Source organism: Amblyomma americanum, chromosome 1 (assembly GCF_052857255.1).
Source record: "Amblyomma americanum isolate KBUSLIRL-KWMA chromosome 1, ASM5285725v1, whole genome shotgun sequence".
Taxonomy (NCBI): Eukaryota; Metazoa; Arthropoda; class Arachnida; order Ixodida; family Ixodidae; genus Amblyomma; species Amblyomma americanum.
In genome coordinates, this window is record NC_135497.1 from 71,835,306 (window position 1) to 71,906,493 (window position 71,188).

The following is a 71,188-nucleotide window of genomic DNA, read 5'->3' on the forward strand; positions in this document are numbered from 1 at the left end:
CACGATTTAACTGGAACCTGTGGAAGTTGAACGCTAAATTGCTCAATGATCAAACTTTTGTTGAAGCAGTTGAGGAAGAACTAAGGCGGCTAGTGAATGATGAGCCAGAAAATTATTCGGTTGCCTGGAAGCAATACAAAAATGAACTAAAAATGGCAGCGATTGAAAGAGCAAGCATCAAGCGTCGAAATTAGATGAAGAATTAAAGAGATCCTCAGCGCCAACAAGAATGCTTGCTAAACACAGAGAGTTTGGAGCCTGGAAAAGTGGCAGACGAAATAAGAAGAACCAAAAGTGAACATGAGGTGATATACAATGAAAGAAATAAGGCAGTGATGATTCGCGCACGACGCGAACGATTATGGCTTGGGGAAGCACCGAATAAACGCTCTCTTACTGACGAGAAAAGGTATGCATCAAAAAATGAAATCAAACAGATCCGCTATAAGAAAGAGGTGACGGGCAAGCAGAAAAAGATAGAGCAGGCGTTTGTGGAATATTATCGCGAGATGCTTACCAACGTTACTCGTGTAAGTGACACTTTCATCACAGAATTCGTGACTTATATGCCAAATATATCAGATGACGTCAGAGACAGCCTTGAGGAAGAGATAAGTTTTCGCGAAATCGAGGCCGCTACCGGGGAATTGCCGGCAGGAAAGTCCCCGGGACTAAACGGCTTGGGAGCCTCATTTTACAAGGTTTTCGCCCATCAACTAGCATGTGTATTACATCGCGTTATCAATGGGGCGTATAAAACAAGGCGGGTGCCACCATCCTTAAGACCTGCTTATATCGTTTTGATTCCTAAGACGGATGATCGTGACAAGCTGCTGTCAGTAGGTTAATACAGGCCTATCAGCATTACGAACACCGATTACAAAGTGTTTATGAAAGTGCTCGCGAAGCAGGTGCAAACGGTGATCAAGCACTTAAAACATGCGGCATGAAAGGTCCAACGATATTCACGAACACTCACGTAGGTTTAGAATGCTGCGACCACGTGGACGGCCAAGTTGCCATGTTGCAACTCGATTTGGCGAAAGCTTTCGACAGGGTGTCACACGAGGTCCTCTTCTGCATATTGAAGCATGCAAACGTTGTCAGCACAATTTTAGATGGTGTAATGATTGCCTATCGAGATTGCTGCACCCAGCTCGTAATAAATAATTCACTAACACAAAGTGTCCCAGTGCAATCTCCTGTAAGGCAAGGATATCCACTTCCTCCCCTTTTGTATGCTATATGTGTCGATCCTTTTTGTTTAGCCGTATTCACCAAACGTCAATACGAGGTTTAAAAGTGCATTCTTCTGAGGTAAAACTGCTGGCGTATGCTGATGGCATAGCCGTATTCTGTCAAGATCGCGAGAGTGTGTATGCTCGCCTCCTAAATCAAGTCTTACACACATCACGTGTGCACTCAGAACATATGCTTCATCGCACTCCATTCTACAGCCGCCCCCGCCAGTTCTTCCTCCCTGGCGTTTTGTGCAGCTAAGCGGCAACAAGCCAACTGATCTACGTCGGCCATCATCTACCCGCGCGGCATCGTCGTTTCGCGACCGAATTATAGAGCAAGACGCCAATCTGCAGCATGGCTCCATCGTTATGTACGTTGACGCAAGCATTCAGGCCTGCGAAACAACTACAGCAGGTTACTGTGCTTGCAAGCCTGCTCTGAACAAAACGTCAAGGTTTCACCTCTCAGAACCTCCTTCTGTGCAGATATGCTTACGGTTCAAGAGGCACTTTGCTCTGTGGCCGCCGTTCCCATGCTACCCACGGCCCGCATTGTCATTCGCACCGACGCCCTTCACGTCACACGCCTATTACGACGAGTCAGTCGCACCCCAGAAACCTGCCAAAACGTCCATCGTCTAGCGGCACGCAACCGCAACAAATCCGTATTGAGTGGGTCCAGCGTGACCTCCTGAGCGCACAAAGCCGCGCAGATTCTTCGACCCGACTTTCGACCTCAACCTCGTCTTTGCCTCGAGTCCTCACTCTGGATGACACCACCCTCCTTTTAACAAGAAAGGAACACCTCCGGCGCCGCACATGTGCTCTAATTCCTCCGTGTGCGGTAACCCTCCCCCGTGGTCCTAACCGTGCAGAAGAGGTAGCGCTTCGGAGAATACAGGTCGGGGTTGCCCTAACACCAACTGTGACTCGCAAGTGGCCGGATTTCAAAGATTTATATCCCCGCCCCGGGTGTCCAGTCTGCAAGAACAGAGACAGAGGCGGATATCCACCACCTGTTGAGGGACTTCCCGGCGCTGAAGCCGACGAGAATTCGGCACCTGGCGTCTGTGGGACTTTCACCGGACAGTCCGGATTCATATATTGCATGGACACAGGGTCCATATCATTGTTCACTTCTTCATTTAATCAGATCAGCTCAACATTTTTCATTTATTTAAGCATCTTACTCATCTCTCACTTCATTATCTTTCTGCCCTGAGGAATTAAACATCCCTTCAAAAAAATGGCGCTCCATCGGTCCAACAAAGCGAAGTGCGTGCTGGAGTGCTGTGATGCCACGTATGACCTTGTCGCAGTCCTCCAGCTCGACCTCGAAAAAGCGTTTTACTGTGTCTCTCATCAACTTTTACTGTGTATTCTAGACCCTAGTAATTTCGGGTCTGTAATTAGTGAGGGAGTTGCCATGGCGTACCGTAACTGCAGTACAAGGTTAATTGTAAATAAGATGTTAGGGCCGCCTATAAGCGTACAACGTTCGGTGCGCCAAGGCTGCCCCCTCAGCCCTCTGTTGATTTGTATATATATATATATATATATATATATATATATATATATATATATATATATATATATATATATATATATATATATATATATATATATATTGAAGCACCGTGTTTAAAAATAATCGAAAATGATTCAATTCATGGCTTCCAAGTGCAGGCAGCGGAAGTGCCGTTGCTTGCATACGCTGACAACGTCGCTGTTTTTTCTGTCGATCAGAGCAGTATAAGTCACACGGTCGATGTTGCAAAGAACTTTAGCTGAGTTACCGGAAGTTTGGTGAACTGGTGGGCGTGCTTTGCCGGAGTTCGTTGTCGCAACACAACAAACGACGGTGCGAACTTCAGGGCTTTTTAGAGAAATTGTCCTCAGTGTTCGTTTTCTCGTCGCCCGTTTTTCAGTACAGTTTTTAAGCAAAGTTAAGAGGAAAACATTGTTTAAGAAAATATGTGAAACCGTTTTCGCGAAACCTATGTACAGAGTCTTATACTCTGGAGGCCCAGGCAGTGACTTCCTTAAACGGGTCAAAAATATGCATGTGCCGTCATAGACAAAAAAAAACTTTTTTTTTCAAGCTGAACACAAGAACTTTGAGTTTGAGATCATTTCAACAAGCTAAGGGGCTCTTTTTTCCGCGGGGATCACTTTGCCTAATATCCAAGACCGGAAACCATAGATCACGTTTCTCTTCATTGTTGGGAGGGTTTTTTTTCCAGGATGTCCTGCAAAAGACCTTAAAGAAAGAATTACCGCTGCACCCCAAATGAATCAGATTTCTGCTCACAGAGAACGAAGGTGGCTTAAATGAAGACCTTGTTATGCTCAAGAGCCTTCACAGTATATGGCGCTCTCGAATGGCTGGGTACCACTGTGACCCGGACGCGAGGCCAGCTCGAATGTATCTTCATGAAAGCATGCACAAGTTTTGTGAGGTAATACAAACAGATTCATACGCTCCTGAGTCGTTGTCAAAGTTGGAACCTTTGACGCATCTCAGAAAATTTTAACCTGACAATGCCGAACCAATGTAGGTTTTAGGCTACTATTGTGCTCGTCTTTGTGGTGGTTTTTGGTGAAATTTTTTCAGTTGATCTCTGTCGAAGTCCGGCGGTAAAGCAAAAATGCCTCCGTGGTGCAATCTGCTAGCGCGTTCGGCTCCTAACCGATAGGTTGGAGGCTCGAGCCCTCCCGGAGGCGGGCATACAGTTTATGTATTATTTTCAAGCCTTCCTTCTTTCTTATATTCTGGGGTTAGCATCGTTTGCTGCTTATGTTTGTCAGTTCTTTTCTTCTTCTTTTCTGCCTTGTCCATTTTTGAAAAATGAGGGAGCTCGCGTCCTGTGCTTGTTTGGCGTTTTTTGCATCCGCACTTTCTCCCCTTCAAAAATAAACCATCAAACTTGCCCAGTTTGCTGCACGTCTTAAGTCGAGTTCTCTGCTGACACTCAGTGTCCGCGGCGCAGTCGGCTAGCGCGTTCGGCTAACTAACCTAACCTAACCTAACAACCGAAAGGTTGGAGGCTCGAGCCCCCCCCCCCCCCCCCCCTTAGGCAAACATAACGTTTTTGTATTCTTTTCAAGCCTCCCCTCAATCTACATTCAGGGGTTAGCATCGTTTGCTGCCGATATTTGGCCGTTCTTTTCATCTTCTTCTCTGCCTTGTCCATCTTTGAAAAATGAGGGAGCCCGAGTCCTGTGCTTGTATGGCGTTTTTTGCATCCGCACTTTCTCCCCTTCAAAAATAAACCATCAAACTTGCCCAGTTTGCTGCACGTCTTAAGTCGAGTTCTCTGCTGACACTCAGCGTGCGCGGCGCAGTCGGCTAGCGCGTTCGGCTAACCTAACCTAACCTAACCTAACAACCGAAAGGTTGGAGGCTCGAGCCCCATCTCCCCCCCTTAGGCAAACATAATGTTTTTGTATTCTTTCCAAGCCGCCCCTCAATCTACATTCAGGGGTTAGCATCGTTTGCTGCCGATATTTGGCAGTTCTTTTCATCTTCTTCTCTGCCTTGTCCATCTTTGAAAAATGAGGGAGCCCGAGTCCTGTGCTTGTATGGCGTTTTTTGCATCCAAACTTTCTCCTGTTCAAAAATAAACCATCAAACTTGCCCAGTTTGCTGCACTTCTTAATTCGAGTTCTCCTCTACCGACGCTCAGCCTCCGTAGCGCAATCGGCTAGCGCGTTCGGGTGTGAACCGAAAGGTTGGAGGTTCGATCCCTCCAGGAAGCGAGCATACAGTTTTTATATTCTTTTCAAGACTTCCCTATTTCTATTTTCAGGGGTTAGCATCGTTTGCTGCTCATGTTTGGCAGTCCTTTTCTTCTTCTTCTCTGCCTTGTCCATCTTTTGAAAAATGAGGGAGCTCGCGTCCTGTGCTTCTGTCCGTTTTTTCCATCCTCACTTCCTCCAGTTCAAAAATAAACGGTCATCTTTCGCAGTTTGCTGCCCTTCTTATGTCGAGTTCTCTTCTGCTGACATTCAGCTTCCGTGCCGCAATCGGCATTCTACTTCCGGCCACCGAGTGAGATGGACGCAGGTAGGATGGGCTCCGTTGGAGCAGCGATAGCCGCTCAGGGCGGCCGCGGAAACAGGAATGCTGCGGCTGCAAATAACGACTACCAAGTTCTTTTACCAACTTTGCCCACCGGACGCGTGGTGTTAAATACTCTTTTTCTTCATGGCGATGTGCGACTACGGCCCTTCAAAGTCCAGGACTTCCGAGATGCCCTGGCCGAGACCGGCAGCCTGCCTGACGTGGTTGCTCTGGGACCGTACAAGGTTAACCACTTATGGGCGGTGACCTTGAGAACTGCTGAGGCGACCAAGCGGCTGCTCGCCGTGAGGGAAGTGCAAGTAAAAGGGGGGCGATGCATGATCATCGACCCTGAGGGCCAGGATGTCAAAGTGCGGCTTCATTGGATGCTCCCTGGCGTTGATGACGAGGAAATAAGAACGGCATTTGCAGCGTTCGGAAAGGTCACAGCAGTGAAACATGAACGGTGGCAAGTTCAAGGTATGACGGATAAAGCCTCGACTACAAGGACTGTTTTACTGAAGATGAAGCCAGGTGTAACAATTGAAGACATCCCTCATCAGGTGAGTGTTGCGGGAGAGCTGCCAATGGTGGTTGTGCCTTGCAGGCCTATGCAATGCCTGCGCTGCCGCGGCACTGGGCACGTGTGGCGAGATTGCAAGATTCCTCGCTGCACTAAATGCACACGTTTCGGTCATGGCGACGCTAATTGCGTTCGCACCTACGCATCGGTAACGGTAGCTGCGGTCGACGAAGAAAAAGCGGAGAAGCAAATGGATGCCGCTGAAGCAGAGGAGGTTTCTAAGGGTGCAGAGGAAACGGACAAGGCAGCAGTAGCCACGGTTTCCTCACCGTCATCGGCGGAGGACACCGGGACGCCCAGTGACCAAGGGGAGAAGCCTGAACCGCCAGCATCTACGGCAATCAAAATGGCAGAGGACGGCGGATCTGTAGGCGCTTCAAAAACCGAGGTGCCCCAACCTGTGTGTGAGGAGGACATGGATGACAGCGACAGCCGCTTGGTGGCAATTAGCGCGCCCGTCAAACGTCATGAACCGGCTCGCAAGGAAAAGGCCAACGAGACTGCAGCCAGTGGAGAGGAGCCTCCAGCGAAAACTGTTCACGCCCGGAGGCCTGATTTCAAGCCGCGCCCGAACTTTTCTGCTGAGAGGCGAGTCGCCGCAAGCTCACCTGTGCGGCAAGGCCCCGGCGATCGACCTGATGACCCGGGCTTCAAAGAAAGCGTCTAGCAATACGCTGGACGTGAAAGGTAAGCGCCATGCTCTCGGTCTCGTCTACTTTTGTCGAAATTTGATCCTCTACTTTGCCTGAAAATAACCACACTTAATGTAAAGGGGATGGCGGGGAAAAAAAACAGAGAAAAGTATATCGACTCAGAACTGACTACGACCTTTGTCTGTTGGCGGTGCAAGAAACTAAAGTAGACGGGTAGGAATAGACCGGGTGCGTGGTACAGCGTTTCACTTCGGAGTATTACGAGATAGTTGATCGTGCAGTTGGAACGTCGGCTGGGTGTGTGCTCTTCTGTAAAAAGCTACCGGGACGGGTCGTTCAAGCTTACGCGACATGTTCTCATGGACGATTTATTGCGCTTGATTATGCCTACTTGGAAGTGGAGTGTGGAATAATCAGCATTAACGCACCTATCAAGGTTGATGAGAAGGCAGCCTTTTTTGAAAGCATCTAACAGTACTGTACTGTCGAAAGGCAGTTGATCGTCATGGGTGATTTCAACTGTCTTGCCGGCGCGTGACAAAACAAGCGATAACTTACTCAAAGACAGAAGGACCGATATACTGTCCGCGTTGGTAGATAAATGAAATATTGATTATGGGGAGGACTGTTTAGAAAGCGAGCGAGATGTGCAATTCACGCACTTTCAGTGGTCAAGTCACGCACGTCTAGATCATATTTATATGGCGATAGGCCTGCTTCAAAGATGTAACATTTACGAGGTTGTACCTGTATCGTTTTCAGACCACAGTTTGTTACAGTGTAGGCTAGGCACAGGAAAACGGGACAATGCGTTTAACTGGAACTTGTGGAAATTTAATGACATTTATGACAACCTAAAAGAAGAAATTTGCAAAGGAATGCCTAATTCAAGAGAAAACCTATGAGAGCAGTGAGAACTATGTAAGCAGCAAATTAAAATGAATGCAATTGAAAAGGCTTGCTGCATGAAAAAAGAGGAAAAGTAAGGAAAAGAATTTAAGAGAACTGCTGTGGAAACTAATTGAGCAGAAGAGTAAAGCTCCTGGTCTGTGGACTGATAACTTAAAGAAAATTAAGCGAAACATTGAAGTTATGAAAGAATAACGTTATCGCGGTGCGCTGGTGCGTGCGAGAGCAGAAGAGACGGTTTTCAATGAAGCACCAACAAAACTAGCATTGAGAATGAAAAAAGCCCGGGCTGAGAGTAATCGGGTTGATAAGAATGAATGGGGAGGTGTCATAGCAGATGACGAAGGGCATGTAAAGCAAGCTTTTGGTGAATAATATCAGTCGCTTTTCTCAAAACAAGACGTAGACATTGACACATTCAAAGACAAGTTTCTAAAAGCAATGCCAAGACAAGGTGATGAACAGAAACCGATATTAACGGAACCAATAAGCGAGTGTGAAGTGCAAAAAGCAATAGACAACTTTAACTCGGGTAAGTCGCCTGGACCAGATGGTTTAGGTGCGGCTTTGTATAAAGCCTTTCAGCGAGACATTTCGCCCTCGCTAACTGCGGTCATTAATGATGCATATGAATTAAAAGCACTAACACCTACTCTTTGCATATCTCACACTGCCCTAATTCCAAAAACAGAAGACCGCGAAAAGTTAAAGCAGGTTGCAGCCAACAGGCCGATTTCACTCACGAACGTGGACTACCAAATATTTATGATGGTGCAAGCAAGGCGGTTACAAAGGGTAATGAATGTGGTAGTAGGCGCTCAACAGACATGCGGCCTCAAAGGGCGTTCTATTATGTCTAGTATTCATAAAGCCCAAACCGCCGCCTTGTCCAGAGCCACTCCTTAGCCTCTACCTTGACCATGTCCAGAGCTGCAGCCGCCACCTTGTCCAGGGCCAGATCCTTGGGCGCTGCCTTGACCTAGTCCAGAACACCTACCGCCGCCTTGTCCGTACCAGATCCTTGGCCGCTGTCTTGACCTTGTCCAGTACCCCAACCGCCGCCTTGTCCAGAGCCAGATCCTTGCCCACAGCCCCATCCTCCACCTTGGCCGGAGGCAGATCCTTGGCAGCTGCCTTGACCAGAGCCCCAGCCTCCATCCTGGCCGGAGCCTTGGCCACCTCCTTGTCCACTTCCGGCTCCCCAACCAGATACCTGCATTTTGCCTGCACTGGAACCGTCACCATGGCCACCCCATGCGCCCACTGCTTTGCCCGGATCCTTGCCCACTTCCGCCACTCCAGCCGACCTGACCCGAGCCGCCATGCCACCCACTGCTTTGCCCGGAGCCTTGTCCACTCCCACCACTACAGCCGATATGACCCGAGCCGTCATGCCAACCACTGCTTTGCCCGGAGCATTGTCCACTCCCACCACTCCAGCCAACCTGACCCGAGCCGCCATGCCACGCACTGCTTTGCCCGGAGACTTGCCCACTTTCGCCACTCCTGCCGACCTGACCCGAGCCGCCATGCCACCCACTGCTTTGCCCGGAGCCTTGCCCACTTTCGCCACTCCAGCCGACCTGATCCGAGCCGCCATGCCACCCACTGCTTTGCCCGGAGCCTTGTCCACTCCAACCACTACAGCCGATCAGACCCGAGCCGCCATGCCACGCACTGCTTTGCCCGGAGCCTTGTCCACTCCCACCACTACAGCCGATCTGACCCGAGCCGCCATGCCACGCACTGCTTTGCCCGGAGCCTTGGCCACTCCCACCACTACAGCCGACCTAACCCGAGCCGCCATGCCACCCACTGCTTTGCCCGGAGCCTTGCCCACTTTCGCCACTCCAGCCGACCTGACCCGAGCCGCCATGCCACCCACTGCTTTGCCCGGAACCTTGTCCACTCCCACCACAACGCCGATCTGACCCGAGCCGTCATGCCAATCACTGCTTTGCCCGGAGCCTTGCCCACTTTCGCCACTCCTGCCTACCCAACCCGAGCCGCCGTGCCACCCACTGCTTTGCCAGGAGCCTTGGCCACTCCCACCACTACAGCCGACCTAACCCGAGCCGCCATGCCACCCACTGCTTTGTCCGGAGCCTTGCCCACTTTCGCCACTCCAGCCGACCTGACCCGAGCCGCCATGCCACCCACTGCTTTGCTCGGAGCCTTGTCCACTCCCACCACTCCAGCCGACCTGACCCGAGCCGCCATGCCACGCACTCCTTTGCCCGGAGCCTTGTCCACTCCCACCACTCCAGCCGACCTGACCCGAGCCGCCATGCCACGCACTCCTTTGCCCGGAGCCTTGCCCACTTTCGCCACTACAGCCGACCGGACCCGAGCCGCCATGCCACCCATGCTTTGCCCGGAGCCTTGTCCACTCCCACCACTACAGCCGGTCTTACCCGAGCCGTCATGCTAATCACTGCTTTGCCCGGAGCCTTGCTCACTTTCGCCACTCCTGCCGACCTAACCTGAGCCGCCAAGCCACCCACCACTGCTTGGCCCTTTCCCTGCCCCTCAACGATAGCCTTGTACAGATCCCGGTTCTGCTCTGAATCTAGAACTTCTTTCCCACGACTTGGCGCTTTTGGAGACGTTTCCGTCGCTACCGCCCCAACCCCTTCCAGATCCTCTGCCAGTGGTGTTGTTGCCTGTACTCGACCAACCAAAGCTGCCCTGGGCACAACAAGAGACGTTCCAAGAACTCTCGCTGCCCACGGTCCAGGGTTAGCGCAACGGATGAGTTGAGTTTGCCAGACTCTCGTTCAATGCATTCTGTTCAGAGCTGGATACGTGCCAAATCGTCAGGACACACGCTCTTCACGGGTTCCTGGTCTCCATCTCGCCTTTCGCCACGGTGCTTCGAGTTGTCTGAGTCGGTGTCACCGTGGTCGTTGCGAAAGTTCCAAACGGTGCAGCTTGTTCTGTCGGCCGCTTCGTCTTGTGCAGAGCCACACATTATGCCGGCTGTGGCCACTCTGACGCGCAGAGCGCAATTCTCAGCAGTGCATAGGAGACGGCCATATCCTGAAAGTTGCAGAAGGGGGCGAGCTATGTGGTCACTGACAGGCAGGAATCGGCAATAATCAAATTACACACCTGGATTACTGGTAAATATAATAAGTGTGCGAACGGGTAGTTGCGTTTGAGAAAAAAAAGCAAAAAAAGGAGCACACTTATTTATTTCAGGTTACCCAACGGAATGGACCCTGAAATACAAGACTTATTGCTCTGGTGCCTAATTTCTCCTCCTGAATCTGGACTTAGTGAAGATAGGCACTAAGTACAGTTTTGCTTGTAAGTAATTATTGTACTGTTTCGCTATACATTCGGCTAGGTGCGTGCGCGCATGCATTCAGTTATGTACAATACAAGCAAACCTTACGCGAGACTATATGCTCATTGTTCTTCGTCAGTAAAATTTACGCAGGCAGGCAAATGAAGGTTACGTGCGAAAGCACTAAAATCAAATTCAATTCAGGTTCCAAGGAAGAGAGTTCTGCTCAACTATGGGGCGAGAGCAGGCTCTTCAGCAGCTCGGCTAGCTCTGCTGGCAGATGCGAAGGGTATAGTGAACTAATTCACGCTCGAATTGACTAGTAATTACGCGTCGCTCAGAATAATTTTCAGCGAACAGCGCTGTTGCTTCGGTGGAAAGCTGCTTGCCTGAGGCAAAGAACGTAGAACGTAAGACGTGTACTCACGGTGCCTCCTGCAGTAGATTTCGTTATCCTCTGACGGGCATCGCTAAAAGCTAGCTGTTATACGTTTTCGCTGTATGGCCAAAAAGTGCAACCAGAGGTCGCCGTGTTGAGAAAAGGAGAAAGGGGGCAAGGGCTAAACAAAAGAAAATGAGCTTATGCAGCGATTATCGTGCACACCGTTTTCGGCTAAGTTTTAAAGAGAAGAAATAAATAAATAGCAGATAAACATCGGTTAAAGTTATCTGTTTATGAATAAATACGCTATCGCTGCATGTGGAACGTTTGGGATGCAGAGTTACGGTGGATACGGTTAACATCTATAGCCGGGAGCCGTTCGTGACAAGTACGACAACTCGAAACGGGATCGTTCTATCGACGAATGTTTGGGCTTGCATAATAGAATGTCTGTTTCTTATCGTGACGGGCGTGACAGTGGACGACTTCCCACATCAGATCCGTGTTGCAGGTGAACTGGAGCTTGTTGGTGTGCCCGGTAGGGCTACGCTATGCTTGCGCTGTCGTAATACCGGACACATTCGACGCGACTGCCGCGTGCCACGCTGCGCACTATGCCACCGATACGGCCACGGAGAAGCGCAGTGCATGAAGACGTATGCTTCTGTCACACAGAAAGCTACGAGGGAATTAGACGTCAGCGACCTAATGACAGATGAAGCCGAAGTTGAGGAATCTTCGAAAGGAGCAGAGGAGAAGAGCGGCGAGGACGCGAAGCCTCCGGAACAGAATTCCGGAGGCGACCACAAGGCAACGGCCAGTGATTCTCCGTCTCGCACTACTTCTGAACTGGAGCCCACTGCTACGAACACGACTACGGGTGCAACCTCTCTAAGCACGCACGATGGAAGAAATGCTACGGATAAAGCTGAGGCAATGAACGCCAGCGACACAGGCACAAGTGTTATGGTGGTAAAGAGAACTTATGATGAGTTAGCTACCCACGATGGACAACCGAGTGTGCCGAACAACGATGAACCCCCGCCAAAAACGCCGGGTGCGCGTCGGCCTACGTTGCGCCCGAAACCGAAAATCCCGCCGGATAAAAGTTCGGCGGTGACGCCCACTTAGCATATACACTTGCTGCCGTCGAAGGCGCCGGGTAATTACTGATTCCAATTGGAAGGAACAACTGAAACTACGAGCAACACATTCGATGTAAGGTTGAAGACTTTACTGGACTCGGTTTTGGTGTGTCAAGTTGTAATGGTTCAGCTTAGAAGTGATAGAACAGGGTCAGTCATGTTTGTAAAGACATCATTGGTATCTTTATGCTTCATTCAAAGTGGCAACTATCTTAAATTCTTCGCTACGCATAGGGACAATTAATGTTACGGGCTTGGCTGCAAGGCGACGGCAATACCAGCTATGCCGCATTTGCATGGAAAACGAGCTAGATCTAATTGCGCTACAAGAAACAAAGGTGGAAAACCAAGAGCAGACTGATTATATGGTGTCGCCTTTCACAACGATTTATAAAGTCTGTGTACGCCATGCAGTAGGAAAATCTGCTGGCTGTACTGTATTCATACGCAAAAGAGTGGGGATTATTGAGGAAATGATTACTGTGTCCGAAAACGGTCGCCTCATCGTCTGGGATTTTTCGTTGGTGGGAGAAAAGTGGCGTCTGGTGTGTGTCTATGCCCCGAACAAATGTCAGTGAGATATGTATTTTCTTTGAACACCTTAATTAGTATCTGCCTTATGAAAGGCATCTTATTCTGCTGGGAGACATTCATTGTGTTTGCTTTTCGGAGGATAGATCTAGAGTGGCATATGTACGTGATAGGAGCGCCGAGTTACTTAGCTCCTTTGTGGTTGACAAGGACTTGGAGCACGTGGGTCACACAATAATAAGCGGCGGGCGGCCGCAGTTCACTCACACCCAGCAAGGTAGTCAAGCCAGGCTTGGCAGATTTTACGTGTCCCTAGCTCTAATTCCCCTTTACAATAGTTACAACGTTATACCTGTTTCATTCTCTAATCACAGCCTCGTGAGTTTCAACCAGGACATTTTGCAAGCAGACAATCTACACCAGTTTGAAACTTATCTGTCCCTTTATTTAAGCGTATAAAAACCATTTGCCATTGCTGTCATTCATTATGTTCTTTGCCTGCGGTTCCGATCATCGGTGGTCTGAAACCGAGCGTATTGTTATGAACACGCAACCTATCTGGCACACTTGTGGTTTTGTCTGCTGGCAAGATGATTTCATATAGTTGTATAAATTTTTTTACTTGTGGCTGTGTGTACTTCCTGAGTTGTATGCGTGCACCCTGTAACGGCCTTACGGCTCACAGTATTAATAAATATATAAATTAAATAAACCTTGGCAATAAGCAAAAGCATCCACGATTTAACTGGAACCTGTGGAAGTTGAACGCTAAATTGCTCAATGATCAAACTTTTGTTGAAGCAGTTGAGGAAGAACTAAGGCGGCTAGTGAATGATGAGCCAGAAAATTATTCGGTTGCCTGGAAGCAATACAAAAATGAAGTAAAAATGGCAGCGATTGAAAGAGCAAGCATCAAGCGTCGAAATTAGATGAAGAATTAAAGAGATCCTCAGCGCCAACAAGAATGCTTGCTAAACACACAGAGTTTGGAGCCTGGAAAAGTGGCAGACGAAATAAGAAGAACCAAAAGTGAACATGAGGTGATATACAATGAAAGAAATAAGGCAGCGATGATTCGCGCACGACGCGAACGATTATGGCTTGGGGAAGCACCGAATAAACGCTCTCTTACTGACGAGAAAAGGTATGCATCAAAAAATGAAATCAAACAGATCCGCTATAAGAACGAGGTGACGGGCAAGCAGAAAAAGATAGAGCAGGCGTTTGTGGAATATTATCGCGAGATGCTTACCAACGTTACTCGTGTAAGTGACACTTTCATCACAGAATTCGTGACTTATATGCCAAAGATAGCAGATGACGTCAGAGACAGCCTTGAGGAAGAGATAAGTTTTCGCGAAATCGAGGCCGCTACCGGGGAATTGCCGGCAGGAAAGTCCTCGGGAGTAAATGGCTTGGGAGCCTCATTTTACAAGGTTTTCGCCCATCAACTAGCATGTGTATTACATCGCGTTATCAATGGGGCGTATAAAACAAGGCGGGTGCCACCATCCTTAAGACCTGCTCATATCGTTTTGATTCCTAAGACGGATGATCGTGACAAGCTGCTGTCAGTAGGTTCATACAGGCCTATCAGCATTACGAACACCGATTACAAAGTGTTTATGAAAGTGCTCGCGAAGCGGGTGCAAACGGTGATCAAGCACTTAAAACATGCGGCATGAAAGGTCCAACGATATTCACGAACACTCAGGTAGCTTTAGAATGCTGCGACGACGTGGACGGCCTAGTTGCCATGTTGCAACTCGATTTGGCGAAAGCTTTCGACAGGGTGTCACACGAGGTCCTCTTCTGCATATTGAAGCATGCAAACGTTGTCAGCACAATTTTAGATGGTGTAATGATTGCCTATCGAGATTGCTGCACCCAGCTCGTAATAAATAATTCACTAACATAAAGTGTCCCAGTGCAATCTCCTGTAAGGCAAGGATATCCACTTCCTCCCCTTTTGTATGCTATATGTGTCGATCCTTTTTGTTTAGCCGTATTCACCAAACGTCAATACGAGGTTTAAAAGTGCATTCTTCTGAGGTAAAACTGCTGGCGTATGCTGATGGCATAGCCGTATTCTGTCAAGATCGCGAGAGTGTGTATGCTCGCCTCCTAAATCAAGTCTTACACACATCACGTGTGCACTCAGAACATATGCTTCATCGCACTCCATTCTACAGCCGCCCCCGCCAGTTCTTCCTCCCTGGCGTTTTGTGCAGCTAAGCGGCAACAAGCCAACTGATCTACGTCGGCCATCATCTACCCGCGCGGCATCGTCGTTTCGCGACCGAATTATAGAGCAAGACGCCAATCTGCAGCATGGCTCCATCGTTATGTACGTTGACGCAAGCATTCAGGCCTGCGAAACAACTACAGCAGGTTACTGTGCTTGCAAGCCTGCTCTGAACAAAACGTCAAGGTTTCACCTCTCAGAACCTCCTTCTGTGCAGATATGCTTACGGTTCAAGAGGCACTTTGCTCTGTGGCCGCCGTTCCCATGCTACCCACGGCCCGCATTGTCATTCGCACCGACGCCCTTCACGTCACACGCCTATTACGACGAGTCAGTCGCACCCCAGAAACCTGCCAAAACGTCCATCGTCTAGCGGCACGCAACCGCAACAAATCCGTATTGAGTGGGTCCCGCGTGACCTCCTGAGCGCACAAAGCCGCGCAGATTCTTCGACCCGACTTTCGACCTCAACCTCGTCTTTGCCTCGAGTCCTCACTCTGGATGACACCACCCTCCTTTTAACAAGAAAGGAACACCTCCGGCGCCGCACATGTGCTCTAATTCCTCCGTGTGCGGTAACCCTCCCCCGTGGTCCTAACCGTGCAGAAGAGGTAGCGCTTCGGAGAATACGGGTCGGGGTTGCCCTAACACCAACCTCGCAAGTGGCCGGATTTCAAAGATTTATATCCCCGCCCCGGGTGTCCAGTCTGCAAGAACAGAGACAGAGGCGGATATCCACCACCTGTTGAGGGACTTCCCGGCGCTGAAGCCGACGAGAATTCGGCACCTGGCGTCTGTGGGACTTTCACCGGACAGTCCGGATTCATATATTGCATGGACACAGGGTCCATATCATTGTTCACTTCTTCATTTAATCAGATCAGCTCAACATTTTTCATTTATTTAAGCATCTTACTCATCTCTCACTTCATTATCTTTCTGCCCTGAGGAATTAAACATCCCTTCAAAAAAATGGCGCTCCATCGGTCCAACAAAGCGAAGTGCGTGCTGGAGTGCTGTGATGCCACGTATGACCGTGTCACAGTCCTCCAGCTCGACTTCGAAAAAGCGTTTTACTGTGTCTCTCATCAACTTTTACTGTGTATTCTAGACCCTAGTAATTTCGGGTCTGTAATTAGTGAGGGAGTTGCCATGGCGTACCGTAACTGCAGTACAAGGTTAATTGTAAATAAGATGTTAGTGCCGCCTATAAGCGTACAACGTTCGGTGCGCCAAGGCTGCCCCCTCAGCCCTCTGTTGATTTGTATATATATATATATATTGAAGCACTGTGTTTAAAAATAATCGAAAATGATTCAATTCATGGCTTCCAAGTGCAGGCAGCGGAAGTGCCGTTGCTTGCATACGCTGACAACGTCGCTGTTTTTTTTGTCGATCAGAGCAGTATAAGTCACACGGTCGATGTTGCAAAGAACTTTAGCTGAGTTACCGGAAGTTTGGTGAACTGGTGGGCGTGCTTTGCCGGAGTTTGTTGTCGCAACACAACAAACGACGGTGCGAACTTCAGGGCTTTTTAGAGAAATTGTCCTCAGTGTTCGTTTTCTCGTCGCCCGTTTTTCAGTACAGTTTTTAAGCAAAGTTAAGAGGAAAACATTGTTTAAGAAAATATGTGAAACCGTTTTCGCGAAACCTATGTACAGAGTCTTATACTCTGGAGGCCCAGGCAGTGACTTCCTTAAACGGGTCAAAAATATGCATGTGCCGTCATAGACAAAAAAAAACTTTTTTTTTTCAAGCTGAACACAAGAACTTTGAGTTTGAGATCATTTCAACAAGCTAAGGGGCTCTTTTTTCCGCGGGGATCACTTTGCCTAATATCCAAGACCGGAAACCATAGATCACGTTTCTGTTCATTGTTGGGAGGGTTTTTTTTCCAGGATGTCCTGCAAAAGACCTTAAAGAAAGAATTACCGCTGCACCCCAAATGAATCAGATTTCTGCTCACAGAGAACGAAGGTGGCTTACATGAAGACCTTGTTATGCTCAAGAGCCTTCACAGTATATGGCGCTCTCGAATGGCTGGGTACGACTGTGACCCGGACGCGAGGCCAGCTCGAATGTATCTTCATGAAAGCATGCACAAGTTTTGTGAGGTAATACAAACAGATTCATACGCTCCTGAGTCGTTGTCAAAGTTGGAACCTTTGACGCATCTCAGAAAATTTTAACCTGACAATGCCGAACCAATTTAGGTTTTAGGCTACTATTGTGCTCGTCTTTGTGGTGGTTTTTGGTGAAATTTTTTCAGTTGATCTCTGTCGAAGTCCGGCGGTAAAGAAAAAATGCCTCCGTGGTGCAATCCGCTAGCGCGTTCGGCTCCTAACCGATAGGTTGGAGGCTCGAGCCCTCCCGGAGGCGGGCATACAGTTTATGTATTATTTTCAAGCCTTCCTTCTTTCTTATATTCTGGGGTTAGCATCGTTTGCTGCTTATGTTTGTCAGTTCTTTTCTTCTTCTTTTCTGCCTTGTCCATTTTTGAAAAATGAGGGAGCTCGCGTCCTGTGCTTGTTTGGCGTTTTTTGCATCCGCACTTTCTCCCCCTCAAAAATAAACCATCAAACTTGCCCAGTTTGCTGCACGTCTTAAGTCGAGTTCTCTGCTGACACTCAGTGTCCGCGGCGCAGTCGGCTAGCGCGTTCGGCTAACCTAACCTAACAACCGAAAGGTTGGAGGCTCGAGCCCCCCCCCCCCCCCCCCCCCCCCCCTAGGCAAACATAACGTTTTTGTATTCTTTTCAAGCCTCCCCTCAATCTACATTCAGGGGTTAGCATCGTTTGCTGCCGATATTTGGCAGTTCTTTTCATCTTCTTCTCTGCCTTGTCCATCTTTGAAAAATGAGGGAGCCCGAGTCCTGTGCTTGTATGGCGTTTTTTGCATCCAAACTTTCTCCTGTTCAAAAATAAACCATCAAACTTGCCCAGTTTGCTGCACTTCTTAATTCGAGTTCTCCTCTACCGACGCTCAGCCTCCGTAGCGCAATCGGCTAGCGCGTTCGGGTGTGAACCGAAAGGTTGGAGGTTCGATCCCTCCAGGAAGCGAGCATACAGTTTTTATATTCTTTTCAAGACTTCCCTATTTCTATTTTCAGGGGTTAGCATCGTTTGCTGCTCATGTTTGGCAGTCCTTTTCTTCTTCTTCTCTGCCTTGTCCATCTTTTGAAAAATGAGGGAGCTCGCGTCCTGTGCTTCTGTCCGTTTTTTCCATCCTCACTTCCTCCAGTTCAAAAATAAACGGTGATCTTTCGCAGTTTGCTGCCCTTCTTATGTCGAGTTCTCTTCTGCTGACATTCAGCTTCCGTGCCGCAATCGGCATTCTACTTCCGGCCACCGAGTGAGATGGACGCAGGTAGGATGGGCTCCGTTGGAGCAGCGATAGCCGCTCAGGGCGGCCGCGGAAACAGGAATGCTGCGGCTGCAAATAACGACTACCAAGTTCTTTTACCAACTTTGCCCACCGGACGCGTGGTGTTAAATACTCTTTTTCTTCATGGCGATGTGCGACTACGGCCCTTCAAAGTCCAGGACTTCCGAGATGCCCTGGCCGAGACCGGCAGCCTGCCTGACGTGGTTGCTCTGGGACCGTACAAGGTTAACCACTTATGGGCGGTGACATTGAGAACTGCTGAGGCGACCAAGCGGCTGCTCGCCGTGAGGGAAGTGCAAGTAAAAGGGGGGCGATGCATGATCATCGACCCTGAGGGCCAGGATGTCAAAGTGCGGCTTCATTGGATGCTCCCTGGCGTTGATGACGAGGAAATAAGAACGGCATTTGCAGCGTTCGGAAAGGTCACAGCAGTGAAACATGAACGGTGGCAAGTTCAAGGTATGACGGATAAAGCCTCGACTACAAGGACTGTTTTACTGAAGATGAAGCCAGGTGTAACAATTGAAGACATCCCTCATCAGGTGAGTGTTGCGGGAGAGCTGCCAATGGTGGTTGTGCCTTGCAGGCCTATGCAATGCCTGCGCTGCCGCGGCACTGGGCACGTGTGGCGAGATTGCAAGATTCCTCGCTGCACTAAATGCACACGTTTCGGTCATGGCGACGCTAATTGCGTTCGCACCTACGCATCGGTAACGGTAGCTGCGGTCGACGAAGAAAAAGCGGAGAAGCAAATGGATGCCGCTGAAGCAGAGGAGGTTTCTAAGGGTGCAGAGTTAACGGACAAGGCAGCAGTAGCCACGGTTTCCTCACCGTCATCGGCGGAGGACACCGGGACGCCCAGTGACCAAGGGGAGAAGCCTGAACCGCCAGCATCTACGGCAATCAAAATGGCAGAGGACGGCGGATCTGTAGGCGCTTCAAAAACCGAGGTGCCCCAACCTGTGTGTGAGGAGGACATGGATGACAGCGACAGCCGCTTGGTGGCAATTAGCGCGCCCGTCAAAAGTCATGAACCGGCTCGCAAGGAAAAGGCCAACGAGACTGCAGCCAGTGGAGAGGAGCCTCCAGCGAAAACTTTTCACGCCCGGAGGCCTGATTTCAAGCCGCGCCCGAACTTTTCTGCTGAGAGGCGAGTCGCCACAAGCTCACCTGTGCGGCAAGGCCCCGGCGATCGACCTGATGACCCGGGCTTCAAAGAAAGCGTCTAGCAATACGCTGGACGTGAAAGGTAAGCGCCATGCTCTCGGTCTCGTCTACTTTTGTCGAAATTTGATCCTCTACTTTGCCTGAAAATAACCACACTTAATGTAAAGGGGATGGCGGGGAAAAAAAACAGAGAAAAGTATATCGACTCAGAACTGACTACGACCTTTGTCTGTTGGCGGTGCAAGAAACTAAAGTAGACGGGTAGGAATAGACCGGGTGCGTGGTACAGCGTTTCACTTCGGAGTATTACGAGATAGTTGATCGTGCAGTTGGAACGTCGGCTGGGTGTGTGCTCTTCTGTAAAAAGCTACCGGGACGGGTCGTTCAAGCTTACGCGACATGTTCTCATGGACGATTTATTGCGCTTGATTATGCCTACTTGGAAGTGGAGTGTGGAATAATCAGCATTAACGCACCTATCAAGGTTGATGAGAAGGCAGCCTTTTTTGAAAGCATCTAACAGTACTGTACTGTCGAAAGGCAGTTGATCGTCATGGGTGATTTCAACTGTCTTGCCGGCGCGTGACAAAACAAGCGATAACTTACTCAAAGACAGAAGGACCGATATACTGTCCGCGTTGGTAGATAAATGAAATATTGATGATGGGGAGGACTGTTTAGAAAGCGAGCGAGATGTGCAATTCACGCACTTTCAGTGGTCAAGTCACGCACGTCTAGATCATATTTATATGGCGATAGGCCTGCTTCAAAGATGTAACATTTACGAGGTTGTACCTGTATCGTTTTCAGACCACAGTTTGTTACAGTGTAGGCTAGGCACAGGAAAACGGGACAATGCGTTTAACTGGAACTTGTGGAAATTTAATGACATTTATGACAACCTAAAAGAAGAAATTTGCAAAGGAATGCCTAATTCAAGAGAAAACCTATGAGAGCAGTGAGAAGTATGTAAGCAGCAAATTAAAATGAATGCAATTGAAAAGGCTTGCTGCATGAAAAAAGAGGAAAAGTAAGGAAAATAATTTAAGAGAACTGCTGTGGAAACTAATTGAGCAGAAGAGTAAAGCTCCTGGTCTGTGGACTGATAACTTAAAGAAAATTAAGCGAAACATTGAAGTTATGAAAGAATAACGTTATCGCGGTGCGCTGGTGCGTGCGAGAGCAGAAGAGGCGGTTTTCAATGAAGCACCAACAAAACTAGCATTGAGAATGAAAAAAGCCCGGGCTGAGAGTAATCGGGTTGATAAGAATGAATGGGGAGGTGTCATAGCAGATGACGAAGGGCATGTAAAGCAAGCTTTTGGTGAATAATATCAGTCGCTTTTCTCAAAACAAGACGTAGACATTGACACATTCAAAGACAAGTTTCTAAAAGCAATGCCAGGACAAGGTGATGAACAGAAACCGATATTAACGGAACCAATAAGCGAGTGTGAAGTGCAAAAAGCAATAGACAACTTTAACTCGGGTAAGTCGCCTGGACCAGATGGTTTAAGTGCGGCTTTGTATAAAGCCTTTCAGCTAGACATTTCGCCCTCGCTAACTGCGGTCATTAATGATGCATATGAATTAAAAGCACTAACACCTACTCTTTGCATATCTCACACTGCCCTAATTCCAAAAACAGAAGACCGCGAAAAGTTAAACCAGGTTGCAGCCAACAGGCCGATTTCACTCACGAACGTGGACTACCAAATATTTATGATGGTGCAAGCAAGGCGGTTACAAAGGGTAATGAATGTGGTAGTAGGCGCTCAACAGACATGCGGCCTCAAAGGGCGTTCTATTATGTCTAGTATTCATAAAGCCCTAACCGCCGCCTTGTCCAGAGCCACTCCTTAGCCTCTACCTTGACCATGTCCAGAGCTGCAGCCGCCACCTTGTCCAGGGCCAGATCCTTGGGCGCTGCCTTGACCTAGTCCAGAACACCTACCGCCGCCTTGTCCGGAGCCAGATCCTTGGCCGCTGTCTTGACCTTGTCCAGTACCCCAACCGCCGCCTTGTCCAGAGCCAGATCCTTGCCCACAGCCCCATCCTCCACCTTGGCCGGAGGCAGATCCTTGGCAGCTGCCTTGACCAGAGCCCCAGCCTCCATCCTGGCCGGAGCCTTGGCCACCTCCTTGTCCACTTCCGGCTCCCCAACCAGATACCTGCATTTTGCCTGCACCCGAACCGTCACCATGGCCACCCCATGCGCCCACTGCTTTGCCCGGATCCTTGCCCACTTCCGCCACTCCAGCCGACCTGACCCGAGCCGCCATGCCACCCACTGCTTTGCCCGGAGCCTTGTCCACTCCCACCACTACAGCCGATATGACCCGAGCCGTCATGCCAACCACTGCTTTGCCCGGAGCCTTGTCCACTCCCACCACTCCAGCCAACCTGACCCCAGCCGCCATGCCACGCACTGCTTTGCCCGGAGACTTGCCCACTTTCGCCACGCCTGCCGACCTGACCCGAGCCGCCATGCCACCCACTGCTTTGCCCGGAGCCTTGTCCACTTTCGCCACTCCAGCCGACCTGATCCGAGCCGCCATGCCACCCACTGCTTTGCCCGGAGCCTTGTCCACTCCAACCACTACAGCCGATCAGACCCGAGCCGCCATGCCACGCACTGCTTTGCCCGGAGCCTTGTCCACTCCCACCACTACAGCCGATCTGACCCGAGCCGCCATGCCACGCACTGCTTTGCCCGGAGCCTTGGCCACTCCCACCACTACAGCCGACCTAACCCGAGCCGCCATGCCACCCACTGCTTTGCCCGGAGCCTTGCCCACTTTCGCCACTCCAGCCGACCTGACCCGAGCCGCCATGCCACCCACTGCTTTGCCCGGAACCTTGTCCACTCCCACCACAACAGCCGATCTGACCCGAGCCGTCATGCCAATCACTGCTTTGCCCGGAGCCTTGCCCACTTTCGCCACTCCTGCCTACCCAACCCGAGCCGCCGTGCCACCCACTGCTTTGCCAGGAGCCTTGGCCACTCCCACCACTACAGCCGACCTAACCCGAGCCGCCATGCCACCCACTGCTTTGTCCGGAGCCTTGCCCACTTTCGCCACTCCAGCCGACCTGACCCGAGCCACCATGCCACCCACTGCTTTGCTCGGAGCCTTGTCCACTCCCACCACTCCAGCCGACCTGACCCGAGCCGCCATGCCACGCACTCCTTTGCCCGGAGCCTTGTCCACTCCCACCACTCCAGCCGACCTGACCCGAGCCGCCATGCCACGCACTCCTTTGCCCGGAGCCTTGCCCACTTTCGCCACTACAGCCGACCGGACCCTAGCCGCCATGCCACCCACTGCTTTGCCCGGAGCCTTGTCCACTCCCACCACTACAGCCGGTCTTACCCGAGCCGTCATGCTAACCACTGCTTTGCCCGGAGCCTTGCTCACTTTCGCCACTCCTGCCGACCTAACCTGAGCCGCCAAGCCACCCACCACTGCTTGGCCCTTTCCCTGCCCTTCAACGATAGCCTTGTACAGATCCCGGTTCTGCTCTGAATCTAGAACTTCTTTCCCACGACTTGGCGCTTTTGGAGACGTTTCCGTCGCTACCGCCCCAACCCCTTCCAGATCCTCTGCCAGTGGTGTTGTTGCCTGTACTCGACCAACCAAAGCTGCCCTGGGCACAACAAGAGACGTTCCAAGAACTCTCGCTGCCCACGGTCCAGGGTTAGCGCAACGGATGAGTTGAGTTTGCCAGACTCTCGTTCAATGCATTCTGTTCAGAGCTGGATACGTGCCAAGTCGTCAGGACACACGCTCTTCACGGGTTCCTGGTCTCCATCTCGCCTTTCGCCACGGTGCTTCGAGTTGTCTGAGTCGGTGTCACCGTGGTCGTTGCGAAAGTTCCAAACGGTGCAGCTTGTTCTGTCGGCCGCTTCGTCTTGTGCAGAGCCACACATTATGCCGGCTGTGGCCACTCTGACGCGCAGAGCGCAATTCTCAGCAGTGCATAGGTGACGGCCATATCCTGAAAGTTGCAGAAGGGGGCGAGCTATGTGGTCACTGACAGGCAGGAATCGGCAATAATCAAATTACACACCTGGATTACTGGTAAATATAATAAGTGTGCGAACGGGTAGTTGCGTTTGAGAAAAAAAAGCAAAAAAGGAGCACACCTATTTATTTCAGGTTACCCAACGGAATGGACCCTGAAATACAAGATTTATTTCTCTGGTGCCTAATTTCTCCTCCTGAATCAGACTTAGTGAAGATAGGCACTAAGTACAGTTTTGCTTGTAAGTAATTATTGTACTGTTTCGCTATACATTCGGCTAGGTGCGTGCGGGCATGCATTCAGTTATGTACAATACAAGCAAACCTTACGCGAGACTATATGCTCATTGTTCTTCGTCAGTAAAATTTACGCAGGCAGGCAAATGAACGTTACGTGCGAAAGCACTCAAATCAAATTTATTCAGGTTCCAAGGAAGAGAGTTCTGCTCAACTATGGGGCGAGAGCAGGCTCTTCAGCAGCTCGGCTAGCTCTGCTGGCAGATGCGAAGGGTATAGTGAACTAATTCACGCTCGAATTGACTAGTAATTACGCGTCGCTCAGAATAATTTTCAGCGAACAGCGCTGTTGCTTCGGTGGAAAGCTGCTTGCCTGAGGCAAAGAACGTAGAACGTAAGACGTGTACTCACGGTGCCTCCTGCAGTAGATTTCGTTATCCTCTGACGGGCATCGCTAAAAGCTAGCTGTTATACGTTTTCGCTGTATGGCCAAAAAGTGCAACCAGAGGTCGCCGTGTTGAGAAAAGGAGAAAGGGGGCAAGGGCTAAACAAAAGAAAATGATCTTATGCAGCGATTATCGTGCACACCGTTTTCGGCTAAGTTTTAAACAGAAGAAATAAATAAATAGCAGATAAACATCGGTTAAAGTTATCTGTTTATGAATAAATACGCTATCGCTGCATGTGGAACGTTTGGGATGCAGAGTTACGGTGGATACGGTTAACATCTATAGCCGGGAGCCGTTCGTGACAAGTACGACAACTCGAAACGGGATCGTTCTATCGACGAATGTTTGGGCTTGCATAATAGAATGTCTGTTTCTTATCGTGACGGGCGTGACAGTGGACGACTTCCCACATCAGATCCGTGTTGCAGGTGAACTGGAGCTTGTTGGTGTGCCCGGTAGGGCTACGCTATGCTTGCGCTGTCGTAATACCGGACACATTCGACGCGACTGCCGCGTGCCACGCTGCGCACTATGCCACCGATACGGCCACGGAGAAGCGCAGTGCATGAAGACGTATGCTTCTGTCACACAGAAAGCTACGAGGGAATTAGACGTCAGCGACCTAATGACAGATGAAGCCGAAGTAGAGGAATCTTCGAAAGGAGCAGAGGAGAAGAGCGGCGAGGACGCGAAGCCTCCGGAACAGAATTCCGGAGGCGACCACAAGGCAACGGCCAGTGATTCTCCGTCTCGCACTACTTCTGAACTGGAGCCCACTGCTACGAACACGACTACGGGTGCAACCTCTCTAAGCACGCACGATGGAAGAAATGCTACGGATAAAGCTGAGGCAATGAACGCCAGCGACACAGGCACAAGTGTTATGGTGGTAAAGAGAACTTATGATGAGTTAGCTACCCACGATGGACAACCGAGTGTGCCGAACAACGATGAACCCCCGCCAAAAACGCCGGGTGCGCGTCGGACTACGTTGCGCCCGAAACCGAAAATCCCGCCGGATAAAAGTTCGGCGGTGACGCCCTATTAGCATATAAACTTGCTGCCGTCGAAGGCGCCGGGTAATTGCTGATTCCAATTGGAAGGAACAACTGAAACTACGAGCAACACATTCGATGTGAGGTTGAAGACTTTACTGGACTCGGTTTTGGTGTGTCAAGTTGTAATGGTTCAGCTTAGAAGTGATAGAACAGGGTCAGTCATGTTTGTAATGACATCATTGGTATCTTTATGCTTCATTCAAAGTGGCAACTATCTTAAATTCTTCGCTACGCATAGGGACAATTAATGTTACGGGCTTGGCTGCAAGGCGACGGCAATACCAGCTATGCCGCATTTGCATGGAAAACGAGCTAGATCTAATTGCGCTACAAGAAACAAAGGTGGAAAACCAAGAGCAGACTGATCATATGGTGTCACCTTTCACAACGATTTATAAAGTCTGTGTATGCCATGCAGTAGGAAAATCTGCTGGCTGTACTGTATTGATACGCAAAAGAGTGGGGATTATTGAGGAAATGATTACTGTGTCCGAAAACGGTCGCCTCATCGTCTGGGATTTTTCGTTGGTGGGAGAAAAGTGGCGTCTGGTGTGTGTCTATGCCCCGAACAAATGTCAGTGAGATATGTATTTTCATTGAACACCTTAATTAGTATCTGCCTTATGAAAGGCATCTTATTCTGCTGGGAGACATTCATTGCGTTTGCTTTTCGGAGGATAGATCTAGAGTGGCATATGTACGTGATAGGAGCGTCGAGTTACTTAGCTCCTTTGTGGTTGACAAGGACTTGGAGCACGTGGGTCACACAATATTAGGCGCCGGGCGCCCGCAGTTCACTCACACCCAGCAAGGTAGTCAAGCCAGGCTTGGCAGATTTTACGTGTCCCTAGCTCTAATTCCCCTTTACAATAGTTACAACGTTATACCTGTTTCATTCTCTGATCACAGCCTCGTGAGTTTCAACCAGGACATTTTGCAAGCAGACAATCTACACCAGTTTGAAACTTATCTGTCCCTTTATTTAAGCGTATAAAAACCATTTGCCATTGCTGTCATTCATTATGTTCTTTGCCTGCGGTTCCGATCATCGGTGGTCTGAAACCGAGCGTATTGTTATGAACACGTAACCTATCGGGAACACTTGTGGTTTTGTCTGCTGGCAAGATGATTTCATATAGTTGTATAAATTTTTTTACTTGTGGCTGTGTGTACTTCCTGAGTTGTATGCGTCCACCCTGTAACGGCCTTACGGCTCACAGTATCAATAAATAAATAAATTAAATAATCCTTGGCAATAAGCAAAAGCATCCACGATTTAACTGGAACCTGTGGAAGTTGAATGCTAAATTGCTCAATGATCAAACTTTTGTTGAAGCAGTTGAGGAAGAACTAAGGCGGCTAGTGAATGATGAGCCAGAAAATTATTCGGTTGCCTGGAAGCAATACAAAAATGAACTAAAAATGGCAGCGATTGAAAGAGCAAGCATCAAGCGTCGAAATTAGATGAAGAATTAAAGAGATCCTCAGCGCCAACAAGAATGCTTGCTAAACACACAGAGTTTGGAGCCTGGAAAAGTGGCAGACGAAATAAGAAGAACCAAAAGTGAACATGAGGTGATATACAATGAAAGAAATAAGGCAGCGATGATTCGCGCACGACGCGAACGATTATGGCTTGGGGAAGCACCGAATAAACGCTCTCTTACTGACGAGAAAAGGTATGCATCAAAAAATGAAATCAAACAGATCCGCTATAAGAACGAGGTGACGGGCAAGCAGAAAAAGATAGAGCAGGCGTTTGTGGAATATTATCGCGAGATGCTTACCAACGTTACTCGTGTAAGTGACACTTTCATCACAGAATTCGTGACTTATATGCCAAAGATAGCAGATGACGTCAGAGACAGCCTTGAGGAAGAGATAAGTTTTCGCGAAATCGAGGCCGCTACCGGGGAATTGCCGGCAGGAAAGTCCTCGGGAGTAAATGGCTTGGGAGCCTCATTTTACAAGGTTTTCGCCCATCAACTAGCATGTGTATTACATCGCGTTATCAATGGGGCGTATAAAACAAGGCGGGTGCCACCATCCTTAAGACCTGCTCATATCGTTTTGATTCCTAAGACGGATGATCGTGACAAGCTGCTGTCAGTAGGTTCATACAGGCCTATCAGCATTACGAACACCGATTACAAAGTGTTTATGAAAGTGCTCGCGAAGCGGGTGCAAACGGTGATCAAGCACTTAAAACATGCGGCATGAAAGGTCCAACGATATTCACGAACACTCAGGTAGCTTTAGAATGCTGCGACGACGTGGACGGCCTAGTTGCCATGTTGCAACTCGATTTGGCGAAAGCTTTCGACAGGGTGTCACACGAGGTCCTCTTCTGCATATTGAAGCATGCAAACGTTGTCAGCACAATTTTAGATGGTGTAATGATTGCCTATCGAGATTGCTGCACCCAGCTCGTAATAAATAATTCACTAACATAAAGTGTCCCAGTGCAATCTCCTGTAAGGCAAGGATATCCACTTCCTCCCCTTTTGTATGCTATATGTGTCGATCCTTTTTGTTTAGCCGTATTCACCAAACGTCAATACGAGGTTTAAAAGTGCATTCTACTGAGGTAAAACTGCTGGCGTATGCTGATGGCATAGCCGTATTCTGTCAAGATCGCGAGAGTGTGTATGCTCGCCTCCTAAATCAAGTCTTACACACATCACGTGTGCACTCAGAAGGTATGCTTCATCGCACTCCATTCCACAGCCGCCCCCGCCAGTTCTTCCTCCCTGGCGTTTTGTGCAGCTAAGCGGCAACAAGCCAACTGATCTACGTCGGCCATCATCTACCCGCGCGGCATCGTCGTTTCGCGACCGAATTATAGAACAAGACGCCAATCTGCAGCATGGCTCCATCGTTATGTACGTTGACGCAAGCATTCAGGCCTGCGAAACAACAACAGCAGGTTACTGTGCTTGCAAGCCTGCTCTGAACAAAACGTCAAGGTTTCACCTCTCAGAACCTCATTCTGTGCAGATATGCTTACGGTTCAAGAGGCACTTTGCTCTGTGGCCGCCGTTCCCATGCTACCCACGGCCCGCATTGTCATTCGCACCGACGCCCTTCACGTCACACGCCTATTACGACGAGTCAGTCGCACCCCAGAAACCTGCCAAAACGTCCATCGTCTAGCGGCACGCAACCACAACAAATCCGTATTGAGTGGGTTCCGCGTGACCTTCTGAGCGCACAAAGCCGCGCAGATTCTTCGACCCGACTTTCGACCTCAACCTCGTCTTTCCCTCGAGTCCTCACTCTGGATGACTCCACCCTTCTTTTATCAAGAAAGGAACACCTCCGGCGCCGCACATGTGCTCTAATTCCTCCGTGTGCTGTAACCCTCCCCCGTGGTCTTAACCGTGCAGAGGAGGTTGCGCTTCGGAGAATACGGGTCGGGGTTTCCCTAACACCAACTGTGACTCGCAAGTGGCCGGATTTCAAAGATTTATATCCCCGCCCCGGGTGTCCAGTCTGCAAGAACAGAGACAGAGGCGGATATCCACCACCTGTTGTGGGACTTCCCGGCGCCGAAGCCGACGAGAATTCGGCACCTGGCGTCTGTGGGACTTTCACCGGACAGTCCGGATTCATATAATGCATGGACACAGGGTCCATATCATTGTTCACTTCTTGATTTAATCAGATCAGCTCAACATTTTTCATTTATTTAAGCATCTTACTCATCTCTCACTTCATATTCTTTCTGCCCTGAGGAATTAAACATCCCTTCAAAAAAAGGGCGCTCCATCGGTCCAACAAAGCGAAGTGCGTGCTGGAGTGCTGTGATGCCACGTATGACCGTGTCACAGTCCTCCAGCTCGACCTCGAAAAAGCGTTTTACTGTGTCTCTCATCAACTTTTACTGTGTATTCTAGACCCTAGTAATGTCGGGTCTGTAATTAGTGAGGGAGTTGCCATGGCGTACCGTAACTGCAGTACAAGGTTAATTGTAAATAAGATGTTAGGGCCGCCTATAAGCGTACAACGTTTGGTGCGCCAAGGCTGCCCCCTCAGCCCTCTGTTGATTTGTATATATATATATATATATATATATATATATATATATATATATATATATATATATTGTTACAGGTTCTATTTACAAATAATATTTACAAGGCAGGTCGAGAGGAGCCTGGTGCGCCGGCGGCAGGATACTTGACTATCTTCTACTCCCAGCCGCCGCACGTCTTCTTTATTCCTCAGAGCCCATGCGCAGCACGTGACATTTCCCCGTTCGCAGACGAAGCCCTCTGGGCCAGTCAATCAATCGGGGTCCCGAGAGTGGAATGGCTTCAGCCGTGCGACATGCACGACCTGGGTTGTCCTTGAGCGGCGTCCTTGCGTTGATTGGGGAGAGATGACATAGTTGAGGTCATTGAGGCGAGCAACAACGATGAACGGGCCTGTGTAGTGGGATAGCAGCTTTTCTGATAAGCCACGCTTGCGTAGGGGCGTCCACAACCATACAACGTCACCGGGCAGGTAGGAGACATCCTTGCGCCGGCGGTCATAACGCTGCTTAGAGCGATGCTGTGATGCCAAGGTGCGTATCCGGGCAATCCGACGGGCTTCTTCAGCGCGACATAGAGTGTTGGCAATAGAAGGTTCGGTGTCGAGAGAGAAAGGTAAGATGCTGTCGAGGGAGCTTCGAGGCGGACGGGCATAAAGAAGGAAGAATGGGCTGTAACCAGTTATTTCATGCCTCGACGTGTTATAGGCGTATGTAATGAAGGGAAGCACGTCGTCCCAGTTCTTATGGCGGGAATCGACATACATGACCAGCATGGTCGTGAGTGTCCGATTTGTACGTTCAACCAGTCCATTAGTCTGGGGGTGGTACGGCGTCTAGTGGCGAAAATGGCATGAACTAAGACGCAGAAGCTCTTCCACAACGTCTGCCGTAAACTGGCGACCACGGTCACTGATAACAACTCGAGGAGGTCCATGCCGGAGGATGACAGCACGAAGAAGGAAGAGCGAGACCTCAGCAGCGGTGGCGCAAGGTAGGGCGGCGGTCTCACAGTAACGGGTGTGGTGATCAACGCACACTATAATCCAGCGGTTACCGTTGGACGAGCGGGGAAACGGGCCGAGCAGATCGAGTCCAACTTGTTCATATGGCGTGCTTGGAGGTGGCAAAGGATGCAGGCGTCCAGGCGGAGAAGTCGTGGGAAGCTTGAACCGCTGACACTGCACGCAGGTGGCCACGTAGCGCTGAACCATGTGACGCATTTTTGGCCAGTAAAAACGTTCTTTGATGCGGTTAAGGGTCCTGGCAAACCCCAAGTGCCCAGCCGTGACGTCATCGTGCATTGCCTGCAGAACAGAGGAGTACAGAGTAGCCGGAACGACGAGGAGAAAGCGCGCACCTCCAGGCGAGTAATTCGTTCTGTAGAGTAAACCTTCGCGAACGCAGAAAGGGCTTGCGGATGTCGGGTCACGGGCTTCGGCAAAAAGCGGCGCCAAGTGCTGATCCTTGCGTTGTTCCATCTGGAAAGTGCCAAGATCTGGAAACTCTTGGGAAACGGCAGCGAGATAGTCATCGAAGTTTTCATCATCGGAAGTAGTAACCGTGAGCGGCAGCCGCGAGAGGCAATCTGCGTCGGCATGTTGGCGGCCACTTTTGTAAGACACTTTGAAGTTAAACTCTTGGAGGCGTAACGCCCAGCGGGCCAACCGACCGCAGGGGTCGCGTAGATTGACCAGCCAGCACAGAGAGTGATGGTCTGTGACGACTGTAAAAGCACGTCCATAAAGGTACGAACGAAACCGTTGTACGCCGAAAACAACGGTGAGACACTCTTGCTCTGTTACAGTGTAATTGCGTTCCGACTTGCTGAGGGTGCGACTTGCATAAGCGACAACGTGTTGATTGCCCTCATGGCGTTGGATAAGCACAGCACCCACGCCGATGCCGCTGGCGTCAGTGTGGAGTTCAGTCGGTGCTGTCGGGCAGAAATGACGCAATATTGGCCGCGAGGTGAGGAGAAACTTGAGCTGCCGAAACACGGAGTCGCATTCGGGAGTCCATTGGAAAGGGGTGTCTTTCTGCAGGAGACTTGTAAGCGGGTAGGCTAAATCAGAAAACTTGGGAACGAAACGCCGAAAATATGAGCAAAGTCCTAGGAAACTCCTGAGCTCTTTCACTGATTTGGGTTCTTTGAGACACTGCTTACAGCTTCAACCTTCTGCGGGTCGGGTCTGAGGCCATCCTTGTCAACGAGATGACCAAGCACAGTAATTTGGCGTTCACCGAAGCGACACTTCTTCGAGTTCAGCACGAGGCCCGCTCTCTCTATGCAGTCTAGGACAATGGCTAAGCGGCTGTTATGTTCGGCGAAGGTCCTACCAAAAATAACAACATCGTCCAGATAACACATGCAAACTTGCCACTTCAGGCCACGTAAAAGCGTATCCATAAATCGTTCAAAAGTGGCAGGAGCGTTGCAAAGGCCGAAAGGCATAACATTAAATTCATACAACCCGTCAGGTGTCACGAATGCTGTCTTCTCTTTGTCTTGCGGGTGCATCGGGATCTGCCAGTACCCGGACCGTAGATCCACCGAGGAAAAGTAGGAGGCTGAGTGGAGGCAGTCAATGGCATCATCAACGCGCGGGAGCGGGTAAACATCCTTCTTTGTGACAGTGTTAAGCCGGCGGTAGTCGACACAAAATCGCCAAGTGCCATCTTTCTTTTTGACAAGGATCACTGGAGCAGCCCACGGGCTTGAAGATTCCTGAATGATGCCGCGGTGCAACATGTCACGGACTTGTTCATCGATTATCTGACGTTCGGAAGGCGAGACGCGGTATGGCTTCTGGCGAATCGGCTGTGCAGATCCAGTATTGATCATGTGATGGGTACGGGAAGCTGGAATCGGCGGTGGTTGGTCGCGACCAAAGTCAAACACGTCCGCATGCTTCATAAGAACGGCCACTAGTACCTGGCGGTCGCTAGTGGGTAGGGATTTGTTGACCATGGCTAGGAATTGAGAGTCGCTCAGATCGCGGCGTCTAGTTGGACGAGACACGTTGTCAGTGATCGCGGCAACTGGTACAGAAAAACGTTCTTCAAAGCCAGCAAGTTTTAAACCACATGGCAATACTGCAGGTTCGTTGGAATGATTGACAGTCCAAAGAGTGGCATGGCCCTTGGTCACATGGACGACGCTGCGGGGTACTAGCACACTTTTCTTCGCACAGTTAAGGGAACAAGGTTCCACCACAGCATCGAAGGCATCAGAAATCGTGCTCGAGGACACAACGGGAACGAATATGGCAGACATTGCTGGAACGACGGTATCTTCAGAGACAGAAAACACTTGGGCAACCACTGGCGAATCTTCTATGAGAGCTGACCGAAGGCCAGGACTTAACGATATGCCACCACTGCGGAAGTCGAGAGTAGCGCCGCACTGGTGCAAAAAGTCAATACCGAGGATGATGTCATGCATAGAACGAGGGAGCACCGTGAATTCAGTTCGGAACATGTGGCCAGCGATCACTACATTCACAAAACAAATACCAATCGGAACCAATGATTCTCCCCCTACACCCCGGAATATAACAGCACGATCCCAAGCGAACATTATTTTACGACCCAGACGGTTCTTGAAAGTTGAACTCATCACTGACACCGTGGCACCAGTGTCCACTAAGGCCATGACGCAAATACCGTCCACTAAAACTTCAAGGCGGTTCCTTAACATAACAATGGGCAGAGGAATTGGCACTATCGATGATCCGGCGACCGCACCTCCATCGGCCGCACACGCTAGTTTCCCGGGGACGGTGGGGAACGACGTTGGGGGGAAGGCGAGCGGCGAGAGCGGTGCCGAGGTGGAGTCAGACTTCGGTCAGATGCAGGGGAGTCGTTCCGTGGTGGCGCGTAACTGGATGGGCGCTGAGACGATGTGAAGACACGGTCATTAACAGGCGCATTGAAACTCAGGCGAGGGTTCGACCATTGGCGCTGGGAGTGGGAAAACTGGCCCCGGCGACGGCAGAATCTAGAGATGTGACCGATCATACCACAGCGGTAACAAAGTGGTGGGTCGGGGGGGGGGGGGGCACTTGGGATAACACTCCTCGTAGCCAGTGTCGAAACGACCATCATACTCCGGCTGCCGCAGGTGGCGTTGCGGATGAGCTGGCGCCCTGGGGCCGGGGCGGGTGATCCGGGGAGCGTCGCTGCAATCAATGCGAGTAGCACTAGTAGGGGCCTGGGCAGACAAACTCCAAGGGGAGGAGCGGTAGGCGGGAGCCGCCTGCAGAGAACAGCTCCCATACGGGACCTCACTGCGGCGCGCAAGATCTTGATGCCGGGAGAGTTCGTCACGCACGATTTGACGAATGACGTCAGGGAGAGTCACCGCATTCACAGGCTCGTGGAAATCCACGCTGGCGACGGTGGTGACGTTAGGCAGGCGACCGAACTTGGGAGTAATTCGACGCAGTTTTAGAGCTTCAAAGGTGCGGCAGTGCTTGATGATATCCGTGGGCGAGTCTAAATTTTCTTTACTAATAAGAAAGCTGTAGACGTCCTCTGCGATGCCCTTGAGGAGATGACCAACGCGATCTTCGTCGGACATACTGGGATTAACGACTTTGCACAGCTTCAAGACCTCTTCTATGTAAGTCGTGCAGGTCTCTCCAGGCACTTGCGGTCTCTGAAGCAAAGACTGCTCAGCGCATTTTCGTTTGGCAACAGTATCCCCGAAGCAGCTGCGGAGCTCTTCCATGAAGCGGTCCCAACTTGTTATTGATGCCTCATGTTTTTCGAACCAAGTTAGCGCGGTGCCATCGAGAAAGAAGACGACATTGGCCAGCTGAAGAGTGGCATCCCAGCCGTTGTATTTGCTCACCCGCTTGTAATTGGTGAGCCAATCATCCACGTCTTCGCCAGCCTTCCCGGAAAACGTCCGCGGCTCACGGTAGTGCTGCCAAGCGGGCGTTGCGGCGCCGGTCGGACGTGCGTCGGCTTCCTTGGGCATTTGCACGGGCAACGGTGGCAATCCGGCGATTCTTCGGCTGCAGCGGTTGCGAGAGGGGTCCGTGGTGATCGACCCAGCACCTCCACCACACTGTTACAGGTTCTATTTACAAATAATATTTACAAGGCAGGTCGAGAGGAGCCTGGTGCGCCGGCGGCAGGATACTTGACTTTCTCTTCTACTCCCAGCCGCCGCACGTCTTCTTTATTCCTCAGAGCCCATGCGCAGCACGTGACAATATATATATTGAAGCACTGTGTTTAAAAATAATCGAAAATGATTCAATTCATGACTTCCAAGTGCAGGCAGCGGAAGTGCCGTTGCTTGCATGCGCTGACAACGTCGCTGTTTTTTCTGTCGATCAGAGCAGTATAAGTCACACGGTCGATGTTGCAAAGAACTTTAGCTCAGTTACCGGAAGTTTGGTGAACTGGTGGAAGTGTGTTGGTTTCTGGCACGGAGATTGGCCATCAACCCCAGACGCTTTTGCCAACGTCTCATGGGTTACAACACCCGTTAAGTACCTTCGCGTTCCAATAGACTTTTATCAATATTCTGAGCCTTATTGGCGAGAGCAAGTGAAAGAAACTTGGGAGAGAGCAGCAACATGAAAAAGCGGGAATTTGACTATTTTTTTCAACAGCCACAGTTCAATCTTTTTTTCATAAGTAAGCTGTGGTATGTGATGCAAGTATTGCACTGTTCTCGGTTGAATGTGCAAAAGCTGCATCGTGTTCTCGCAGTTTTTATTTGGGCCTCAAGTTGGGAGAGGTGTAGCCGGACTAATCTCTTCCGAGGCGTCAAAGTACGCGGACTTGGACTCGGGCATTTGTTTTTGCGCCAACTTGTAAATAGGTTCTTGTTTTTCAGGAATATTAAAGATCCCTTTCTTCGCACCATGGCCCAAGTAAGACTCGGGCGTGCTTTGCCGGAGTTCGTTGTCGCAACACAACAAACGACGGGGCGAACTTCAGGGCTTTTTAGGGAAATTGTCCTCAGTGTTCGTTTTCTCGTCGCCCGTTTTTCAGTACAGTTTTTAAGCAAAGTTAAGAGGAAAACATTGTATAAGAAACTATGTGAAACTGTTTTCGCGAAACCTATGTACAGAGTCTTATACTCTGGAGGCCCAGGCAGTGACGTCCTTAAACGGGTTAAAACTATGCTTGTGCCGTCATGGACAAAAAAAAACTTTTTTTTTTCAAGCTGAACGCAAGAACTTTGAGTTTGAGATCATTTCAACAAGCTAAGGGGCTCTTTTTTCCGCGGAGATCACTTTGCCTAATATCCAAGACCGGAAACCATAGATCACGTTTCTCTTCATTGTTGGGAGGGTTTTTTTTCCAGGATGTCCTGCAAAAGACCTTAAAGAAAGAATTACCGCTGCACCCCAAATGAATCAGGTTTCTGCTCACAGAGAACGAAGGTGGCTTACATGAAGACCTTGTTATGCTCAAGAGCCTTCACAGTATATGGCGCTCTCGAATGGCTGGGTACCACTGTGACCCGGACGCGAGGCCAGCTCGAATGTATCTTCATGAAAACATGCACAAGTTTTGTGAGGTAATACAAACAGAATCATACGCTCCTGAGTCGTTGTCAAAGTTGGAACCTTTGACGCATCTCAGAAAATTTTAACCTGACAATGCCGAACCAATGTAGGTTTTAGGCTACTGTTGTGCTCGTCTTTGTGGTGGTTTTTGGTGAAATTTTTTCAGTTGATCTCTGTCGAAGTCCGGCAGTAAAGAAAAAATGCCTCCGTGGTGCAATCTGCTAGCGCGTTCGGCTCCTAACCGATAGGTTGGAGGCTCGAGCCCTCCCGGAGGCGGGCATACAGTTTATGTATCATTTTCAAGCCTTCCTTCTTTCTTATATTCTGGGGTTAGCATCGTTTGCTGCTTATGTTTGTCAGTTCTTTTCTTCTTCTTCTCTGCCTTGTCCATTTTTGAAAAATGAGGGAGCTCGCGTCCTGTGCTTGTTTGGCGTTTTTTTGCATCCGCACTTTCTCCCCTTCAAAAATAAACCATCAAACTTGCCCATTTTGCTGCACGTCTTAAGTCGAGTTCTCTGCTGACACTCAGCGTCCGCGGCGCAGTCGGCTAGCGCGTTCGGCTAACCTAACCTAACAACCGAAAGGTTGGAGGCTCGAGCCCCCCCCCCCCCCCCCCCTTAGGCAAACATAATGTTTTTGTATTCTTTTCAAGCCTCCCCTCAATCTACATTCAGGGGTTAGCATCGTTTGCTGCCGATATTTGGCAGTTCTTTTCATCTTCTTCTCTGCCTTGTCCATCTTTGAAAAATGAGGGAGCCCGAGTCCTGTGCTTGTATGGCGTTTTTTGCATCCGCACTTTCTCCCCTTCAAAAATAAACCATCAAACTTGCCCAGTTTGCTGCACGCCTTAAGTCGAGTTCTCTGCTGACACTCAGCGTCCGCGGCGCAGTCGGCTAGCGCGTTCGGCTAACCTAACCTAACAACCGAAAGGTTGGAGGCTCGAGCCCCCCCCCCCCTTAGGCAAACATAATGTTTTTGTATTCTTTTCAAGCCTCCCCTCAATCTACATTCAGGGGTTAGCATCGTTTGCTGCCGATATTTGGCAGTTCTTTTCATCTTCTTCTCTGCCTTGTCCATCTTTGAAAAATGAGGGAGCCCGAGTCCTGTGCTTGTATGGCGTTTTTTGCATCCAAACTTTCTCCTGTTCAAAAATAAACTATCAAACTTGCCCAGTTTGCTGCACTTCTTAATTCGAGTTCTCCTCTATCGACGCTCAGCCTCCGTAGCGCAATCGGCTAGCGCGTTCGGGTGTGAACCGAAAGGTTGGAGGTTCGATCCCTCCAGGAAGCGAGCATACAGTTTTTATATTCTTTTCAAGACTTCCCTATTTCTATTTTCAGGGGTTAGCATCGTTTGCTGCTCATGTTTGGCAGTCCTTTTCTTCTTCTTCTCTGCCTTGTCCATCTTTTGAAAAATGAGGGAGCTCGCGTCCTGTGCTTCTGTCCGTTTTTTCCATCCTCACTTCCTCCAGTTCAAAAATAAACGGTGATCTTTCGCAGTTTGCTGCCCTTCTTATGTCGAGTTCTCTTCTGCTGACATTCAGCTTCCGTGCCGCAATCGGCATTCTACTTCCGGCCACCGAGTGAGATGGACGCAGGTAGGATGGGCTCCGTTGGAGCAGCGATAGCCGCTCAGGGCGGCCGCGGAAACAGGAATGCTGCGGCTGCAAATAACGAGTACCAAGTTCTTTTACCAACTTTGCCCACCGGACGCGTGGTGTTAAATACTCTTTTTCTTCATGGCGATGTGCGACTACGGCCCTTCAAAGTCCAGGACTTCCGAGATGCCCTGGCCGAGACCGGCAGCCTGCCTGACGTGGTTGCTCTGGGACCGTACAAGGTTAACCACTTATGGGTGGTGACCTTGAGAACTGCTGAGGCGACCAAGCGGCTGCTCGCCGTGAAGGAAGTGCAAGTAAAAGGGGGGCGATGCATGATCATCGACCCTGAGGGCCAGGATGTCAAAGTGCGGCTTCATTGGATGCTCCCTGGCGTTGATGACGAGGAAATAAGAACGGCATTTGCAGCGTTCGGAAAGGTCACAGCAGTGAAACATGAACGGTGGCAAGTTCAAGGTATGACGGATAAAGCCTCGACTACAAGGACTATTTTACTGAAGATGAAGCCAGGTGTTACAATTGAAGACATCCCTCATCAGGTGAGTGTTGCGGGAGAGCTGCCAATGGTGGTTGTGCCTTGCAGGCCTATGCAATGCCTGCGCTGCCACGGCACTGGGCACGTGTGGCGAGATTGCAAGATTCCTCGCTGCACTAAATGCACACGTTTCGGTCATGGCGACGCTAATTGCGTTCGCACCTACGCATCGGTAACGGTAGCTGCGGTCGACGAAGAAAAAGCGGAGAAGCAAATGGATGCCGCTGAAGCAGAGGAGGTTTCTGGGGGTGCAGAGGAAACGGACAAGGCAGCAGTAGCCACGGTTTCCTCACCGTCATCGGCGGAGGACACCGGGACGCCCAGTGACCAAGGGGAGAAGCCTGAACCGCCAGCATCTTCGGCAATCAAAATGGCAGAGGACGGCGGATCTGTAGGCGCTTCAAAAACCGAGGTGCCCCAACCTGTGTGTGAGGAGGACATGGATGACAGCGACAGCCGCTTGGTGGCAATTAGCGCGCCCGTCAAACGTCATGAACCGGCTCGCAAGGAAAAGGCCAACGAGACTGCAGCCAGTGGAGAGGAGCCTCAAGCGAAAACTGTTCACGCCCGGAGGCCTGATTTCAAGCCGCGCCCGAACTTTTCTGCTGAGAGGCGAGTCGCCACAAGCTCACCTGTGCGGCAAGGCCCCGGCGATCGACCTGATGACCCGGGCTTCAAAGAAAGCGTCTAGCAATACGCTGGACGTGAAAGGTAAGCGCCATGCTCTCGGTCTCGTCTACTTTTGTCGAAATTTGATCCTCTACTTTGCCTGAAAATAACCACACTCAATGTAAAGGGGATGGCGGGGAAAAAAAAGAGAAAAGTATATCGACTCAGAACTGACTACGACCTTTGTCTGTTGGCGGTGCAAGAAACTAAAGTAGACGGGTAGGAATAGACCGGGTGCGTGGTACAGCGTTTCACTTCGGAGTATTACGAGATAGTTGATCGTGCAGTTGGAACGTCGGCTGGGTGTGTGCTCTTCTGTAAAAAGCTACCGGGACGGGTCGTTCAAGCTTACGCGACATGTTCTCATGGACGATTTATTGCGCTTGATTATGCCTACTTGGAAGTGGAGTGTGGAATAATCAGCATTAACGCACCTATCAAGGTTGATGAGAAGGCAGCCTTTTTTGAAAGCATCTAACAGTACTGTACTGTCGAAAGGCAGTTGATCGTCATAGGTGATTTCAACTGTCTTGCCGGCGCGTGACAAAACAAGCGATAACATACTCAAAGACAGAAGGACCGATATACTGTCCGCGTTGGTAGATAAATGAAATATTGATGATGTGGAGGACTGTTTAGAAAGCGAGCGAGATGTGCAATTCACGCACTTTCAGTGGTCAAGTCACGCACGTCTAGACCATATTTATATGGCGATAGGCCTGCTTCAAAGATGTAAGATTTACGAGGTTGTACCTGTATCGTTTTCAGACCACAGTTTGTTACAGTGTAGGCTAGGCACAGGAAAACGGGACAATGCGTTTAACTGGAACTTGTGCAAATTTAATGACATTTATGACAACATAAAAGAAGAAATTTGCAAAGGAATGCCTAATTCAAGAGAAAACCTATGAGAGCAGTGAGAACTATGTAAGCAGCAAATTAAAATGAATGCAATTGAAAAGGCTTGCTGCATGAAAAAAGAGGAAAAGTAAGGAAAAGAATTTAAGAGAACTGCTGTGGAAACTAATTGAGCAGAAGAGTAAAGCTCCTGGTCTGTGGACTGATAACTTAAAGAAAATTAAGCGAAACATTGAAGTTATGAAAGAATAACGTTATCGCGGTGCGCTGGTGCGTGCGAGAGCAGAAGAGGCGGTTTTCAATGAAGCACCAACAAAACTAGCATTGAGAATGAAAAAAGCCCGGGCTGAGAGTAATCGGGTTGATAAGAATGAATGGGGAGGTGTCATAGCAGATGACGAAGGGCATGTAAAGCAAGCTTTTGGTAAATAATATCAGTCGCGTTTCTCAAAACAAGACGTAGACATTGACACATTCAAAGACAAGTTTCTAAAAGCAATGCCAAGACAAGGTGATGAACAGAAACCGATATTAACGGAACCAATAAGCGAGTGTGAAGTGCAAAAAGCAATGGACAACTTTAACTCGGGTAAGTCGCCTGGACCAGATGGTTTAAGTGCGGCTTTGTATAAAGCCTTTCAGCGAGACATTTCTCCCTCGCTAACTGCGGTCTTTATAGATGCATATGAATTAAAAGCACTAACACCTAATCTTTGCATATCTGACACTGCCTTAATTCCAAAAACAGAAGGCCGCGAAAAGTTAAAGCAGGTTGCAGCCAACAGGCCGATTTCACTCACGAACGTGGACTACCAAATATTTATGATGGTGCAAGCAAGGCGGTTACAAAGGGTAATGAATGTGGTAATAGGCGCTCAACAGACATGCGGCCTCAAAGGGCGTTAATTATGTCTAGTATTCATAAAGCCCTAACCGCCGCCTTGTCCAGAGCCATTCCTTAGCCTCTACCTTGACCATGTCCAGAGCTGCAGCCGCCACCTTGTCCAGGGCCTGATCCTTGGGCGCTGCCTTGACCTTGTCCAGAACACCTACCGCCGCCTTGTCCGGAGCCAGATCCTTGGCCGCTGTCTTGACCTTGTCCAGATCCCCAACCGCCGCCTTGTCCAGAGCCAGATCCTTGCCCACAGCCCCATACTCCACCTTGGCCGGAGCCAGATCCTTGGCAGCTGCCTTGACCAGAGCCCCAGCCTCCATCCCGGCCGGAGCCTTGGCCACCTCCTTGTCCACTTCCGGCTCCCCAACCAGATATCTGCATTTTGCCTGCACCGGAACCGTCACCATGGCCACCCTATGCCGCCCACTGCTTTGCCCGGATCCTTGCCCACTTCCGCCACTCCAGCCGACCTTACCCGAGCCGCCATGCCACCCACTGCTTTGCCCGGAGCCTTGTCCACTCCCACCACACAGCCGATATGACCCGAGCCGCCATGCCACCCACTGCTTTGCCCGGAGCCTTGTCCACTCCAACCACTACAGCCGATCAGACCCGTGCCGCCATGCCACGCACTGCTTTGCCCGGAGCCTTGCCCACTTTCGCCACTCCTGCCGACCTAACCCGAGCCGCCATGCCACCCACTGCTTTGCCCGGAGCCTTGTCCACTCCTACCACAACAGCCGATCTGACCCGAGCCGTCATGCCAATCACTGCTTTGCCCGGAGCCTTGCCCACTTTCGCCACTCCTGCCGACCTGAACCAAGCCGCCATGCCACGCACTGCTTTGCCCGGAGCCTTGTCCACTCCCACCACTACAGCCGATCTGACCCGAGCCGTCATGCCAACCACGGCTTTGCCCGGAGCCTTGTCCACTCCCACCACTACAGCCGATCTGACCCGAGCCGCCATGCCACGCACTGCTTTGCCCGGAGCCTTGGCCACTCCCACCACTACAGCCGACCTAACCCGAGCCGCCATGCCACCCACTGCTTTGCCCGGAGCCTTGCCCACTTTCGCCACTCCAGCCGACCTGACCCGAGCCGCCATGCCACCCACTGCTTTGCCCGGAACCTTGTCCAATCCCACCACTACAGCCGATCAGACCCGAGCCGTCATGCCAACCACTGCTTTGCCCGTAGCCTTGCCCACTTTCGCCGCTCCTGCCGACCTAACCCGAGCCGCCATGCCACCCACTGCTTTGCCCGGAGCCTTGACCACTCCCACCACTACAGCCGACCTAACCCGAGCCGCCATGCCGCCCACTGCTTTGTCCGGAGCCTTGCCCACTTTCGCCACTCCAGCCGACCTGACCCGAGCCGCCATGCCACCCACTGCTTTGCCCGGAACCTTGTCCACTCCCACCACTACAGCCGATCAGACCCGAGCCGGCATGCCAACCACTGCTTTGCCCGGAGCCTTGCGCACTTTCGCCACTCCTGCCGACCTAACCCGAGCCGCCATGCCACCCACTGCTTTGCCCGGAGCCTTGTCCACTCCCACCACTACAGCCGACCTAACCCGAGCCGCCATGCCACCCACTGCTTTGCTCGGAGCCTTGTCCACTCCCAACACTCCAGCCGACCTGACCCGAGCCGCCATGCCACGCACTCCTTTGCCCGCAGCCTCGCCCACTTTCGCCACTACAGCCGACCTGACCCGAGCCGCCATGCCACCCACTGCTTTGCCCGGAGCCTTGTCCACTCCCACCACTCCAGCCGACCTGACCCGAGCCGCCATGCCACGCACTCCTTTGCACGGAGCCTTGCCCACTTTCGCCACTACAGCCGACCTGACCCGAGCCGCCATGCCACCCACTGCTTTGCCCGGAGCCTTGTCCACTCCCACCACTACAGCCGATCTTACCCGAGCCGTCATGCTAATCACTGCTTTGCCCGGAGCCTTGCCCACTTTCGCCACTCCTGCCGACCTAACCCGATCCGCCATGCCGCCCACTGCTTTGTCCGGAGCCTTGTCCACTCCCACCACTACAGCCGATCTTACCCGAGCCGTCATGCTAATCACTGCTTTGCCCGGAGCCTTGCCCACTTTCGCCACTCCTGCCGACCTAACCTGAGCCGCCAAGCAACCCACCACTGCTTGGCCCTTTCCCTGCCCCTCAACGATAGCCTTGTACAGATCCCGGTTCTGCTCTGAATCTAGAACTTCTTTCCCACGACTTGGCGCTTTTGGAGACGTTTCCGTCGCTGCCGCCCCAACCCCTTCCAGATCCTCTGCCAGTGGTGTTGTTGCCTGTACTCGACCAACCAAAGCTGCCCTGGGCACAACCAGAGACGTTCCAGAACTCTCGCTACCCACGGTCCAGGGTTAGCGCAACGGATGAGTTGATTTTGCCAGACTCTCGTTCAATGCAATCTGTTCAGAGCTGGATGCGTGCCAAATCGTCAGGACACACGCTCTCCACGGGTTCCTGGTCTCCATCTCGCCTTGCGCCACTGTGCTTCGAGTTGTCTGAGTCGGTGTCACCGTGGTCGTTGCGAAAGTGCCAAACTGTGCAGCTTGTTCTCTCGGCCGCTTCGTCTTGTGCAGATCCACACATTATGCCGGCTGAGGCCACTCTGACGCGCAGAGCGCAATTCTCAGCAGTGCATAGGAGACGGCCATATCCTGAAAGTTGCAGAAGGGGGCGAGCTATGTGGTCACTGACAGGCAGGAATCGGCAATAATCAAATTACACACCTGGATTACTGGTAAATATAATAAGTGTGCGAACGGGTATTTGCGTTTGAGAAAAAAAAGCGAAAAAGGAGCACACCTTTTTATTTCAGGTTACCCAACGGAATGGACCCTGAAATACAAGACTTATTGCTCTGGTGCCTAATTTCTCCTCCTGAATCTGGACTTAGTGAAGATGGGCACTAAGTACAGTTTTGCTTGTAATTATTGTACTGTTTCGCTATACGTTCGGCTAGGTGCGTGCGCGCATGCATTCAGTTATGTATAATACAAGCAAACCTTACGCAAGACTATATGCTCATTGTTCTTCGTCAGTAAAATTTACGCAGGCAGGCAAATGAAGGTTACGTGCGAAAGCACTAAAATCAAATTTATTCAGTTTCCAAAGAAGAGAGTTCTGCTCAACTATGGGGCGAGAGCAGGCTCTTCAGCAGCTCGGCTAGCTCTGCTGGCAGATGCGAAGGGTATAGTGAACAAATTCACGCTCGAATTGACTAGTAATTACGCGTCGCTCAGAATAATTTTCAGCGAACAGCGGTGTTGCTTCGGTGGAGAGCTGCTTGCCTGAGGCAAAGAACGTAGAACGTAAGACGTGTACTCACGGTGCCTCCTGCAGTAGATTTCGTTATCCTCTGACGGGCATCGCTAAAAGCTAGCTGTTATACGTTTTCGCTGTATGGCCAAAACGTGCAACCAGAGGTCGCCGTGTTGAGAAAAGGAGAAAGGGGGCAAGGGCTAAACAAAAGAAAATGAGCTTATGCAGCGATTATTGTGCACACCGTTTTCGGCTAAGTTTTAAAGAGAAGAAATAAATAAATAGCAGATAAACATCGGTTAAAGATATCTGTTGATGAATAAATACGCTATCGCTGCATGTGGAACGTGTGGGATGCAGAGTTACGGTGGATACGGTTAACATCTATAGCCGGGAGCCGTTCGTGACAAGTACGACAACTCGAAACGGGACCGTTCTGTCGACGAATGTTTGGGTTTGCATAATTGAATGTCTGTTTCTTATCGTAGTTTCCCGTTGATTTGTGTGTCGGCATATGACGAAATTTATGCCTTCTTTATCCAGCCCACGTGTCTTTCCACAAGGTCTCGGCTGGATTGTTTATTCTGCCATATCAGTTGCTTTTCTTCTTTGGTAAGAAAAAGGCGCCACCATAGTAGATGAATGAACCAATTTATATCAGAAGATGGATTTGTGAGCGTTGCATGCCTACCAACGTTTTTGGATAGGGCAGTTTCCAAACAGCGCTGCTGTTTCGGGGAGTGGAGCGGGCCCATGGCATCGCCACTTAGGAGGTGGCGCTGCGGTCGCTTTAGGATGAGCATGCCGTCTGCTACTCCCAGCTTGATGAGCGTCAGCAGACGGCGGCTCGCGTGCGTACAAAAACGTATTTAAACAATACAAACATAGTCCTTGATCTCTTTGGTATTAGCGAAACAAGACGATTTAGCAGCATATCTAACAACAATCATAGCCGAGCACGTTAAATACGCGTTGGTAAACGGCTGCTCGTCTTGTCAGAACTGCATCTCAGGGCAAACCCTGTTCCGTCATGGAAGCATAAAAGCTCGTTGTTCGGGCTTCTTTATACGTGTCTGCATACACATAGCGACAAGTAAGTTTCATCTTGAGCGTCCTGGAGCCGGCCCCGCTCCGTGCCGCGGGGACTCCATTTTCCGACGCCGAGGTGATCGGACATGTGTGTCATGAGCTCCGTACGAGCGGCTTCAGCGGCCCAGCAGGGCCGTGGTAGCAGGGTTTCTGGCTGTGATGACCCCGACTATCAAGTTCTTTTGCCTCAGGTACCTACAGGGCGAGTTGTTTTGAACACTTTTTTGCATGCCGACGTGCGTGAAAGACCTTACCGTGTGCAAGACTTCCGTGACACACTGGTTAGCCTAGGCCTACTGCCTGAAGTTAAGGCCCTGGGGGCGCATCAGATAAGTCATGTATAGGCTGTAACCTTCATATCGAGACGGCGTGCATAAGTTTTTGGCTCTGAAGGTAATATTGTGAATAAAAGGCGGCGCGTTGGGATAGATCCAAACAACCAAGCTTTGCGTATCAAGCTTCACTGGTTGCTTCACAACGTACAGGACAATGACATACGGGTGGCGCTTTTGCCGTACGGCAGAGTTACGGACGTGTCCCGGGAACGTTGGCGTGCTCAAGGTGTGCCAGACAAAGCGTCCTCGACATGCTTAGTTGCCTTAAATTTGAAGACGGGCGTGACAGTGGACGACTTCCCACATCAGATCCGTGTTGCAGGTGAACTGGCGATTGTTGGTGTGCCCGGTAGGGCCCCACTATGCTTGCGCTGTCGCAATACCGGACACATTCGACGCGACTGCCGCGTGCCACGCTGCGCACTATGCCACCGATACGGCCACGGAGAAGCGCAGTGCATGAAGACGTATGCTTCTGTCACACAGAAAGCTACGAGGGAATTAGACGTCAGCGACCTAATGACAGATGAAGCCGAAGTAGAGGAATCTTCGAAAGGAGCAGAGGAGAAGAGCGGCGAGGACGCGAAGCCTCCGGAACAGAATTCCGGAGGCGACCACAAGGCAACGGCCAGTGATTCTCCGTCTCGCACTACTTCTGAACTGGAGCCCACTGCGACGAACACGACTACGGGTGCAACGTCTCTAAGCACGCACGATGGAAGAAATGCTACGGATAAAGCTGAGGCAATGGACGCCAGCGACACAGGCACAAGTGTTATGGTGGTAAAGAGAACTTATGATGAATTAGCTACCCACGATGGACAACCGAGTGAGCCGAACAACGATGAACCGCCGCCAAAAACGCCGAGTGCGCGTCGGCCTACGTTGCGCCCGAAACCGAAAATCCCGCCGGATAAAAGTTCGGCGGTGGCGCTCACTTAGCATATAAACTTGCTGCCGTCGAAGGCGGCGGGTAACTGCTGATTCCAATTGGAAGGAACAACTGAAACTACGAGCAACACATTCGATGTAAGGTTGAAGACTTTACTGGACTCGGTTTTGTGTGTCAAGTTGTAATGGTTCCCCTTAGAAGTGATAGAACAGGGTCAGTCATGTTTCTAATGACATCATTGGTATCATGCTGCTTGATTCAAAATGGCAAATAACTTAAATTCTTCGCTACGCATAGCGACAATTAACGTTAGGGGCTTGGCTGCAAGGAGACGGCAATACCAGCTTTGTCGCCTTTGCATGGAAAACGAGCTAGATCTGATTGCGGTACAAGAAACAAAGGCGGAAAAACAAGAGCAGACTGATCATACGGTCACCTTTCACAACAATTTATGATGTCTGTGTATGCCATGCCGTTGGAAAATCTGCTGGCTGTGCTGTATTGATACGCAAAAGTGGGGATATTATTGAGGAAATTATTACTGTGTCTGAAAATGGTCGCCTCATGGTCTTGGACTTTTCGTTGGCGGGAGAAAAGTGGCGTCTGGTGTGTGTCTATGCCCCGAACAAATGTCAATGAGAGATGTATTTACTTTGAACACCTTATTCAGTATCTGCTTTGTGAAAGGCATCTTATTCTGCTGGGAGACATTCATTGCGTTTGCTTTTCGGAGGATAGATCTAGAGTGGCATATGTACGTGATAGGAGCGCCGAGTTACTTAGCTCCTTTGTGGTTGACTAGGACTTGGAGGATGTGGGTCACACAATAACAAGCGACTGGCGGCCGCAGTTCACTCACACCCAGCAAGGTAGCCAAGCAAGGCTTGACAAAGTTTACGTGTCCTTCGCTCTAATTCCCCTTTGCAATATTTACAACATTATACTTGTTTCATTCTCTGATCACAGCCTTGTGAGTTTCAACATTGGCAACAAGCAAAAGCAGATACGATAAAACTGGCACCTGAGGAAGTTGAACGCTAAATTGCTCAACGGTTAACCTTTTGTTGAAGCAGTTGAGGAAAAACTAATGCGGCTAGTGAATGATGAGCCAGAAAATTATTCGCCTGCCTGGGAACAATTCAAAAATGAAGTTAAAATGGCAGCGATTGAAAGAGCAAGCATCAAGCGTCGAAATGAGATGAAGAATGAAAAAGACCTTCAGCGCCAACTAGAATACTTGCTAAACACAGTGAGTTTGGAGCCTAAAAAAGTGGCAGACGAAATAAGAAAAGCCAAAAGTAAACTTTTTTTGATAGACAATGTAAAATATAAGGCAGCTATTAATCGTGCCTGGGGCGAACGATTATGGCTTGGGGAAGTACCGAATAAACGCTCTCTTACTGGCGAGAAAAGGTATGCCTCAAAAAATGAAATCAAACAGATCCGCTATAAGAACGAGGTGACGGCAAGCAGAAAAAGATAGAGCAGGCGTTTGTAGAATATTATCGCGAGATGCTTAGCAACATTACTCGTGTAAGTGACACTTTCATCACAGAATTCATGACTTATATGCCAAAGATAGCAGATGACCTCGGAGACAGCCTTGAGGAAGAGATAAGTTTTCGCGAAACCGAGGCCGCTACCGGCAAATTGCCGACAGGAAAGTCCCCGGGACCAGACGGCTTGGGAGCCACATTTTACAAGGTTTTCGCCCTTCAACTAGCATGTGTATTACATCGCGTTATCAATTGGGGCGTATTAAACAAGGCGGGTGCCACCGTCCTTCAGAGCTGCTCATATCGTTTTGATTCCTAAGACGGATTATCGTGAGAAGCTGCTGTCAGTAGGTTCATACAGGCCTATCAGCATTACGAACACCGATTACAAAGTGTTTATGAAAGTGCTCGGGAAGTGGGTGCAAACGGTGATCAAGCACTTAGTTGGGCCGCATCAAACATGCGGCATCGAGGGTCGAACGATCTTCACGAACACTCACGTAGCAAGAAATGTTTTAGAATGCTGCGACGACGTGGACGGCCAAGATTCCATGTTGCATCTCGATTTGGCGATAGCTTTCGACAGGGTGGTGTATGAGGTCCTCTTCTGCATATTGAAGCATGAAAATGTTGGCAGCACAATTTTAGATTGTGTAATGATGGCCTATCGAGATTACTGTACCCAGCTCATAATAAATAAGTCACTATCAGAAAATGTCCCTGTGCAATCTCCAGTAAGCCAAGAATATCCACAGCCTCCCCTTTTGTTTGCTATATGTGTCGAACCTTTTTGTTTAGCCTTAATTCACCAAACATCAATACGAGGTTTCAAAATGCATTCTACTGAGGTAAAATTGTTCTCGTATGCTGATGACATGGCCGTATTCTGTCAAGATCGCGACAGTGTGTTAGAAGCGGTCAACCTTTCTAAGGTTTTCTGTAAGCTAACGGGCTCAGAGATAAACTGGGAAAAGAGTGTTGGTACATCGGACGGTAACTGGGACATCAAGCCAGAAAGGTTTGCTTGTACGTACGACATGGACAGGCAGACCTACGACGTATCTTGGTGTGCTTTTCGAGCACTATTAGGAACCCGCAAGGTCCTGGAGCGATGCAACGGATAAAATGAAGGAGAGGGCGGGAAACTGGCTTAACTTTAAGCTGCACACGAACACACTACCCGTAAAAGCGTGGCTAGATGAGAAAGGGATATTTATACCCTGGACAATTAACTGCTTAGCCTGCTAAAAACTAGAAACTATTGAACACGTATTTATTGATTGTTGGGACCGTATATTCCACTGGGACATTCTGCAGCGAACCCTTAAGAAACAACTGCCAATAACGCCATACGGGATCCGGTTTCTCCCAGTCAAGTGTGATAAAGGCATTCCCTTTGATATGTTGATGCTACTGGGCCTCCACAGTCTGTAGCAAACCCGAATGGCAGTCCGCCATGCAGATGTTACTGTTCATTCTGTACGCGAAATCTTTATTCAGCATATGATCTTTATGAGAGAAGTCTACCAGGCGTTACCTGACCCCCCTGAGTGTATAATGTATTTGATTATTTGGTGTGCCTGAAGAAATTTTAACTTTACTGCTCCGACCGAAGACAGGCTGGTGTGTTTTTCCTGTATTATGAATAATCTGATACCGCTTGTAAAGAAAAAAAAGCCTCCGTGGCGCAATCGGCTAGCGCGTTCAGCTTTTCGCCTGAAGGTTCGAAGTTCCAGCCCTCCCGGGGGCTAGTTCTTCGCTTTTGTTTTTCATTTCATCCCCTCCCTATCTTCGATTTAATTCTAAGCGCTTGTCCTCACCACATGTTTCACCGTTCTTTCCTACTTCTTCTCTGCCTTTTTCATGTCTTGAAAAATGAAGACACTCTGTTCCTGTGCTTCTTTTGCCATATTTTGCATACTCATTTCGTTCAGTTCGATAATGAATCGTAACCAAGTTGCCTACACTTCTTCAGTCGAACTCTGCTCCCTTGAAGCTCAGCCTCCGCGACGCAATCATTCTACTTCCGGTCACCGGCGTGTGCGGACGCAGATTCATGGGCTCCAGCGGAGCAGCGATAGCGTCCCTTACCGGCCGCAGCAACAGGATGGAACATGCTGAAGAAGATTACCAGATTGTTCGGCCGACTTTGCCTACAGGACGTGTTGTTCTCAACACCGCTTTTTTTTTGCACGCCTACGAGCGAATGCGACCGTACAGGGTCGAAGACTTCAGGGATGCTCTCGCCAACGTTGGCGCGCTGGCCGACGTGGTGGCGTTGGGGGCGTCCCATATCAACTACGTCTGGGCGGTGACGTTCGACTGAGCGGATGGCGCGAACAAATTAGTAGCGCTGAAGGAGCTCAAGGTGAAAGGCCGCCGCTGTCTAATCATCGACCCCGAGGACCAGCAGCTAAAGTTGTGGCTCCACTGGCTGCTGCACGGCGTACCCGATGAAGATGTCCGAACGGCTTTCGCGGCGTGCGCAAAGGTGACGCAGGAGCGTTGGCGCGTCCAATGAGTCAATGAGAAGGGCTTGACAACAAGAACCATTCTTCTGAAATTGACACCTGGTATGGAAGTGGACGACCTGCCTCATCAGGCACGCGTCGGCGGCGAATTGGCCCTGGTTGTCGCGCCTGGGAGCCCAATGCAGTGCCTTCGTTGCCGCGGCACAGGACACGTCTGCCGAGAGCGCAAGGTGCCCCGGTGCTCGAAATGCCGGCGGTTCGGCAACAACTATGACGAGTGCGTTCGCACGTACGCGACAGCTACAGGGCCTGGATTCGGGGACGATTCCGCTGATTTGACCATGGATGCCGTCGAGGCAGAGGCTGCAGCGAAAGGCACCGAGTTAGCCGAAAAGGGCCAAGCAATGGCGGACACTTCAATACCAGGCAGCGTTGACGCCAAGGCCAACGACGCAACTAGAGACGGGGAGAAAAATAAATCTCCGCTACCGAAAGAAGTACGTCGAATGATAACGCGAGTTCTGTGGCACCCAAGGGCGCCGAACCGTCAAAGAGCGCGGATAACCCAGACAAGGGCGGCGCACACACGGCTAGCCGTTTCAAGCTGCGGCCTAATGTCTCGGCGGACAAATGGGTCGTCGGAAAGGTGGCCGCGCAGCAGAACCAGTCCCTCGCACCGGATGGCTCTGGCGGCGGCGTCTAGTTGCGTGCTAGACGCGAGCGGTAAGCACCGATATCTCGGTCTCTTCAATCCTTATAAAAATGGCTACTGCGCTCACGCTCACGTTGGGTACGCGTAATATGAGCGGGCTAGCCGGTAAAAAGCAGCAGAGCCAAGTTTACCGCCTCTTAACAGACCGTGGTATTGATGTTCTTGCTATCCAAGAAACAAAGGTAAAAGGGGACAAAGAGACCGGGATTTTGGTGCAGCGTTTCACGACCAGATATTACACAGTCGTTAGCCACGAAAATTGCACATCGGCAGAATGTATTACTTTCTTTATATAACTGCTGAGCCTTGAGGTGCAGGCGCATTTTTCATGTCCCGTCGGGACGACGTGTTTTGGTGGACTTTTCTTTTTCGAGTGTTGAATGGAGATTCATTTGCATTTTTGCGCCCAATGTGCTGGAGGATCGAGTTCTGTTTTTTGAAAGTATCCAGAAATGCTTAAGCACTGAAAAACAGGTAGTTTTTCGGGGCGATTTTAATTGCGTGTTGTATGCTGCTGACAAAACCAGCACACGTTCCCCATCGAAATGAAAGTACCAAGATTTTGTGCCATTTAACCAATTTTTTTGCCTTGGAGAACGTGGCTCATTGTGTGTAAGGTACGCTTAATGTTAATTTTACTCATTTTCAATGCAGTAGTAATGCCCGTCTTGATAGAGTCTACGTATCTTTAGATCTGGTGCCAAAATGCCATGGTACGATGTTGTGCCCGTGACTTTTTCAGATCACTGCATGGTGCAGTGCAGTAGAGGATTTAAAAAAAGATCTAGCGTATTTCAGTGGGACTTATGGAAAATAAATAACCAGCTGTTACGGGATGAAACATTCACTGAGATGGTAAAAGAAGAAATAAATAAAGTACCGTGCGAAGGCGTACACGAATGTAGGACGCAATGGGAAATTTGCAAACAACAAATTAAAATAAAAGCCATCGACAGAGCTAGCTGTATAAAATACCAAGAAAACACACACGAAGCACAATTAGGGACCCTGCTTGACAAATTACTTGCTGAAGAGTGTAAAACACCGGGTATGTTCTTAGATGATATTAAAAAAGTCAAGCAGTAGATAGAAGTGCACGCAGAAAACCGCTATCGAGGCGCGCTTGTTCGCGCGAGGACCGAAGAATTTGCTACACGTGAGACACCCATAAAACAAGCCCTGGGAATAGAAAGAGCGCGCACCCGGCGAAATCACGTAGTAGAAGTAGAGAGTGGAGGCCAAAATGTGTCTGACAACCATAGTATCGCGCAAGCTTTTTCTGATCACTGTCAAATGCTTTTTGCCCAGCATCGAGTAAACGTGGCCCGGTTCAAAGACGATTTTTTTAGGCTATGCCTCGTGTAGACGACGAAGACAAAAAAGATTAGAGGGGGGCGATTAGTGAAGCAGAAGTAGAACGGGCCATAGATAAACGGAACGCTGGAAAGTCACCGGGACATGATAGTCTAAGCGCGGCGTTTTACAAAACATTTAAGAACATTTTAGTACCTATACTATGCGGCGTGCTCAACGAAGCTTATGAATTAGATTCACTTCCCATATCGTACGCGTCATCTCACGCCGTACATTTTCCGAAAACTGAGCAGACAGAAAAATTAAGGCAGGTGTCATCTTACAGGCCGATCGCTGTGACAAATGTTGATTACAAGATATACATGAAGGTGCTAGCGGCCAGGTTAAAAACTCTTATAGGGGACTTAGTTGGCTCACACCAAACATGCGGAATAAAAGGGCGCTCCATCGCTCATAACATCCACAAAGCGAAGTGCGTACTGGAGCGCTGTGATGCCACGTATGACCGTGTGGCAGTCCACCAGAATGACCTCGAACAAAAATTTCACTGCGTGTCTCATCAACTTTTGTTTCGTATTCTAGACCACAGTAATGTCGGGTCTGTAATTGGTGAGGGAGTTGCCATGGCGTACCGTAAATGCAGTACAAGGTTAATTGTAAATAAGAAGTTGGGGGGGGGGGGGGCTTTATAAGCGTACAACGTTCGGTGCTCCAAATCTGCCCCCTCAGCCCTCTGTTGTTTTATAAACATATTGAAGCACTCTGTTTAAAAATAATTGAAAATGAGTAAATTCATGGCTTCAGAGTGCGGGCAGCGGATACGCGGACGACGTCGCTGTTTTTTGTGTCGATCAAAGCAGTATAAGTCACACGGTCAATGTTGCAAAGCACTTAGCTCAGTTACCGGAAGTTTGGTGAACTGGAGGAAGTGTGTTGGTTTCTGGCACGGAGATTGGCCATCAATCCCAGACACTTTTGCCAGCTTCTCATGGGTGACAACACCCGTTAAGTACCTTGGCGTTCCGTTAGACATTTATCAAGATTCTGAGCCTTATTGGCGAGAACAAGTGAAAGAAGCTCGGGAGAGGGCAGCAACATGGAAAAGGGCCCATTTGACTATTTTTTCAAGAGCCACAGTTTGCAATCTTTTTTTTGTTAAGTAAGCTGTGGTATGTGATGCAAGTTTTGAACTGTTCTCGCTGAATGTTCTAAAGCTGCATCGTGTTTTCGCAGTTTTTATTTGGGCCTCAAGTTGGGAGAGGTGTAGCCGGACTAATCTCTTCCGGGGCGTCAAAGTAGGCGGACTTGAACGTGGGCATTTCTTTTTGCGCCAACTCGTAAATAGGTTCTTGTTTTTTAGGGATAATAAAGATCCATTTCTTCGCACCATGTGCCAAGTAAGACTCGGGCGTGCTTTGCCGGAATTTGTTGTCGCAACACAACAAATGACTGGACGAACTTCAGGGTATTTTAGAGAAATTGTCCTCAGTGTTCGTTTTCTCGTCGCCTGTTTTTCAGTACAGTTTTTAAGCAATGTTAAGAGGAAAACATTGTATAAGAAACTATGTGAAACCATTTTCCCGAAAGCTATGTACAGAGCCTTACACTCTGGAGGCCCAGGCAGTGACGTCCTTGAACAGGTTAAAAATATCCATGTGCTGTCATGGACAAAAACTTTTTTTTTTCAAGCTGAACACAAGAACTTTGAGTTTGAGATCAATTCAACAAGCTAAGGGGCTCTTTTTTCCGCGGGAATCACTTTGCCTAATATCCAAGCGACCGGAAACCATAGACCACGTTTTTCTTCATTGTTGGGAGGAGGATTATTTCTGGGATGTCCTGCAAAGGACCTTAAAAAAAGAATTACCGCTGCACCCCAAAGGAATCAAGTTTTTGCCTATAGAGAACGAAGATGGCTTACCAGAAGACCTTATTATGCTCGAGGCCCTTCACAGCATATGGCGCTCTCGAATGGCGGCGTACCACTATGACCCGGACGCAAGGCCAGCTCGAATGTATTTTCGGGAAAACATGCACAAGTTTTGTGAGCTACTACATTCACGATCATGCGTTCCTGAGTGATTGTCAAAGTTCGAGCCTCTGACGCCTGTCAGAGTATTTTAACCTGACAGCGCCTAATCAAAGTAAGATTGAGGCTACTAATGTGCTAGTTTTTGTGGTGGTTTTTGGTGAACGTTTTCAGTTGGTCTCTGTCCGGCAATAAAGAAAAAAAAGCTTCCGTGGTGAAATCGACTAGCGCGTTCGGCTGTTAACGGGAATGTTGGAGGTTCGAGCCTTAACGGAGGCGATCTTAAGTTTTTGTTTTTCATTTCATCCCCTCCCTCTCTTTTTCGTTTTAATCGTTAGGGCTTGTCCGCACCTTATATTTCTGTTTTTATATGCTTCTCTGCCTTGGTGACCTCTATAAAAATGAGAGAGCTCTGTTACGCTGCTGCTTCTGCCATTTTATGCATCCCCACTTCTTTTATTTCGATAATGAATCGTAGCCTAGTTGCCCAGCTTGCTTCACTTCTTGAGTCGAGCTCTGCTCTCGGGCCACTCAGCCTCCGTGGCGCAAGGGGATTCTGCTTCCGGCCGCGCTAGCGAACGAACGCATTATCATGAGCTCCGTCGGAGCGGTGTCAGTGGCCCAGCAGGGCAGCGATAACAGTTCTTTTGGTGCATTTTTTTTCGTTAGGTTCTGAATACCAGGTAGTTTTACTGAGTTTGCCTACAGGGCGTTTCGTTGCGAACACAGTTTTTTTTTTGCACTTTGATGTTGGGGCACGCCCATACCGGGTGGAAGATTTCCGTAATGTTTTTGCTGAGCTATCGCTCCTGCCGGAAGTCATCGCCATCGGAGCCTACAGGATGAGCCACCTGTGGGCGGTTACGTTTAAAGATGATGAAGACGCCGTCAAAAAGATTGTGAGTGCTGGTGAGCTGGTTGTGAAAAAGTGCCGGTGTCTCGTCATCGACCCAGCTAACCAAAACCTGCGCATGAAAGTGCACTGGATCTTGCACAGCATTCCGGACGAGGACGTGAAGCTCGCATTCGCGGCATTTGGCAAGGTTACAGACGTTGCCCGCGAGCGGTGGCGAGTGCTGGGTATGGCAGACAAAGGCTCTACTACAAGGCTCGTCACCCTGAAGCTGAAACCGGGAGTTAAGATCGACGACATTCCGCACCAGGTGAGCGTCGCCGGTGAGCTGGCTCTCGGGGTACTGCCGAGGAGGGCTCCGCTCTGCCTTCGCTGCCGCGGCACGGGCCACATTCGCCGGGAGTGCCGCATTCCGCAGTGCGGTGCGTGTCGGCGGTTCGGCCACGAGGACAGCCAATGCGAGCGGACCTACGCAAAAGTCACCGGGTCCATGAACACCCAGGACGCTTCAGCCTTGTTCATGGATGGGGCGGATATGGAAGAGACGTCTGCCGCTACGACTGAGACAGCAGCGGGCGAGGCAAAGAAGCCCTTGGAGACACCGCAACAGGAGAAAATTGTTGATAAGGCGGGCGTCACAATACTTGAACCAGCGCCTCCCCAGGAAGCCGTTCCGAGGTCGGAGGGCGAGGTGAAACCCTCAGTCGTTACTGGGGCTCCTTGCATTCCTCCTGACCCTGAGAGCATGGACATGTCTTCTGGAGCGGCTAGCCTGGCGGAGAAAAAGCGCCCGCACGACGACGGTGACAACACGGCGCTTCACCAGGACGGCAAAGGCGGAGAAGGGCCGCCGTCCAAAGCAGCAGGTATGAGGCGACCGACCTTGAAACCGTGGCCGAACACTTCGTCCGAAACACGGCAGGCGGCGAAACCGCCTCCGTAGTTTCATGCCTACAGCCCGCTCTGGCGTCTGGGGTTTTTTTGAGGTGTGGCGCGATGGCAGACACCATAAAATAAGGCGTTTTTTTCGATATGGATATCATCTTAAGTGGATCACTACGTGTAGCCACTTAAAACGTGCGAGGCCTTGGAGCAAGAAGGCGACAATACCAGCTCAGTCGCCTTCTTCTAGACAACGATCTGCATGTAGTTGCAATTCAAGAAACGAAAATTGAAAGCCAAGAAGCTAAAGAACGTATGGTGTCCGTTTTTCGTGCAAACATTGATGTATGTGTTTGTCATTCGGTAGGTGCATCGGGTGGCTGCGTACTTTTTCTTCGCAATAATCTCGGTATTACGGTGCAGTCACTTATCTCGTGTGATAGTGGCCGTATTCTTGTTGATTTTTTGTACTACGCCCTTTAGTGCAGCGTTATTTTTGTGTATGCATAAAATGCAGAGTCCGAGAGAAGAGTGTTTTTTGACCGCTCTGAGACCTACCTAAACTGTGACAAGGTGACGATCCTACTAGGCGATTTCAATTTCGTCTGCCAGGCTACCGATCGCGCAAAAAGGTCATTTGTGAGAAGTTAGAGTGCTGATGTCATGAACGAATTGGTCCATGGCCACGATTTAGAAGATATTGGAAGTGTTTTTACAAATGGCACTTGCGCGCTGTATACCCATTTTCATGGCAATGGCCATGCCCGATTGGACAGAGAGTATGTGTCGGCAGAACTTGTTTCGCTATGCATCTTGTATGAAGTCAGACCTGCGGCTTTCAGTGACCATGCTCTAGTGATTACAACCTTTGGTAAGCAGCAGAGTAAAAAGCGGTGTAATTGGCATTTATGAAAATTAAATAATAAGTTGTTGTAGGACAAAGGATTTGTTAACTAAGTAGAGCAAGAGCTATAGAAGCTAATTACAGCGCAACCGTCGAGCTTCGCCGCAGAGTGGGAGGAGTTTAAGCAAACGGTAAAAATAAGAGCGATTGAAAAAAGTACGCAGTTGAAATATGCCGAGAAACAAAAGGAAGCACAGCTTCGTGAACAGCTTGAATACATCGCGTGTATAGAAAGCGACCAACTAGGCACATGCTTTAATGAAATCTGGGATGTCAAAGCCCAGCTGGAAAAAATGGACGCCGATATGTATACTGCGGCAGTTATTCGGGCTCGAACTGAGCAGCTATGGGCAGGGGAAACACCAACAAAGCGAGTGATATCAGATGAAAAACGATACTCGTGCCGACAGCAAATTCGACAAATAAACACTGGGCAGGTGTTTCAGCGGACAGTGGTGTAATCAAGGAAGCAATCTGTGATCACTTCAAAGATGTGCTGGGTCATTCGTGAAAAGCCGAAAGGGGCTTCGATAGTGAATTCTTAACACTTATGCCGAAACTTGACGAAGAAGTCAAAACACGGCTTGAACAGACGATTTCCGTGCATTAAATAGAGGACGCGATTGATGCATTGCCAACCGGTAAAGCTCCTGACCCTGACGGCCTGGGAGCAGCTTTATACAAAGCTTTCAAAACTGCCATAGCCCGGATTCTGCAAATCATTGTCGTTGAAAGTTATGAGAAAAGACGTGTTTCGCTGTCCTTCACAACTTCGCACATAGTGCTCATTCCTAAAACCGATGATCCTGAAAAGCTGCTGATGGTGGGGTCTTATCGCCAGATAAGCCTCACCAACATCGACTACAAGATTTTATGAAGGTGTTGGTGGAGATATTGCAGAGTGTTATAACATCGCTTGTAGGCACGCACCAAACGTGTGGCATAAAAGGTCGAAGTATTGCTACTAGCATACACGTCGCGCGGTCCATACTAGAATGCTGCTACTCTTTTGATGACCGAGTGGCGATGATACAAATAAATCTGGCAAAAGCCTTTGACCGTGTGTCTCATTATGTCCTGTTTGCCGTATTAGAGCATGCAAACGTTGTTCAAATAATAATAAAGGGTGTTAGAATGGCATACGCAAACTAAGACTCATTTTGTTGTGAACGGCGAACTCACTGACAGTCTGCAAGTGCGATCTTCTGTAAGGCATGGTTTTCCCCTGTCGCCACTGCTACTCGCGGCCTACCTTGAGCCACTTTTGTTTGGCCATCCGGAATAATATTGAAAGCATAACGGGTTTCAGACGACAACCAGCACACGTAAAAATCTTGACTTCTGCCGATGACATCGCTGTCTTTTGTGCAAATACAGAAAGTATTTCTGAGGTAATAAACGTAGCGCACGAATTTTTTAGCTGCACTGGGGCCAAGATCAACTGGGAAAAAAGCAAAGGGTTCTGGCATTGTAGCTTGCATGCGACTCCAGAACACTATTCTCGGATCCGCTGGTCAACCGCTCTAGCGTTGTATTTAGGAGTACCCCTTGATTCTCACCGGGACCCAGATCCGTACTGGCATGACCAAGCATCGAGGGCAAAGGAGAGAAGTGATGCATGGCAAGGAAGACAATTATCGATGTTTCCACGTGCCACTATATGTGACCTGTTCCTTACTGCTGAAGTGTGGTATATGATGAATGTGCTGAGTGCTTCCAGGGCAAGCGTTCAAAAATTTCATCGTGTTTTTGCGGTTTTTATTTGGGCTTCGACCTGGAAAAGAACGAGTCGAACAAACTTGTTTCTTTCTGTGAAGAAAGGTGGGCTTGGCCTGGCGCACTTATTTTTGAGACAAGTTGTCTCGCGTTCCATATGCGTTCGGGATCAAAATGATGTCTTCCTCCGGAGCGTAATGAAAGTTCGGCTTTGTCCACTTCTCACCGACTTTCTTATAAGTTCTGTAAATGTAAATGGTGCGATAAGAGGGTACATTAAAGAAGTTGTACTCGCGTACAGAATGCTGCATGTTCGGTTTTTCATGGAGCATTTGTGTAATGTCAAGAAGAAAAAAATTCTACGTGGACTTAGTGGACACAATGCTTCCTGTACCGATATATCGTTTGCCACACAGTGCAGGCCCAGGTGCTAATGTACTTAAAAGAGTTTAAAGATGCAAATATTACCAACGTTAAATCCTTCTTTTCCTTTCCATTTTATTCCATTCCTGAGGAAGAAGAATAAGAAGTGTGTCCCTGCTAAAGTGGCTGCACGTCGCTCTTCAGAAAAATCTCGCCATCCACGTAAATACTTGCCCTATTTGAAGAGAACTGCATCCTCGCCTTGACAAGAAGCTCCGGACGTCATCCCACCGTCTGAGGCCTCCTGGGAACCATGCATGAGTGCAGCTGAGCTGGGCACTGACGCTAGGCTTAGTGCCTCCGCTGCCACGCTGGCGGAGGTAGCTCTGCCGGCGTCTCTCGCGGCATCACCTGCCACGCAGTCGACACTCGATCCGCGGCGCCAGGTCCAGCTTTGTGCTCCCGGTTCATCGGCAGATGCAGCCCTCCTGCCTTCTCGAAATGCCGGACTGCTTCACTTCACTTTATTTCCTTAAAGACCCTCTTGTGAGGGCATTACATAAGGGGTGGGACGCATATAGATTAACAACAGAAAAAGTACACAAAAATTGAACATGTTATACAAAGAAAAGTGATTATCGTGATGCAAGCAAACGCGTAATTTGGTGAAGAAACATAGTTTGGCATGTGATGGCAGCAAGTTCATGGGGAAGGCCCTTCCAGTCACTAGCAGTCCGGGGAAAGAATGATGAAGAAAAAGATGTTGTGCGTGCTCGTGGCCGAGATACCTGCTGCTGATGTCCGGTGCGAAGAGAAAAGCGTGGTGGGGGAGGGCAGATATAGGGTTCCTGTGATAGCTCGGAATAAAAGACTTAATGAAATAGGGATGAACTAGCAATGTGGCGACGAAGTGCAAGAGTAGGTAGATTGGACTGCGATTTCAGAGCTGATATGCTGATATCAAAAGAGTATGAGGAATGAATGAATCTAGTCCTATTTTGAACTGATTCAAGTGAGTTAGTAAGGTATACTTGTTTCGGAGACCAGATGGGCGATGCATATTCTAATTTTGATCGAACTAGTGATTTTTATGCGAGTAGCTTAGCATGCTGGGGGGGCAGAGTGGAGATGACGCTTTAAGAAGCCAAGCGTTTCGTTAGCAGATGAAATAATGTTCGCGATATGGCTGTTCCACGTGAGGTCATGACTAAGATGAACACCGAGATATTTATATGATTGGACAGGGTCGATAGGAACGTTGGAGATAGAGTAGGGGAACAGGAGAGGATTACTGCGACGGTGGAAAGATATATACAGGCATTTGTTTATATAAAGTGTCATTAGCCAGTCGTTGCACCAGTTTTGTACCAGATTTAGGTTATCTTGTAGGAATTGCTCGTTAACGGAGTCAGTAACCGTTTTGTGAATAACGCAATCGTCGGCAAACATCTGAATATGGCAATCTAATTTCTGAGGTAGGTCGTTAATATAAATTAGAAACAAAAGAGGCCCTAGGACGGATCCTTGGGGCACCCCTGAACAAACTGGTAATTAGTTAGACATTTGATTATTAATGACGACTGATTGGGAACGGTGAGTCAAAAATTATTTTATCCATGCTAGTATGTCAGGATGCAAGCTTAGGCAGGAAAGTTACAGAAGTAGACGGTTGTGGGATACCTTGTCAAAAGCCTTAGCAAAGTCGAGGAAGATTGCGTCGGTTTGGAGGTTAGCGTCAAGGTTGGCATGCAGGTCATGAACGAAGATAGCTAATTGAGTTTCACAGAAATATCCTTTACGAAATCCGTGTTGTGATGAATGGAAGAAATTATTTGAGTCCAGAAACTGCATTGTTAAAGAGTAAATGACGTGTTCCATGAGCTTGCAGGGTATGCTGGTTAGTGATATGGGGCGGTAATTAAGTGGCGAATCTTTTTTACCCGACTTGTGGACTGGAACGACCTTCCCCACTTTCCAGTCGTGGGGTATGATACCCGTTGAAATGGACTGCGCGAACAGTAAGCATAGGAACTTGGCAGATGCATGGCGAGTGTTCTTTAGGACTCGTGAGTGATCTGCCACCAGGGCACATGGCCATCAACTCTACACCACCGGATGCGCCTCAAACCGCACGGCATGATGAACAGGGCATTCCAATGGACTTATCGGCACCTTTACCCGTGCAAAAGTGCCCTCGTGCAACTCACAAGCGTCCCTCAGACGACAGCCAACCGATTCCATCTTCGGCAAGTGATGGCTTCCAAAGTAAGTGCACTTGTCTTACGATCGAGAACTTGGTGGAGCCTACACCCGGATCGTCTTCTTACAAAGTGACCATTAAATCACTGGCTAACAAAAGCCTCACGGATATACCGAACAAGATTTTACAAGCTAACTTGGACGCGTGCCTCGGAATCAAAGGTTTTCGGGGCTTCACTGCCAGGACAAAAAACAACACCATTGCAGTGTGGCTTCCGACTCTCACTGCCGTAGAACGGCTGCAAACGCTCCGGTACGCCAAGGCCAATCCCTCGCGAATGATTGCCCCTGCATTTTCATGGTCGAGTATGCAGAACAAGATTTCGTGCGACACACAATCAAATGCTTTCTCAAGATCTAGCTGCAGGATGGCTACACCGCTTTTTGTATGATCACAACATTCAAGCACACACCTCGCTCTATGAATATTGGTAGCAAATGGAGCGTCCCTTCATCCCACACGTCTGGTGAAGACCGACTAGATCTTGAAGGACTAACTGTAGTCTACGGGCTAAAATCTTCATGAAAACTTTATAATCTACGTTTGTGAGTACGAGAGGACGATATGCTGTAACCTATTGTAACTTGCCTGCTTCATCAGATTTAGGAATTAACACTGTGTGGGATTTACCGTTAGACGAAAGCAATTCTTTTACTTTGTAGGCTTCATTATACTCTGCTGTCAGTACTGGCACTATTTCGTGTTTATATGCTTTGTAAAAAGCCGCACTTAATCCGTCAGGTCATGGAGATTTTTCAAGGTTTAAATTTTTTATTGCATGCTCGACCTCTGACGCAGTTAACGACCGCTCCAACTTTTCTTTCTGTTCGTCATCTAATCGCGGTTAAGCGCCAAGAAACTTTTCCATGAATGCGCTCACATCCCCTTTTTGCTTTGCAAACAGCATCTCATAATATTCAAGAAATTCCTGCTGGATATGACCGCTTTCTCCAGATAACGCCTCACCCCCAATCAATCTTTTCAATGTGGTTTCGCTGACCATGCGTTTCTTTCGATTCCTAGCGCTCTTTTTGACGGTGTCTCCCCAGCTGCTACATCTTGCGCTCTAGCCCGCACAAGCGCGCTCCGATGGCGTTTTTCTTCGAAGAGTTCAACCTTGTGTTTTATTTTTCTAATGTCGTCCATTCATTTTCCAGGCTCTTCGCTTTCTTTTTCATGAAGTCTAGCCAGTAAAGCTCTTCAATTGTCTTCCTCCCGCTTCTCCTCTTGTCGTATACAGCTTGACCTTTCGATCGCTGCTATCTTTATTTGTTGTTCGCAATTTCCCACTGCTGCCATACTTTCAGTTCCCCGCCCGTCTCTAATTTGCCGATTTCTTCATTTACTTTCCTGCCAAGGATGTCGTCTGAGCTTATTATTTAATTTCCACATCTCCCAAGAAAACTGATTTCCTCTTTTCTTTTTGTCCCTATCCCACACTCCACTAAACAATGATCAGAAAATGATACCGGTACTACACTGTAGGTACTGCATTTTGAAATAACGTCCGGCGACACATAAATGCGATCTAGCCGTGCATGGCTTGACCGCTGAAAATGTGTGAACCTCACACAACCCTCGCCTTCTAAACATTCCGCCACATCATCGTGGTTGCACGTCGCTATAACTTCTGAGAGTGCCTCAGTGCTTCTGTCCCTAAACGCCCGTGCACTGGTTTTATCACAACCTCTCAGGACGCAATTTAAGTCACCCATGACGATCAGGGATTTCTCACAAATTAAGTACTTTTGTAGCTTTTGAAAAAAAAAACTGTCCTTTCATCCACCGCATTTGGAGCGTACACACAAATTATGCGCCAATATGTTTTGTTGTACACGAAGTCAACCAAAACACTCCTACCCAATGGACACGCCATATATCGCTGAACCTCAAGTCCCGGTAAATTCTTAACAAAAATGACAAAGCCCGCAGACGTCCCTATAGCGTGGGACACTACTGTAAAAAACCTAGACGTGAAACGTCGCACCATGTTCCCGGTCTCATCTTCCCCGTCAATTTTCGTTTCCTGCACTGCCAGGACGTCAATGTCATGCTCAGTTAAAATGCGGTATACCTGGCTCTGCTTCTTCTTGCTTGCCAGTCACCTGACGTTAAGTGTACCGACTTTTATGGGGGACGCAGGAGCCATTTTCATAAAGAAAAAAGGGGCCGGGAACATGGTGCTTACCCTTCCTGTCTAGCGCGTGACTAGACGACGTCTTTGACACTGGAGTCATCCGGTGCTGGTTCGAGGCCTGGCTGCGGGGGCGGTTTGTCGAGGGTTCTCCTCTCTGTCGACACATTAGGTCGTGGTCGGATGGATGGCCGCCGTCCTTGGGTCGTTTTTGCCGGCGGCTCCTCGACACTGGGGGCTGCCGCCTTGTCTCCATCGGTTCCGGTCTGGGCGTGGGGTCGTTTCGCTGGGACAGGACCACTGGTAGTACGGACGCCGCTCTTGTCATTGTTCTCGTTCGGAGTCGCTGGCTCTGTTTCTTGGAGCGCCGGCATGCTTATTTCATCACTCGACGCCTCCATCAGATTTGTCGAGGATTCTGCCCCTTCAGGCTTCCGCCCACCATCGCTGCTGGAGGGTCCCGAAGAGTCCGTTGCGCCTGCTTGCTTTTCGGGCTCCCCTATGCATTTTGCAGATTCCTCGGCCACGTCCATCAGGAGTTCCGCAGAGTCGTCTTTCGACACAGCGTCCGTAGCCACCGCATAAGTGCGGACAAAGTCGGTATCCGCGTGACCGTACCGCCGACGTTTCGTACAGCGGAGAACTTTGCATTCACGCCGCACGTGGCCCGTACCTTGGCAGCGCAGGCACTGCATCAGACATCCAGGCGCCACGACAAGAGCCAACTTTCCGGCGACGAGTACCTGGTGTGGTAGGTCATTCACTTTCAGACCGGGCTTCAACTTCAGTAGGACAGTCCTTGTCGTTGAGCTCTTATCATTGACGCCTTGGATCCGCCACCGCTCTCGCGTAACGTCTGTCACCTTGCCAAATGCCGCGAATGCCGTCCGGATGTCGTCGTCGGCCACTCCATGAAGCATCCAGTGTAGCCGCAGCTTTACCTGCTGGTCTTCCGGGTCGATGATGAGGCAGCGGCGTCTCTTAACTTGCAGCTCATTGAAGGCGAGCAACTTCTTTTCTGTCTCCGTGCTCCACAGGATGACCGCCCACACATGGTTGATTTGGTACGCCCCCCGACGTGACCACGTCTGGGAGCGTACCGGTCTCGGCCAGGGCGTCACGGTAATCTTCTACCCGAAACGGCCTCGCTCACACGTCTCCGTGAAGAATAACCGTGTTGAAAACAACACGTCCTGTTGGCAGTGTCGGCAAAATTATCTGTTAATCCTTTTCTTCACAGTCATCAATCCTGTTTCCGCGGCCGTCGAAAACCGCTGGCGCCGCTCCGCTGGAGCCCATAATACTGCGATCCGATCAGCTCGGCTGCCGGAAGCAGAATGACGGGACTTGAAAAGTCAGCTCGAAAGAATGGATACCGACAGGTACAGAGCAGCGGTTATACGGTTAAGGTCTGAAAAATTGCGGGCCGGCGAAGCTCCTACAGAGTGAACGCTATCAGACGAAAAAAGATACGCTTTCCAGAAAGAAATTAGAAGCATCAGATATGACGGCCGCATCGAGGAAGATGCCAACGAAATTCAACGCGCTGTAGAAGACATCTTCGAACAACTGCTTATCAAACGCGTCATTGTCGATCATTTCAAAGAACTTGGCCATTCACGCAATATTGTAGGTGGTTTCCAAGCGCAATTTCTGCCGTTAATGCCAAAGCTTGATGACGAAGTTAGAGCGCGCCTGGAACAACCGATTTCCGTGAAAGTAATAGAGGACGCAATAGACGCTCTGCCAGCTGGTAAGGCTCCTGGCCGTGATGGCCTGGGGCAGCTTTTTATAGAACTTTCAAAACAATGATAGCTCATGTTCTGTTCAAGGTTATCGCCGAAGCTTATGAGCAAAACCGTGTACCACTCTCCTTTACAACTTCGCACATTGTCCTTATTCCTAAAACTGAGTCACTGGAAAAACGCCTGCTAGTGGGGTTTTAACGCCCGATAAGCCTCACTAACGTCGACTACAAGATATTCATGAAGGTTCTGGCCAATAGACTGCAGAGTGCGATAATCATGCTGGTCGGTCCACATCAGACCTGCGGTATAAATGGTCGAAACATCGCCACGAACATACAAGTAGCGCGAAGTGTGCTGGAATGTTGTGACGCACTTACTGAGCGAGTTGCGATGATGCAACTCGATCTCGCAAAAGCGTTTGACCGCGTTTCGCATGATGTGCTGTTCGCAATATTGGACCATTCCAACGTAGGAAGCGTAATAACAGGCGGCGTCAAGATGGCGTATGCCAGTTGTACAACACGAAAAATTGTGAACGAAGACCTGACTGATAGCCTGCAAGTGCGCTCATCTGTGAGACAGGGATATCTGTTGTCGGCCCTGTTATTCGCTGTTTACTTCGAGCCGTGTGCCTCTTGACTTTTACCGGGACCCTAACCCGTACTGGGAGGACCAAACTTCAAGGGCGAAGGAAAAGGCTGACGCGTGGCAGGGGAGACAATTGTCTGCTTTCTCGCGCGCCACTGTCTGCAATATATTTCTCATTGCAAAGATATGGTACGTGATGATTGTGCTTAGCGCATCACGAGTTACCATTAAAAAAATTCACCGTGTTTTTGCCGTTTTTATTTGGTCTTCGATTTGGGAAAGAACCAGTCGAACAAACTATGAGTGGTGCATTTAGAGGGTACATGCGTGAAGTGGTGCTCACATATAGAATGCTGCATGTTCGATTCTCTGCTGAATACTTAAGTAATGTTACGCTGAAAGAATTGTACTCGCATTCAGTGGACGTAATGCTTCCTGTACCGATTTACCGTTCGCCACAGCGTGGATGCCCAGGAGGAGATGTGCTCAAGAGAGTTAAGAAGATGCCAGTACTACCATCAGTCAAATCCTTTTTCTGTAAACATAATACTAACACATTATCAGTCAAAACATAGATGCAAGATAAAGGTCTATTCGTCCCTTGGACAACTAATTGTTACATATGTAGGAAACCTGAAACAATAGAACACGTGTTTCTGGATTGTTGGGACACAATTTTTTTTCTGGGATGTTCTTCAAAGAACTCTAAAAAAGGATTTACCCATAAATTCACACGGTATAAGATTTTTGCCGGTTCATAACACCAACGGAATTCCATTCGATTCGATAATGCTCCTGGGCCTCCACAGCTTGTTTAAAACGAGGATGCACTTCAACAATGCAGATATTGAAGTCCGACCCGTGCGTGATCACTTCATAGAGGGTGTCGTCCGTTTCAGGGAAGTGTATCGGGCACTGCCCGAACCACCAGAGTGGATTGATGTACATGATGGGTTGGCACAGTTGAAGAAATTTTAACATGTCGTGTCAGTCAAAGTTTCGCTGACGCGTTTTATCTGTTGAGTTTCTTGCTTTGAATGTCAAAGACGGCAATAAAGAGAAAAAAAGCCTCCGTGGCGCAATCGGCTAGCGCGTTCGGCTGTTAGCCGGAAGGTTGTAGGTTCGAGCCCTCCCGGAGGCGATCTTATGTTTTTGCTTTTCATTTCATCCCCTCCCTGTCTTTTTCGTTTTAATCGTTAGCACTTGTCCGCGCTTTATGTTTCGCTGTTCTTATATGCTTCTTCTCTGCCTTGGTGATCTCTATAAAAAAGAGCGAGCTCTGTTACGCTGCTTCTTCTGCCATTTTATGCATCCCCACTTCCTTTAGTTCGATAATGAATCGCAACCTAGTTGCCCAGCTTGCTACACTTTTCGAGTCGAGCTGTTCTCTCGTGACACTCAGCCTCCGTGGCGCAATCGGCTAGCGCGTTCGGCTGTTAGCCGGAAGGTTGTAGGTTCGAGCCCTCCCGGAGGCGATCTTATGTTTTTGCTTTTCATTTCATCCCCTCCCTGTCTTTTTCGTTTTAATCGTTAGCACTTGTCCGCGCTTTATGTTTCGCTGTTCTTATATGCTTCTTCTCTGCCTTGGTGATCTCTATAAAAAAGAGCGAGCTCTGTTACGCTGCTTCTTCTGCCATTTTATGCATCCCCACTTCCTTTAGTTCGATAATGAATCGCAACCTAGTTGCCCAGCTTGCTACACTTTTCGAGTCGAGCTGTTCTCTCGTGACACTCAGCCTCCGTGGCGCAATCGGCTAGCGCGTTCGGCTGTTAACCGGAAGGTTGTAGGTTCGAGCCCTCCCGGAGGCGATCTTATGTTTTTGCTTTTCATTTCATCCCCTCCCTGTCTTTTTCGTTTTAATCGTTAGCACTTGTCCGCGCTTTATGTTTCGCTGTTCTTATATGCTTCTTGTCTGCCTTGGTGATCTCTATAAAAATGAGCGAGCTCTGTTACGCTGCTTCTTCTGCCATTTTATGCATCCCCACTTCCTTTAGTTCGATAATGAATCGCAACCTAGTTGCCCAGCTTGTTACACTTTTCGAGTCGAGCTGTTCTTTCGTGACACTCAGCCTCCGTGGCGCAATCGGCTAGCGTGTTCGGCTGTTAACCGGAAGGTTGGAGGTTCGAGCCCTCCCGGAGGCGATCTTATGTTTTTGCTTTTCATTTCATCCCCTCCCTGTCTTTTTCGATTTAATCGTTAGCACTTGTCCGCACCTTATATTTCGCTGTTCTTATATGCTGCTTGTCTGCCTTGGTGATCTCTATAAAAAAGAGCGAGCTCTGTTACGCTGCTTCTTCTGCCATTTTATGCATCCCCACTTCCTTTAGTTCGATAATGAATCGTAACGTAATCGCCCAGCTTGCTACACTTCTTGAGTCGAGCTGTGCTCTCGTGACACTTAGCCTCCGTGGCGAAATTGGGTAGCGCGTTCGGCTGTTAACCGGAAGGTTGTAGGTTCGAGCCCTCCCGGAGGCGATCTTATGTTTTTGCTTTTCATTTCATCCCCTCCCTGTCTCTTTCGTTTTAATCGTTAGCACTTGTCCGCACCTTATGTTTAGCTGTTCTTATATGCTTCTTCTCTGCCTTGTTCATCTCTATAAAAATGAGCAAGCTACGGCCACACGGGCGCGGACTGCGTCCGTACCGATGCGTCGGCTACCGCGCTCGGAAAGTCGAACGACACCGCGAAACTCATGGACGTCCCCGAGGCGGAGGAAGCAGCGACAGGTACGGACGAGACCGGCAAGCCACCTTCAACGCTTGCGACGTCTGGAAGTTCCAGTGATAGCATCAAGGCGGCTTACAAACCAGCGAGCCAAGCGCCGACGGCAGACTCCCTCGGCTTCGGTAACGAGGCGTCAGGGAATGGGGTGTGCCCAGCAGAGCCCGAGGCCGTTGAGGCAAAAGAGCCGAACGAGGACAACCACGAGAAGAGCGGCTCCCGCACAACCCTGAACTCGAAGAGGCCATCCGGCGTGACGAATGCGGTCTCCCCTCGGTCTCCTTCATCGACTTCGATTTGCCAGTAGCCGCTCTTGAGGTCCATCGAAGAGAAGTACTGTAAATTGCAGAGCCGTTCCACCACCCCGGTGAAGCGTCCCCACGACCAGACCAGCCCCGAAGGGGACAAGGTGGTAGCGCCCGGCGTCGAGCAACCTCCTGCAAAGGCTGCTCAAGCCTGGCGTCCGAAGTGCCGGCCGCGCCCAAACTTTTCGGATGACAAGCGGGCCGGCGTCAAGGTACTCCTCGATCAGGCCGATGTTCTTCCGCCGGAAGATACCGGTGGCAACAGTGGCGTCTAGACGCGCGCTAGACGTGGGAGGTAAGCACTATGATGTTGGGTCCTTTCTCTTGTATAAAAATGGCTCCTGCCTCCGCCTTTAAAGTCGCTATATTAAATTTCAGGGACCTGGCGACCAGGAAAAAACAAGGTCAGGTCTGCCGACTTACTACGGAGCGCTAAATAGATGTATTGGTCGTGCAGGAGACGAAAGCGGACGGCAACGAAGGAACCGACAGCATGGTGCGACGCTTCACTACCAGATTTTTTGCTGTCGTCAGTCATGCAGTGGGGACATCCGCTGGCTGCGTGCTCTTTGTAAAAATGATGCCGGGGCTAGAGGTGCAGGCTTTTTTTTTTCTTGTGTATCTGGCCGGTGTATTGTCCTTGATTTTTCTCTGAACAGCACTGAGTGGCGCATTGTTACCGTGTACGCACGGAATGTGGTTGAGGAAAGCGTTGCTTTTTTCCAAAGCCTCCGAGCGCGTTTGCACAGAGAAGCAGCTCATTGTCTTAGGCGACTTCAACTGTGTCCTTAATGCGCACGATAAGTCAAGCATCCGCGGGTTTCGAGACAGGAGCACTGAAGTTTTGATGAGAATGATTGAGAACGGAAATCTCGAGGATGCGGCTGAATGTCTTGAGGGTGCGCGGGCAGGGAAGTTCACTCATTTTGAGGGCTCAAGCCATGCACGGCTCGACCGCATGTACGCATCAGTTGACCTTGCCCCTGAATGCAACCATTATGAAGTTGTGTGAGTGTCCTTCTCAGACCACTGTTTAGTTGAGTGCTGCCTGGGAAGTGTGGAAGCTAAACAACGCGCTTCTTTGCGACGATGTCTACTACCAACCAGTAAAGCAGGAAGTAGGGAAAATAAACCCGCGCAAGAACCTTAAAATTTGGCAACAGTGTGAGCTAAGTAACGAATCGTTAAAAATCAAATTAATAGAAAGGGCCACTTGTATCCGGTATAAAGAGAAACAAGGCTAAGCTGAGCTAAGGACACTACTGCAAACGTTTCTGAAGCAAGAATGCAAAGCGCCTGGGAAATAGATAGAATATGCCAGGAACACAAAACAAAAGATAGAGCTTATGGAAGAACGGCGTTATCGCGGAGCACTGGGGAGGGCGAGGGCGGAAGACACAACTGCTGGCGAAGCGCCATCAAAACGTGATCTCGGTTTAGAAAATGCCCACGCTGCAAGGAATCACATCGGCAAAATAGAATGGGAGGAGGGGGGGGGGGGGTGAGGTACCTTATCGGCAGACACTGACCACTTCAAAGCAGCCTTTAATGAATTCTACCTGAGGCTTTTTTGTAGCATCCGGTAGACGCAGTCGCATTAAAGCATCAGTTTCTTGTGCAATGCCACGGCTGGACGAAGAAAGGAAAAAGAAAATGGAACTAGCAATAACTCAAAACGAAGTAGAGCGCCCAATAGATGAATTAAACCTCGGAAAATCACCAGGACCAGATTAATTCAGTGCGGCATTTTATAAAGAACTTAAGCATGAAATTTCCCTGGTGTTGTGTACAATATTTAATGAAGCCTATAGAATAAACGTATTGCCTCCGTCTTTTGGGACTTCCCATACAGTACTCATACCGAAAACTGATGAAATAGATAAATTACAATTGGTTACCACATATCGACCTATAGAACTCACTAATGTGGACTACCAAATATTTATGAAGGTATTGGCACGAAGACTGCAGACTGTGATATCGGATATTGTTGGACCCCACCAGACAGGTGGAATAAAAGGGCGCTCGATTTTTTCCAACATTCACAAAGCGCGCAGTGTAATTGAAAGCTGCGATGACATTAATGGGCGAGTGGCCATGCTTCAGATTGACCTTGAAAAGGCATTTGATTGAGTTTCTCCTGAAATCTTGTTTTCCATTTTAGACCATGTGAACGTCGGTTCAGTCATCCGTGAGGGCGTCTCCATGGCGTATCGAAACTGCATAACAAGATTGATCGTTAACGAGAGTCTGGGGGCCCCCACCAGCGTGCAGCGTTCGGTGCGTCAGGGCTGCCCCCTCAGCCCTCTCTTATTTTGTATTTGCATCGAAACGCTGTGTATGAAAATTGCAGAAAACAATAGTATTAATGGTTTTATGTTACAAGCAGCTGAAGATAAGCTGCTGACTGATGCAGATGACGTTGCAGTATTAACAGTTGATCAGGGGAGCATAAGCGAAGCTGTCGGGTGTGTACGTAAGTTCAGCGATGTCACCGGTAGCGGGGTTAACTGGTCCAAGCGCCTTGGACTCTGGCATGGAAGGTGGCCCTTCCCGCCAGGACCTTTTCGCCAACGTGCCGT

At 49.5% G+C, this 71,188-nt stretch overlaps 1 protein-coding gene and 8 non-coding genes across 9 annotated transcripts; all 9 read left to right on the forward strand.

The window, feature by feature from the left end:
• The first annotated feature begins 4,926 nt into the window (after nt 1-4,926).
• Nucleotides 4,927-5,000, forward strand: TRNAH-GUG (transfer RNA histidin (anticodon GUG)). Its single transcript has one exon. It is a non-coding gene; the product is annotated as a tRNA-His (tRNA).
• Nucleotides 5,001-5,540: 540 nt separating this feature from the next.
• LOC144133322 (uncharacterized) lies at nt 5,541-8,455 on the forward strand. The gene is made up of 2 exons (XM_077666320.1): nt 5,541-6,574; nt 8,378-8,455. The coding sequence occupies exon 1, from the start codon at nt 5,643-5,645 to the stop codon at nt 6,552-6,554; it is 912 nt and encodes a 303-aa protein (XP_077522446.1). The 5' UTR covers nt 5,541-5,642; the 3' UTR covers nt 6,555-6,574; nt 8,378-8,455.
• Nucleotides 8,456-18,026: 9,571 nt separating this feature from the next.
• On the forward strand, nt 18,027-18,100 carry TRNAH-GUG (transfer RNA histidin (anticodon GUG)). Its single transcript has one exon. It is a non-coding gene; the product is annotated as a tRNA-His (tRNA).
• Nucleotides 18,101-37,143: 19,043 nt separating this feature from the next.
• TRNAH-GUG (transfer RNA histidin (anticodon GUG)) lies at nt 37,144-37,217 on the forward strand. The gene has a single exon. It is a non-coding gene; the product is annotated as a tRNA-His (tRNA).
• A 29,427-nt stretch (nt 37,218-66,644) lies between these two features.
• Nucleotides 66,645-66,718, forward strand: TRNAN-GUU (transfer RNA asparagine (anticodon GUU)). Its single transcript has one exon. It is a non-coding gene; the product is annotated as a tRNA-Asn (tRNA).
• A 260-nt stretch (nt 66,719-66,978) lies between these two features.
• TRNAN-GUU (transfer RNA asparagine (anticodon GUU)) lies at nt 66,979-67,052 on the forward strand. Its single transcript has one exon. It is a non-coding gene; the product is annotated as a tRNA-Asn (tRNA).
• Nucleotides 67,053-67,312: 260 nt separating this feature from the next.
• Nucleotides 67,313-67,386, forward strand: TRNAN-GUU (transfer RNA asparagine (anticodon GUU)). The gene has a single exon. It is a non-coding gene; the product is annotated as a tRNA-Asn (tRNA).
• Nucleotides 67,387-67,646: 260 nt separating this feature from the next.
• On the forward strand, nt 67,647-67,720 carry TRNAN-GUU (transfer RNA asparagine (anticodon GUU)). The gene has a single exon. It is a non-coding gene; the product is annotated as a tRNA-Asn (tRNA).
• Nucleotides 67,721-67,980: 260 nt separating this feature from the next.
• On the forward strand, nt 67,981-68,054 carry TRNAN-GUU (transfer RNA asparagine (anticodon GUU)). The gene has a single exon. It is a non-coding gene; the product is annotated as a tRNA-Asn (tRNA).
• Nucleotides 68,055-71,188: the final 3,134 nt, after the last annotated feature.

Coding starts and splice junctions, on each gene's coding strand:
- LOC144133322 (XM_077666320.1), top strand. CDS start 5,643: ATGATCATCGACCCTGAGGGCCAGGATGTCAAAGTGCGGCTTCATTGG.